At 39.1% G+C, this 68,387-nt stretch overlaps 5 protein-coding genes across 6 annotated transcripts; 4 read left to right on the plus strand and 1 right to left on the minus strand.

Annotated features, from left to right (window-relative positions):
- The first annotated feature begins 3,243 nt into the window (after positions 1–3,243).
- Positions 3,244–9,125, plus strand: trmt12 (tRNA methyltransferase 12 homolog). Its single transcript, XM_022214615.2, has 7 exons — positions 3,244–3,412; positions 4,104–4,272; positions 4,371–4,569; positions 4,842–4,992; positions 5,095–5,204; positions 5,478–5,635; positions 6,709–9,125. The coding sequence occupies exons 1-7, from the start codon at positions 3,360–3,362 to the stop codon at positions 7,072–7,074; spliced, it is 1,206 nt and encodes a 401-aa protein (XP_022070307.2). The 5' UTR covers positions 3,244–3,359; the 3' UTR covers positions 7,075–9,125.
- Positions 9,126–9,791: 666 nt separating this feature from the next.
- On the plus strand, positions 9,792–25,906 carry sytl4 (synaptotagmin-like 4). The gene is made up of 17 exons (XM_022214648.2): positions 9,792–10,023; positions 12,056–12,250; positions 15,298–15,513; positions 16,311–16,420; positions 16,611–16,725; positions 16,848–17,012; positions 18,335–18,449; positions 18,529–18,619; positions 18,714–18,808; positions 19,846–19,944; positions 20,439–20,617; positions 20,997–21,099; positions 21,618–21,779; positions 23,677–23,782; positions 23,874–23,982; positions 24,072–24,280; positions 25,105–25,906. The coding sequence occupies exons 2-17, from the start codon at positions 12,132–12,134 to the stop codon at positions 25,251–25,253; spliced, it is 2,142 nt and encodes a 713-aa protein (XP_022070340.1). The 5' UTR covers positions 9,792–10,023; positions 12,056–12,131; the 3' UTR covers positions 25,254–25,906.
- A 77-nt stretch (positions 25,907–25,983) lies between these two features.
- On the minus strand, positions 25,984–35,971 carry srpx2 (sushi-repeat containing protein X-linked 2). 2 transcript variants are annotated; one of them, XM_051954864.1, is made up of 11 exons: positions 35,864–35,971; positions 35,682–35,751; positions 32,846–32,923; positions 31,327–31,518; positions 30,652–30,828; positions 30,177–30,300; positions 29,970–30,091; positions 29,679–29,858; positions 28,302–28,435; positions 28,089–28,210; positions 25,984–26,573 (listed from the first exon to the last, which is right to left on the minus strand). In XM_051954864.1, exons 2-11 carry the CDS (start codon positions 35,725–35,727, stop codon positions 26,393–26,395), a joined length of 1,356 nt encoding a protein of 451 aa, XP_051810824.1. In that variant the 5' UTR covers positions 35,728–35,751; positions 35,864–35,971; the 3' UTR covers positions 25,984–26,392. The 2 variants fall into 2 exon arrangements, with proteins under 2 accessions (XP_051810824.1, XP_022070351.2); XM_022214659.2 differs by having other exon boundaries at positions 35,682–35,962.
- A 1,305-nt stretch (positions 35,972–37,276) lies between these two features.
- On the plus strand, positions 37,277–50,459 carry tspan7 (tetraspanin 7). The gene is made up of 8 exons (XM_051954865.1): positions 37,277–37,517; positions 42,518–42,706; positions 42,778–42,852; positions 42,946–43,041; positions 43,969–44,124; positions 44,210–44,293; positions 49,579–49,663; positions 49,808–50,459. Exons 1-7 carry the CDS (start codon positions 37,431–37,433, stop codon positions 49,645–49,647), a joined length of 756 nt encoding a protein of 251 aa, XP_051810825.1. The 5' UTR covers positions 37,277–37,430; the 3' UTR covers positions 49,648–49,663; positions 49,808–50,459.
- Positions 50,460–54,840: 4,381 nt separating this feature from the next.
- Positions 54,841–56,503, plus strand: mid1ip1l (MID1 interacting protein 1, like). The gene is made up of 2 exons (XM_022201793.2): positions 54,841–54,984; positions 55,259–56,503. Exon 2 carries the CDS (start codon positions 55,343–55,345, stop codon positions 55,823–55,825), a length of 483 nt encoding a protein of 160 aa, XP_022057485.1. The 5' UTR covers positions 54,841–54,984; positions 55,259–55,342; the 3' UTR covers positions 55,826–56,503.
- Positions 56,504–68,387: the final 11,884 nt, after the last annotated feature.

Raw genomic sequence — 68,387 nt, forward strand, 5'->3', positions numbered from 1 at the left:
GGCCAAAGCAGCCAAATGCTGCTTTGAACTGTTGCTCTGTTCACCTTATTTACCCAATCTGCACCGTCTGACTTCTATCTGCTTCCCAAACTGAAATCCCATGTGTACGGTCAGCATTTTCAGAGTGATGATGAGGAGGAGAATCTGGAGGCTCAAGATCTGACTTTCTACATGAAGGAATAGCAAAACTTTAACCTCGGTGAACCAAGTGAATTCAAGCTAAAGAACAATCTTTTTAAAGTACATGTTAAGGGTCACGCAGCAACAAAAATAAGCATAAAAAGCAATAAATCTGTAAAAGAAAAAAGTGTCAAATATTAAAACTGGGTAAAACTGGGTAGCAAGTTAGATCAAAGTCTATGATAAAATACATATAGAATACCAAAATAAAGATCACTATGAGCAACTAAACAGCACGGAAAACTTGTAAGTCTTGAGGTTTTTCCTAAAAATGTCAGTATAGGAGGGACTTTACGTTGCAAGAATGTTATTCTAAAGCTTTAGAGCTGCTATCGCAAAAGCTCGAGCTTCCCCTCACCCATCATCCATGAAAATGAAACAGGTCAAAGCATCCTTTCTGAGTGTCTAAGAAGCCTTGTACTATCTTATACAATATGTAAAGGTAAAGGATTTTGATCCTAATCGAGCAACATTTTTACATCTCAGTTTACTAGAATCAGTTTTCATGAGGAAAACAAACGCAGTCAGCACACAGTAAATGCAATAATCTTTGGTTGACTGAAATCTGTGCATTTTCCTGTTATTTTGGACCATTTATTCAACAAAAATGTCTACTATGGTTGAGTATATGAAACCCCAACTAATAAAACTTATTAAAAAACCACATCTTTTTCTATTTACTTATCATTTTGGTCCCATTAGCTTCCCAACCAGCGGAGCCAACTGGTATATTAAGGATTTGCCATATCTCGTCGGCATAAGTCCAAATACGTCTTTCTTCTCAATGAAACACTTCAGTGCCGTCCTTTGTTTATCTTTCAAGTTGAATTTTAGCTTCAAATCTTTAAGGGCTGTGACCAAAGCCGAGTCGAAAGATAACTGTTTATTGTGCGCCGGTTGTTTCTGTCAGAATCGTCGCCCCTCTGTCGTCACTTAGTTACGCCAGCCTTCTGACTCTACACTTCATGGTGATTGGTCAAGGCCAGTTTTAGGAGCATCCAACCTCGAGCCTTATGGAGGGTAACTAGACCCACCCTGGCAGAGAATTAAATGCCGTGGGTTGTCTAGCACGGCTAGGCTAGAATCCTAACCATTATCTTGGTGTTACAAATAAAACAAAAACACTGATGCAAAGTATTCTACTGAAAGACTTTGATTCTAGTTTGCTTTATAAAGATGTCATAAGTAGTCGAGGAAGCTTCTTGCAGTCAGTAAATATTAGTTCACATAAGTGAGCACAAGGGAATCATTTTGATCTTGTATTATATATCTAACTGTGTCTCATTCAAAAGGCACCAGTCTGTCTTTTAGAAAGCCAAACTGGAGTCATTAAACAAACCGTATTGATCTCAATCTCAGCCTTTTAGATTTTTGCATTTATATAATAGAGAGTCAGTGTAGTTTATGTGTTTAGCTGTGTAATAATAATGACATTTACACTAGCCATACACAGTGTACAGTAGCTCTATGCTAAGTCGCAGTAAGTAATGGCATTAAAAGTGACATTAAGATGGTTCAATATTGGCTATTCATACAGCTATTCTAACTTCCGTGTTGCTACACAGAGGAAAGAAGATGACTCTCTTAGACACACAGAGGACGACTGGACCATAAATGACACAGAGAACGAACCAAACATCCTTCACTCTTAGTCTGTCCTGACATTATTCACCAAAGGCAGAAAAACTACCGTATGTACCCATCAGTCAGGATCCCTGTTGTTTTATATCTACTCTAGAGGTGGACATTATTAATACATGACCTGCCGGATGCTGCTTTGACCAACCTGCCAACTCCAGTTCAAATGTATCAGGGCTGCAGACAGCTAAAGTCTGAACTTAATTCCAGATGTCACACTTTATTACATAATGAAAGATCTATGAGGATGAGTCTGATTCATCTTTTTGCAAGCAGAAAGCGTAAAAGTCGTGTGACTGATCGAATGCGTTTGTAAAAGGAAACACACCAAACCCACCTCTACCAACAATACTGACACTATCATGCTAGCACATACCCCAAAACGACAACACTTTTGAAATGATGTCAAAAAAACTACAATCAGGTACGAAAAACCCACTACGTCCACTCACATTAAGTTCATATGAACATGAGACCACCAGCACAAGCTCTACCAATTTTGCATTCGATCATCAGATGAGGAGTGATACTTACCCCATGAAAACAGCTGTATGCTGTGTGTGGTCTGTGATTCTGGTGAGGGTTTGTCAGGTCATAGAACAAAAACAAGAGGATGTCACAGTGTTCATCAGGATTATTTAGGAGGCCTAACATCCTCCCGATCAACAGTCTAAAGAGAAGAGACAATGAGGTTACACAGTGGCATTATATGGATTGTAGGATCCAGCATTTATGGAATCAGAGAATAAAGTTGGAATATTTTGGCATCTGTAACATCAATTTCGACATTAAAAGAAAGCCTCCCCAAAGTGACCTAATGTTACAGAAGCAATGCCCTTTAATCAACTTTCTGGCACAAAAAGGAACAGCATGTTGGGAGAATCACTTCTGATACAACAGTAGTAAATCCTGATATCAAAATGGAGTAAAACAAACAAACAAACAAACAAAAACATCCTTATTCTGCTGTGCCTACATGATTACATGATTCCCATTTGAGACTATTTCTAAATGTTTTGTATGGAATTTTGAGAATCTGTAAGGTCACTTTCCACATGCTGATTATTTGGCAGTTCAGTTGGTAAAGCTAGGCGGCTAAGAGGTACGTTTTCTTTAATTCACATTAACGTTACTTTAATTTAGCTACCACTCACCTGCTGAGTTTTGTCCTTTTGTCTCCATCTATCGGCTTCACCGAGCATCTTGTCCAAATTCATAAACATTTAACAACTTTTTATCTTCCTATAATTTAGTTGTCGCTCTCAAACATAGATGCAGCCTTAGTAAAGTCGCAATCACAAACTTTGATGGAAAAATGTCTTCTTTAGAGCCAGAATAACTTCAAGCATCCACTAAATACTGGTTCACAAAATAAAGTTTTGTATTTTGAACATCCCGTCCGTCCTGCATAATAATCCGACTGGAAACACGCGCTGTGTGTTGTGGTGGAGCAGCTACTGGATAACCACCATTAGCTTTTGTTATTTACTAAATTAGCACTCTTAACCCGCCTAACATAAATTATATTTGTTTGCTTGTAAATGGACGGTGTGCCCTGCCTTCGTGTGTCTCGCTGTCATGCGCAGCAGTACAGGTAACCGTCAAATCTGTGCATGCTAAGTTAGCTAGCAGTTAGCATAGGAACCAAAGGCTCTAATGGAAAGGAGCAGAAAGTTACAAATGTTTTCTTTGGTTGTCGGGATTATTTTGTATTATGTTGTTTTCGTTTTCTATTAAATACTTCAGTGGTCCCGGTAAAGAATTACTACACTACTGTAGCTGATATAAATCCATAATAATGTCTGTATTATCAACCAGGTCTTTTTTTTATTAACTTAAGTTTATGTGAACATTACGAGTTTCTGTGCTGGCCTGACCTGAGCTCATACAAGTTATTTATGAGTTGACAAAGGCACGATGTAAGGAAAACATGGGAAAGAACAAAAAACATACTTTTTTTTTTGGATGACTTGACCAAGAAAATTATTGCATCTAAATATTGTAAATCCGTCAAGATACTCAGTTCTGGATATTTGTTATAATATCATGCTCCTTCTATTCTTAGAAAATATATACAAACCCCACTCTAAACCATATGCAGTTTTCACATATGAACTTTATTCATTATGTTTTTACATCTGAATTTAATAAAACTAGTTTTCATATATAAAGCAGATGTACTCCGGTTAAATCTCAAGTGCAAATGAAATTAGATTGTTTTTATTGTATAAACAGATGTTATTTTGACTGTAGTCATTACTCAGATTCAACATTTTATTTTTCAGGAGATGTCTACAGTCCCAAGGAGCTCTTGATCTGAGTTTGTGTGTAGTGAAGGATTCAGAAGGGACAGTCCTCCTTCCCATTTTACCATCCTGTCTATCAGAACTGGATCTTCAGTCTCTCAGAACCCTTTTGGCTTCAGACAGTGCTTGTGAAATAGTTTGGATTCAGGTATTTAAAGCTTAGTAAAGAACTTTAGCACCAGCTTGCACTATATTATAATTTTAAAGTCTTTTTGTGTATCCCATTGCCTGTTATGTTGTCACCAGACTCCTCTGCAGTCAAAAAAGGAGAAAAGAATATCAAGGGGTAATAAACTGGAGAAAATCCTGCAGGAGCTGTTGGAGTCTCATGGTGAAAAATGGACGGAGGAGCTGAAGGGGGACCTCCCTCACAGCTTCCAGCGGCATGGAGATCTTGTCCTCCTGGGAGACAACTGTTTTGCTCTGCCAGTATGGAAGAAAATGGGTACTTTCCTCCATTTGACCAAACCCCTCTTTAGTACTGCCCATCTATCCATCTACACATCTACACACTGCTTAATCCTCTGTAGGGTCGTGGTGGAGCTGGAGTCTATCCCAGCTGACCCAGGGTGAAAGCAGGGGAAACCCTGGATAGGTCGCCAGCTAATCACAAGGCCACACATAGAGACAGACAACCAAGCACCCACACATTCTCTTTAGTACTAACTGTACAAATAATTTATTAGGATATTAACTGATTGCTTTTTACTACTTTAGATAATCAGCTGTGGACCGCAGTAGCCAGAGGACTGGAGGCAAAACGTCTGGCAAAGATGAGTCACATATCCAGGGATGGATTTAGGTCTCCTGAGGTGACAATGCTGTTAGGAGAGCACAGCTGGGTCAAACATGTGGACAATGGCATTAGGTAAGTGTCAGTAACAACCAATTAGTCTGTCATTTGCTTACCGAATAGCTCTGAGATGATTTAACGTCTTTGAAACTTATGTCTTTGTCACCTTTTTCTCAGTTATGAGTTTGATGTCATGAAATGCATGTTCTCAGCTGGAAACATAACAGAGAAGCTTCGAGTGGCTGCATTTGACTGCAGTGGAGAGACTGTGGTGGATTTATATGCAGGTAACAAAACTGTGTCATACATTATGAGGTTTTCTTAAATAGAAGAAACTATATAATTCCATACACCCAAATATCTCACTGCTGTTAATAATAATGATACTAAAAACATTTACAATATACAACACAACACAGTGGCTCTATGTTATGTTGTGCCAGAAAACAAACCCATCCTGTTGTTTTTACAGACTAACATCATTCCAGATGCACAATACTTAAACATAATCTGAATAATGAAATATAATGTGCTACTGTCATGGCTGTGTCTTATGTCAGGTATTGGATACTTCACTCTGCCCTATCTGGTTCATGCAAAGGCCAGTCATGTTCACGCCTGTGAGTGGAACCCTGATGCTGTTGAAGCTTTACAGAAAAATCTCGAGGCAAACAGAGTGTCAGACCGCTGCACGATTCACCAAGGAGACAATCGTCAGGTAATAAGTTACATCAGCTCTTTACCTATGCTACATGGGTTGATTACACATAAATTATTTGATCCATCTCCCAGCACCTTCCTGCTTCACTGCCGTGTTGACTTACCCCCTCTAGTGGTAGTAGGTGCCACAGACGACTCCTATCAACAGACTTGTATACATTCTATCCATTTTTGTATGTTGACACGCTTGCATCGCTAGTAATTGATGAAAAAAAGTTTATAAAACTCTAGAGTATAATTGGAATCATATTTTTTGTGATGTGAGGAGTTTCTTATATTGTTATGATGCATGATGAATTTAAAGATGAGAAAACTCACACGTCTCGCTTAATGCTGAAATATTTGCATATTTACATTGAGCATATACTTATTGAAGGTTGAATAGATCTACATGTCGTACATAAATGAATGTTCCAACAAAACAAAAGGAATTTTTAATGTGATTTTTGCAGATCAAAGCCAGCCTATCCTTTATTGTCTTTTCATCATAGCTCCCAGTTTTACATCATCCAAGAGTTGCATTTAAACCTTTTAACTGTTCTGAAACTTAAACTAAATCAATAAAATAACAGATCACAGTTTGGGTGGTATTATTACAGCAGACGTGACAGTGAGTGGCTTGATCTCAAAGTGTAAAGGTATTTTTGCAGATTCAAAAGAACAGTTCATATTTACCTAAACTTGTTTGCAGTGTTGTCTGATTTCAAGAGAGTTCATTCGACTATTCAGTGCATTTTTCTCTCTGTGTTTTTTTTCTATTTGTGAATTCCAGTACAATTGCAAACACATTTTTGGCATCATGGTGGAAGTGAAACATGTGTATTGGTCTTTTTTTTTTAATGTCCACTGAGTACAAAACATTACAGACCCTTCAACACTTTACCCCACATCATTTTCTCACAGAACAAGTTTCCCCATTGCCCATCGTTAGTTTTTTCATCTGCCTTTCAAAAAAGCAAAACAAAATCTGTGGGGAAATCATTGGGAACTGTGGCGTTCCTAGACCTCAAATCAGCTTTACTGGAATTTAGTTGATTGCATTTAAAAGATTTGTTTATGCACTTTTTCCAGCTCCAGCTCTGTGATGTTGCTGACCGGGTGAACCTGGGTCTCATACCGAGCTCTGAGGACGGCTGGCCTGTCGCCTGCCGACTGCTGAAGAAAACAACTGGTGGCATTTTACACGTCCACCAGAACGTTACCTCACCGTTACACAACGCTGCAGCTGATGATGCCACCCACAGGGTTTCTGGGAAAAAAGCTGACAGAGAGGTGTGGCAAGCCTGGGCTGATGACACATCAAACCACATCGCTTCTCTTTTAAGAAACATCACCGGTGCTCTGTGGATAACAAACATCCGGCACATAGAGCATGTTAAGTCATACGCACCTCATGTCCACCATGTTGTGCTGGACTTGGAGTGCAGACCGTCCTGATTTAAGAACATAAACACAGATCGTGAGCAGACACTGTGGCGCTGAACATTTTAAGATGCTTTATTCCAGAGGATAGGAATGGGTCAAACCAAATACTGCAACAGCTGGTTTGATTATTTGACAGGTTGTGAAATCAGCCTCTGTGCTGTTGGATTGATGGCAAAACCACTCATGAAGTCCTAATCACATCTGGCAGCTGCCAAGACATACAACAACCACAGCCCAATCTTAGCATTAAGTGCCTTGCTCAATGGCACCTCATTGTTTCATTATAGTCACTGAATTGCCCTCAAGTGTTTGTTGACTAGACCCCTTGTAACTGGTTGAGATATTTGCATTACTGCAAAGGTTTACTTCTCCAAGAAATTTGAATAAGACATCATAGACAGACTCCGCTGCATTGTCCGTTTATCTTTGGAGGTTTCAAGCTTATTTTAGATATGATTTGTTTCTTTGTTTTCTTTTTTTTTACTTCTGAGCCATAGACAGAGAAGCACAGCTTGAATAAATGACTGGAGAAGCAGACTGCAGATGCTTCCATAAAGAGTCACCGAATGGTTTCATTAGTGTGAACATGATCTGAATCACATGACATGAGCTTCACACTCATCAGGGCTGAACTCCGTTGAGTAGTTTCGAGAGATTTGTACCCAAATAAGGGAATATCTTCCGGATGAATGGTGCTCATCCTACCAGTAGAAATCAATGTCAAGGACTAATGAAGCGATTCTGGCAGCTTTTTGAGGTCCAGCATGTTATTTTTCCTTTTACATCCATCTTGGGGGTGAAAACTCTAAACAGCCATATTCTACAGACACACAGTTGGACCTTCAAACTCAGTGAATGATGAGTTATTTTCTATATTGCAACCTACCTGCAGCATTTGGCAACATGCACATTTAATTAGTAGGTACTGTAGACAGGAGAAGGATTATCAGTGTCAGCCTGGTAATTATTATCAGCCAGATTAGTATAGTTAAACCACCAAAGACACTCTTACTTAATAAATATGGAGGACAAAATGTGAGTAAAGTGTAAGTAAAGAAACCAAGAAGTAAATAAAATGAATGTCTTGAATTTATTTCTACATTTCAAGACATCATCTCTCATTTAGGTTATTTGTATATTTCAACATTTTGTTTTGCCGCATGAGTGGCAGCTCCTATTTCTTCCCGTGTAACATTATTTCCTTAACTCTGTTTTTTTCTACAGCTCTTTGCAAACAATCAGAGTTTGCTCCTGTACAACCCAAGGAAAAAAATCAAAACTGTGTTCCCTCTTTACAGCTCTTCCAGATCAATCGCCAAGATATAACGCTGTTCTCTTACAGCTTCACGTGTAAATAGATCAAGTGAACGACTGGTCTTTTCCGCCAATGTTATTTGACTGCAATTTTAGAACTGTGGGCACATTATCCTCCTTGCCATACCTGTATATATGTAAATTCATCATGTCGTATGTGTACATATCCATATATAAACTCCCCAAACCATATCTGCACTTACCCATATGTAAATTTCACTGTCATAATGTACATATCCATATGTAGAGTCATCATGCCTGATATATTGTCTCTGTGAGACTTTTTTTTATTATATATTTTTTATTAGCCCTGTTGTATTTTTGTCTTATGTGTATCCAGCTGCTCTAATATGTGAATTTCCCCAGTGAGAGATATAAAGTATATCATGTCCAGTCTTATTTATTTCAGTATTTCTACATTTCTTTGTTGTAGGAGGTCCTAACCCTCACTTAACACCATCTAATTTTGTGTTCTTGTTAAACGGTTAGTGCAGCAGTGTTGTGTTACACAGATTTTTTTTTTTTTTTTTTTTTTTGTCATATTCAACCAGCTGACCAAACCTTCTTTGGACTGAAGTTAGGACAAATAATTTACATACAGATACAGAAATAAATAAAAGTAGAAATACAGATATAGCCCGATGTATGTACTAAATGTAGAAATATTTTCAAGGCATCCCTTTTCAGCCCTGCATTTTTTTTCTAAATGTTTGTATTTAATTAGTTGTTTATTAAAACTTTAGACATTTTTCAGCCTTCATGCTTCAATAAAATGTGAAACAATTTTAAAATTATTAGTCGTTCTCCCTCAAAAGAAAAAAAAGGCTGGTTAACTATCTCACATCTCTTTTATACCTGTGATTTGTTGTAAATGGAAATGACAGCTGCTTCAGTGAGACCTCAAAACTCTTTTTCCTTCACAGGTAGTTTTTATAGACCCAGTGATCATTTGTTTTACAATATGTTGGTTTTGTATGACTTTGCATACACCCTGAAGACAAATAATGGCACAGTATTATAAATATCTATGCAGAGACACCATCTGTTGACACTGAAACAATAAATGGCTCACAGCATACCTTTATATAAACATATATACATCTATATTTCTCACATTTAATGCTTGATAAGGTCAACTTTGTGTCCACAGAAGTGAGGGAAAAAAGCACAGGCTGTGTATTTCCCATTGTTTCAAGTTTCAAAGAGAACAAATGTAGTTTTGGGGGCTTAAGGGGAGCATGAGATAGTTATTGGGCAATGTAAGTGTATCAGATTTTCCACATGTAGCCTGCTGTGGTAAATAGAGCAAAGGAAATGCACCTGTCATGGAAAATGTGGAGAGGCGCTCCTGCTTTTCTGTCCGACTGCTGCAAACTTTCCTTATCTTCCGGGACTCCTGCTGCAGTTTGGGAGGCGAGAAGAAGAAAAAGAAAAAGAAGAGGAGGAGGAGGAGGCAGCGGCGGCTCGTCAGTAATAACCAAGAGGCAGAGTGGAGGGAACAAAGTTATTTTTATCTACACGACAGCAGAATTAAGATGCTCGGTTAGCTTAAATGTTATCCTTTTTTGCCGTTTTCTGACTGAAAATCTCGCTGCTGTTGTCCGGAGCGACTCGAACCGTCGGAGTGCCGTCGACTTTCAGCAACAGGTGTGTGCACTTTTCTTCAATTAGCTCATAAATTCTGCTCAAACTTATTTAAAGCGTGAAATAAATGTGTCGACGTTCAAAATTAGCTTTTAAGCGCGGAGTTAAATCAACCTGGAGCGGGTGTTTCATGTAACGTTAATTTAAATTTCCAGTCGGTAACGTTCGACCATTAAGCTGTTAGCAGCTCAAGTCCTCAAATCTCAACTTTTAACAACTAATGAGCCGTAGAAGTTGTAAAAACTACCACAGCATTGGTAATCTGTATCATTTACATTGACCATAAGCCTACACGACGCAGTGCTGCTTCACTTTTATGCAGCTTGAGGCATTTCCTCTTAAAAAGCAAAAGATTAAAATCCAGTTAGTGCAGTTAACATGGGTGTAAATCGATTTTGAATGTTGGTAGACGCATTTACTGACAAAGGTTTGGGCCTCCAGCTAGATTAAGCATTGAATAGTTAATTTCCTGCATCTGAGGGAACATTTTATGCACCTCTTTGTGCCGTTTGACATCAATTTATGCTGGAAATGTCATTATTTATGCAAAGGACAACACAAAATTTGAGCACAATGCCTCAAAGTGAAGTCGAGCCTTCAAGCAAAAGTCCTTTGCAGACTCTCTAAATGTTGACATATCTTCCTGTGTCACCCCCCTGAAATGTCTGTCTGTGGTGCAGTATTATCTCTACCATCGAGACACATTTACTAACAGAGGTTTGGGCTTCCACCTAGATTTGAGCATTAAACTGTCATGTCCGTGCACCTATTTGTGCCGTTTATGCATGGATTTATGGTGGAAGTGTCATAATTTATGCAAAGGACAACACAAAATTTGAGCACAGTGACTCAAAGTGAAGTCAAGCCTTCAAACAAAAGTCCTTTGCTTCCTCTATGCTTTTATTAAAAGGGACAAGTGCAGATTCTCTAAATGTTGACATATCTTCCTGTGTCCCTCCTGAAATGTCTGCCTATGGTGCAGTGTTATCTCTATCATCTGGTACAGACACATGCGCCATTTCCTTAACTGGAACTTGCCCTGCAGGTATTCTTAATTTCCTACTAGTGTTAGTCGGCCCCAGGCATTTGAACAATGAGGAAAAAGGTGTCAGGTTTTGCATACACCTTTTGAATTGTAGCTTTCCCACAGCTTGGCTAACAGCCTGTGCTTTAATTTCCTTGGAAGCAGTTTAAGTGGAGCATTAAGGTTCTGAAGAGCTTGTGACAGATGACAAGCCTGATGTTGTTGGACTTAAACAAGTGGTTAAGCTGCTGAGCTCCACCCGGCTCTCTGTCTCCTTAGAGGGTGGGAAGCTTACATGGTAGCCAAGTTCATGTTGTTTTTGCCTGTACCACTCAAAACAACCTTTCACCCGGGCAGAGCCTTTCTGTGGGATTTTTAAATCCTCCTGCATCCTGGTTCACATTAGTCATTTGTCATTTTTGGACAGCTCAGTTTGCCCAAATGCATGTTCCAGAGTTGCAAACTAAAGCCTGTCTTCTCATGACATGGGAAAACAGGAATTTATTAATTCCCATGAGCGGTTTTGACAGTTGGACTCCAAAGCTATGCATCACGAAGTTGCTATAGATTGTCTGCAATGAGGTTTAGGCAGTCTCATGAAGCAAGTTTGCTTGCTTTCTTATTAATGAAGGACTTCCAGCTGAGTTATCCATGAGGGCTCTGATATATTGACAGCAAAGGCTTCTCTGCATGGAGGCCAACAGGAAGAAAGAAAGGTCACTCAATAATCTGCCAGTCATTTGATTAGGATCACACAACTGTTTCTGTCTGCCTGTGCCATCACCTCAGGGCAACAGGTTGCTAAGTTCCTGTTTTTGCTGCAGAGCTCTGCTTAGCTTGCCTTACAGAGGATCATAGAAGAGCAGGCTGTCCAGTAGTAAAGCCAAGCATCCTCCTCACCTGTGTGGGCTTTCCTGATGTTAAATCTGTCCATTTTAAACCGGTTTTCTCTGTGTTTATTTGGGTTTATCACCTTTTTAGTGATCTCTTAATGTTGTGCTCCATCTTCAGGTAAAAATCTTCTCAATGCAACACCAGTTGTGTTGAACTATTTAACCTGAACTAAGGGTACTTGGTTAGAGGCACAATGCCGGAGGCTGCCGACATGATTAACTTGGGGTTCCTGTCAGACTCCGAGCGGGAATTAATCCTGGAGGTGCTGCGACGGGACGAGGAGCTGAGGCTGGCTGAGGAGCAGCGTGTGCGGTAAGAAGAGAACAACTACTGCTATTTTGACTCACTTACCAGTTGTAGAGGTACCAAAATGTGTACAATGTTGCAAATTTTGAAAGTTCAACAGATTATCAGTTAAAACCTTGTAGGTGCATGTTATCTATTATTGCTACTATCTGACTAATATACAGTGCCTATCATAAGTATTCACCCCCTTTGATGTTTTACTCTTTTATTGCTTTCATAAATCAATCATGGTCAATAAAATTTAGCTTTTTTAACAAAAAAAATTATTGGAAAAAAACTCTTTAATGTCAAAGTGAAAACAGATTTCTATAAAGTAATGTTAATGAAAGAAAATTATATAAATGAAAATAATTGTTTGCATAATTATTCACCCCCTTCAAGTCAGTATTTAGTAGATGCACCTTTGGCTGTAATCATAGCAGTGAGTCTGTGTGGATAGGTCTCAATCAGTCTTGCACATCTGCCCACTGAAATTTTGCTCCATTCTTCTTTGCAAAACTGCTCAAGCTCTGTCAGGTTGTGCGGATATCGGGCATGAACAGCCCTTTTCAAGTCCAGCCACAAATTCTCTATAGGATTGAGGTCTGGCTTTGACTCGGCCACTCCAGAACATTTACCTGGTTCTTTTTTAACCATTCCTGTGTAGCTTTTGCAGTATGTTTTGGATCATTGTCTTGCTGGAAAATAAATCTTCTCCCAAGACGTAGTTCTCTTGCAGACTGAAAAAGATTGTCCCCCAGGATTTCAGTGTATTTTGCAGCATTCATTCTGCCCTCTATCTTTACAAGCCTTCCAGGTCCAGTTGCTGAGAAACATCCCCACAGCATGATGCTGCCACCACCATGCTTCACAGTGGGGATGGTGTGTTTTTGGTGATGTGCAGTGTTTGGTTTCCGCCAAACATTACGTCTTGTCTGATGGCCAAAAAGCTCAATTTTGGTCTCATCAGACCAAAGAATCTTCTTCCACTTGACCATGGAGTCTTCCACGTGCTTTTTGGCAAACTCTAGTCGAGATCTAATATGACTTTTCTTCAACAGTGGCTTTCTCATTGCCACTCTCCCATAAAGCTTTGACCGCTGAAGAACCCGGGCAGCAGTTGCTACATGCACAGTCTGTCCCATCTCAGCAGCTGAAGCTTGTAACTCCTTCAGAGTAGTTGTAGGGGTCTTGGTGGCTTCTCTCACTAGTCTCCTACTTGCACGGTCACTCAGTTAACGAGGGCGGCCTGATCTAGGCAGATTCACACAAGTGCCATATTCCTTCCATTTCTTGATAATTGATTTCACTGAACTCTGGGGGATGTTCAGTGCCTTGGAAATTTTTTGTAACCATCCCCTGAATTGTACTTCTCAATAACCCTTTCCCTGAGTTGCTTAGAGTGTTCTTCTGTCTTCATGGTGTAATGGTAGCCAGGAATACTGATCAACCACTCTCTGGACCCTTCAGACACAGGTGTTTTACAACTCAGTCACTTGAAACCCACCCACACCACTCAGGTGACCTTCATTTCACTAATGATGAGACTATTGGCAACAATTTGATGGACCTCTATTGAATTAGACCATTAAATTAAAAAGGGGGTGAATAATTATGCAAACAATTATTTTCATTTATATAATTTTCTTTCATTAACATTACTTTATAGAGATCTGTTTTCACTTTGACATTAAAGAGTTTTTTCCAATAAATTTTTGTGTGAAGAGAGCCAAATTTTATTGACCACGATTGATTTATGAAAGCAATAAAAGGGTAAACCATCAAAGGGGGTGAATACTTATGATAGGCACTGTACCTGCAGGGCTTATGTATTGAAAAATGTCAACATGTCAGTGTTGTGGTTGTTGCTCAAAAATTGCCGTGAAATATTGTAAGAGATTTAGAGTACACAGGTTAGTCAGGCTGTCAGTCATGTACCACACTGGGTAAAATGTCCTTAGCAGCCGAGTCCCTAGTTCGACTCCAGGGCAGTTAAATCCTTGCATGTCATACCCAAATACTCCTTCTCCGCACCTTCTACTTAAATCACAAACGCCTTTAAAAATATGTGTCTTTGTGTGATTGATCCACATAAGCACCCTCATATGTTTGTCATTGAACTATAAGCGTGAACTCTTAAGATATCTCGCTGTAATTAAACAATAAATTGACTGTTCCTTATTAAAGGTGTTTGTGTATGTCCTGTTAATATAATTATTATAAAGGAAAATAGATTTGCAAATGTAAATATTTCAGTTTAGTTCAAAGATCTTGTATCAATTAATGTGGTCATTATATGTTGGCTGTATTTATTAAATATTTATCTCTTAGTGTAGGTGTTTCATGTGTTGTTTACCTCTATTGATAATGGTAGGACTGTATATCAGCTGTAGAGCTGAGAATTTCATTGTCAAGTAAAGAACATTGACATGTCACACCTGTTAAGATTCTTCTTGATCAAATGTTTCTTTGTCTAAATGTTGCTTCATGTAATTCTTTCTCAGCTCAGAGTTGGTTCATGAGCAGCTGTTTGTTTTGTCAACTTATAACCCTGATGCTCAAAAAGTTTGACGTATTTTACTAAATGAAAACATATGTATCTTTCTCAAACCGAAGTAGCGAAAGAAATTATAATTTTAGTGTCAGTACAGATATCCAAGTATGGTATTGGTTTAAAAAAAAATCAAGCGGTTCTCTGCCCTAGTTGCAGGGCGCAGACAAATTTACACTAGAATCCATTTAGCAGTGGTATAGTACAGCTTATCTAGATGGTCTTGTGGTTTTTTGTTTTGCAATGTGCACTAGTGCTGGGTAATAATTCAGGCCACTGGCAGAAATGTGATGCTATCACATGCCACAATTAGTGTTGAAGTTTTTTTTTTTTTAGGTTAATGGAATAACAGTACATTTATTCCATTTTGAAGAAAGTGTCACTTTGTGTAGAAATGTCTGTTTTGTGTACTACTCTTCAGACATCAATAGTTTAAGTACTTCTTCCAGAGGTGCTCAAACTTTTGCATACAACTGTTTTTGTAAAACTCAGTGTGTGATGTTTGTCATTCATGTTGTTTCAGGAAGTTGAAGACAGAGTTGATGGAAGTGAAGAGGAAAGGGGCCAAACGTGGCAGTGGTAGATACAGTCAGCATGTCTGTGGCCGATGCCTGCAGCCTCTGACTCGACTGGCTGTTTTCAATAGCCAGTGCAGGATATGCAATCACTATGTCTGCCGCAACTGCCGAAGAATCCTGCCCAATGATTCCTGGGTGTGCAGCGTGTGTGCCAAAGAATCGTGAGAGATGTTTTGTTTATATGTCCAGTTTTGAATGAGGATAAAAACCCTCTGAATATGTAAATCTTTAAAAACAAGTCACAAGCATGTGTTTTCATTTCTCATAAAGGCTGAAATGTTTCCTTCGAGAGATTGTTGGAAATAGTGTATTTGTTGAGGAGGACAATTTGTAACAGTAGATTTACACTCATTTGGTGCACAAATTAATATTTATGATGCCAGGATGATGTATGAAGGAGTGAGTCAAAATAACCTACAGTGGCTATATTCATGGCAATGAAGGAGCTTATCAGCCAGCAAAAAAAAAAAATCCTTTTAAGGTATTTCAAAGCACATGCTGAGAAGAAAATATTTACGCTGAAGTCATTCTGTAGTATTTGGAACCTATATTTATCATCTTTAAATGTTACAGTTTGATACATTTTCCTTTAAACAACCATTAGTTAACACTTGAATGGGGAAAAAGCAGTGTTTGTCTCACAGGCTATTTTAGTAGGTTTAAGTATGCAATGAAGCATGCATTTTTATCACAAGTACAAATTGCAATATATGTTTCAACCTCTTCTCTTTGTTCTTTTACAATTACCGACCGTAACATTTTGTTATGACACTACAGGATACATACATGAGAAGCCACAGTGTTTGTTTTTTTAAGCAATGGAATGATTTGTAGTGATAATATTGTACTCGGTATGTTGCAAAGACTAAGTTACTGAAACTGAATATTGGGTAGCCAGTAACAAATGATTATTGAATATAAACTTGACCTGTAAGACAGTGTTTGTTTTGGATTCCAGGGAGCTAAAGAAAAGGACAGGTGACTGGTTCTATGATCAAAGGTTCAACCGTTTTTCTACAGCGCCTGGACATGACCTGGTGAGGGTCTCCCTGAAAAAGAGGCCGGCATGTGAGTACCAGAACAGGAAATGGATATCAGCTGTTCTACTAAAAATATAAACAGCTCTGTGCCTTTCCACATTCACTAAAATGTTGTTCCAGTTCTACAGCAGGAGGGAAATGTTAAAAACTGCCGCATTATGATATTTAATTGAATTTGTATGGAAGTGTGATATAGCTTTTTTTGCTCTGTGTTGCAGTGAAGAAACATGAGACAGTAGGACAAACGCTTTTGAGAAATACTGAAATGAACCCACATCTTGCCAGTGCCGTGTCCCAGCAGCCCAAGCAGAAAAATCTGACATTTTCCCCAAGGTGTGTCACTGTTATTCACTCAAGTTTCGTTTCTCTTTGAAAAATGCTTGGACATTATTTTCAGAATACGGATGAAAAAAAATCTAATCTTTTTCTCATGCTTTTATTGATGATCATTCAAGTGAGAAATCAGGATCGATCACTTCAAGAGAATCAATTGAATCAAGGGACGAGGTCTGGTCAAGGCCAATTCGCAGCGACACAGAGTCTGCAGAAAATGCCAGTATAACGAGCAGCAAGACTGAAACTGAGACTGAGTCTGACCGTGTGACCCCTGAGCAACCAAGGTACATTCAGCTGTTGTCACTAACAGATACCACTGACCTCATAGTTAGTGAGGACTAGTCAAGTGAACTGTCTTGAAATTTTATCTGAGGCTATAATGAATAAAGCCAAGTCTGACCATTTTTGGCTTGGGAATGGTGGTAAATAAAAACTACACATAATTCTACAAACTACTGGATAATAATAGTGGAGTGATAGCGATATAATAAAGTACAATGATGACAGTTGTTGTACTTTACATTTTATTTAGTTGGCCTGAAATATTGACTTCATGGTTTCTACTATAATATGACAAACGTGATAATGGAGACATCAGGAAATGCCTAAATGAAGTGTTTTAAAAAAGATGTTAAGCATCTCATGCCACCAGAACAGCTTCACTGTGCCTTGGCATTGATTCTTCAAGCCTCTGGAATTATGTTGGAACCATTCTTACTAGATATTTCCTCCTTTGGTGCTGTGATGGTGGTGGTACAGAGACAGATTCTCCCATAGGTGTCTCATTTGGGTTGTAGACTATGAAATTAAGAACATTTGATTCACATCATTTTCATATTTGTCAAACCATTCAGTGACCCGTTATGCCCTATGGATCAAAGCACTACCATCCTAAAATAAACCAGGACAGACATGTTTCAGCATAGTGATCACCCAAAACTGCTTAATATTGATTAGCAGTGATCCTTCCCTTCCTGTAAAATACCCCCTACAGCATAACAGAGCTACCAGACCACCTCATTGTTTAAGTCAAGAGTTCAGGTTTTTCCTTTAGTTTGTCACTTGTCCGTAATCTGCAATTCAAAAAATATGCTGCAGCCAAAAAGTGCAGCATAATATAATTTTACATAGAAATGACATAATCCATGGCTAAGTTCTGTTAAGAAACATGCAACAACATGAAGGCATGTTTTCAACATCCTGACTTTTTACTTTGCTATTGCAGTTAAAAAGTGAGAAACCTAGTAAATGATGGCTTTTGGACTCATTATACGTAAATACATGCAGAATCCTCAGTAGCAGAGTCATGAACTCCAATTAAATTAGTGCTTTCTGCCAGTTTTGGGCTTGGTTATAACACAGTTTTCAGAATGAATGATGAGGAAGGTCTGAACTCTGATTTGTCCTTCTAAGTAATTTAATTAAAGTGCCGTCCTTTTCATGAACTGTACTTTTACGATCAAAGTTGCAAAACTCATTAAAAAATACGCTAAAATGGAGATAGGATAGATGTCTAGACAGTAAATAAATGTAAGTTTTTTTGCATGTGTGAACAACAAAGTTCATGTTTTAGCTGTATTTAATATTAATTTATTTTGTCAACCAGGACAGAACACCGCCTGGTTCAGACCAGCCCAGCAGAATCCCGTGTTTCCAGTACGACCGTCGCAGTCAGAGCAGATACTATCAAAAATGAAAGTGCCAACCCAGACGCTAAGACTGTAAGATACCTTCCTATTCCTATTACATTGTATCATCTTTCTCTTCTCTGACAACCTTTCCGTTTTTCTGTCACTATAGGTCCCAGAAGTGAAACCAGTCAGTCCAAACCCAGAGCAGGAGGTTGACAGACTCTTCAAGAAAAGTGTCAGACGAGCCCCAAAGCCTGCCGGTGAGTATCTTTTATACTAATATGTACATTACTGTTGTTGAAAGAAAGATGTGTGTGCAATATGTTTAATTGCTGGTCTGTGTGATTATTATAGAGTATGTCTCAACACTGGATCTACGTGATGAACGCGACACATCAGAGGCATCAATGGGCAACAGGAGCCGTTCTGTACCAGGCTTAGATCTACAGGTAAGGAGTGCTCAGGAAAAATAAACTTTTCATTGTCTTTGCTGTCACTGACCCTATCAACTTCATTGCATGGGATTGGATTTTGTCTGTCTAATGGGCCGAAGTTGTTTCTCTTCTGAGAACACCACTGTGCACTTCTGTGTATGAAAAACCGCCAGGGATCCTGCTGCCGGGATCCTTAAAAAGTTTCACTTTTGAGAATCCCCAGTATGACCATTTCAGGATCTTTTAAGCACATCCAAGACTGCTCTTATTGATCCTAATGCTATTGAGCAGCAGTGATGTTAAAAGCAAAAGCAGAAGGTTTTCTGGCAGAGGAAAAAGTGACAGCCAGGGCTGGAATAATCAGTACTAGTTTGTACAACATGCTGTTAGTCCACATTAGAAATCAAGTAAAAATCTGACAGATGTAAAGAGGGGAGAGACTTGATCTTATGTAGAAATGGAGACAACAGTAAACATTTTGAGACCATCTCCTCAGAAGAACTTTCGTAATCTTGCTTTCCTGTTTACGTGACGGGTGACAGAACTGCTTTAGCAACAAATGAAAAAGAGTGCTACAAAAACACAATGACTGTTTCCTTTCTCACCTCCACTCAACTGGCCAGTCACTGTGTAAAGTGGGTGTAAATGCCATATTTGAATTTTTCAGGAACTGCCGAACACAGTCCCCCTTTCTGACCCTCTGACAACCACATCTGATGGACTATACAGAACATCACCTCATGGATGGAGCCCACTGTAAACCTTGCCATTTATTGTTGATGTTTTGGGCATTTTAACATTTTTCTGGTTATTAAATGTAATTACGTCAAAGATGTATTCTCACTGGCCTTCTTGAAATTCAGGTTTTATGAGAAACTTTTTACCATCAGGTTCCAATCACTGTATCTATTAAATGAAAGCGATACCAACGTGGTTCATCATCTTATGAACTGTTGTTTAATTTTTCTTAAATACCACATGTTTAAATCTGATTGATGTAAAAATCCATCTGTGTGTTATGAGCCTGCTAAATGTTTGTTGTGGTTCCACAGGAAGATGAGGAGGAAGAGGAGGAGGAAGATATTGACAGTTTGGTGAGCTTTCATAGAAGGACAATAGCCTCGAGTTCCTCCAGCCTGCGTAGCTCAAAGGTGAAGTGCTGACATTTCTCACAGCTTGCATTAGCTCTCTAATGTGCTTTTTGAGGAGAAGCTCATTAGGTCTCATAACAGAACTGATGTTAACTGATCTGAGCAAGCATCTATAACCTCAGGATATCCTTTGGCAAGTTCGGAAGTGCGACATCGATGTGTAATGTCTACCAAAGTGTTTCTATAGTTACCCAAACCTGAGGGGAATGCAAAGCTTAGGCTAACATGACATTCATGTTGTCACTCTGGATTTAGATATTGACAGAGCATCCTGATCATTTTTAATTACATTGTTTATCCCTGGTCTGCTCTCTGTTTAACTTGTAGCATTTTCTTTACATGTTTTTTTTCCCATCTTTCAAAGCTGTGGTCTTCAGCAACAGGCCTTGAGGAAATGTCTGTCCAATTACCTACATGTCGATATTTTACTTGAATGAAGCTTTGAACAGTTGCAGGAATTGTTAATGATTATTTATTATTGTCTGTTTGTGCAGAGCACACTGGGAAGCCTGATGAGTATTTACAGTGAGGCGGGAGACTATGATAGTGTCGAAGTGAGCGGAGATATAATCTTCTCTATGAGCTACGAGGAACATACTCAAAGTCTCCAGGTCTTCATCAAGGAATGCCATAAGCTGGCTTTTGGCGATGCCTCACGGCAGCTCTCCAACCCGTAAATATTCAAAACGTTCACTTTTTCCCAAGCATAGCGGTTATGTGAAGCAAAGCATAACATTTGAAGTAAAGTTTTCTCAAAGTTTGGCCTTCACAGTGGTGCAGTGCTGACTGTAGCGCTGAAAAGGATACATATTTGTACTACACACACACCCCTCAGTGATGTTAACACAGCTTTGATCAGTGCAGATAAGAGGGTGCTGTGTTTACAGAGTCTTGATAATCACATCCCAGAGGTGATTAGTCGAGCTTCACAGGAAATTGAATGTCAACAGATATTTTTTTTCTCTGCATCTAGTCAGGAAATGCAGCAGAAAGCCACCAGTCGGGGCCGGAAGAGATCCTGTTTGACATACTGTACCGTTTCTGTGTTTCAGTTATGTCAAATGTTATCTACTCCCTGACAAATCTCGCCAGAGCAAAAGGAAGACCAACATCAAGAGAAACACTATCAACCCCATCTACAATGAAACATTAAAGGTATTTTTTTTTCTCGAACTGGCTCATTTCTAACTGGACTGCAAATGTTGACCTAAGTGTTAACTAAATGACACTCCCTGATTAGTGACCTTGTGCCATGACTGCAGCAAGCAATGACCACACCTACAGAGCCCTTAAAATTGATATTGACTTTGCAGATAAGAATAGCTGTTGTCAAATATTGATTTTGGTCCTGGTTCCACTGTAGAGTCAGCTTAAATGCAGTGACAAACAAAACTGCTGAAAGGGAAATTAGCTGGATGCGTCCACTTGTTCAGGATGATAGTTCTGTAAGTGTATATTTGTTATTTAAACGTTAGAAAGAAGGTAATTATTGAGAAGGTTTTGGATGCCACTGCTAATAAGATCCTATCTCATGCTCCACTTTAAACTGTGTTCCATGATTTATTCAAAACTCCCTCAGCACCAGGCCATTAACGTTACATAAGACCTGTCCGTCACTAGATCAGCAGTCAGACAGGCCTTTGATCATTGTATTTTCTCTCTTCCACTGCCAGTACTCCATCAGCCGTTCTCAGCTGTTCACTCGCTCCGTGTTGATATCAGTCTGGCATCATGGTCGCCTCAGCCGCAACACCTTCCTGGGAGAAGTGGAGATCCCTCTGGACTGCAGAGACCTCGACTCCCCACAGGAAGACTGTGTGGCTCTCATGCCAAAGGTAGATGAGAGAAACTGAAATTACTTTTCTTTACTAAGCTGAGATGTGCTCTTTTTAAAGGGGTCATGTGGAGTTTCCTTGCAGTGTTTATGTCTAACATATTAATTAAATGCTTAATGCATATCCTTAAAGTCTTATGAAGGTGCAATTCTGTCCTTGGAGTATTTACATCATAATTTACTAGCATTCAGTGTTTTTTCTGCCTTTGTTGGCTTAGACATCCTTATCTTGGCATCAAAAGTATCTTGAATTTGTGACAACAATGGACTATAAGAATAGTGTTCCAGGAATATGTATTACACCACTTGTTTGTATATTTGAATGGAACAAACAGAACGGGAGACCCACTTCTGGATTTAGTGCTACTAGAGGTCAAAAATGTGACAGGATTGCTGTCAGGAGGATGGATTAGTTTTTGTTTGTTTTTTCATTATGTGTAAGTGAATACTGCAAACACCTCAAGGCAAGGGATTTAAAGGTGGAATATGAGATTCTAATTCGCTAGACTTTCTGTGAAACTCTGAATACATCCTTTTGGTCCACTACCTTTCTGCTGGGTGTGTGTGTGTTGTTCATGCACAGACCTGAAGGGTGTCCTACAAAGCAAAATTAATTAGTTATTGAGGTATATAAAGCCTATGGCCAGAGTTTCAGTCTCGTTTGATGGCTCTCTTTTAATCTCACTAGATCACCATGGTAACCAGTGGACACCTAATCTGCTCTGGTGAAGGTTCTTTTTAGACTTTTTGACTTAAATTGGCTGTGAAAAGTCTCCCTTTCACCAATTCATTTCTTGACAATTTCTGTAACTCTACACTTACACTATCACACACTGTGTGCATCGATTAGCCATGAGAACCTACATGCATTCAGTTGGTGATGCAGAAAATGCATAAAACATTGCTTTACAATGCCAGTACTGCAGCAAATAGAACACAGATTAGAAAAAAAACTAGTCTATTGGTACTTGTCACTGAGATTATTCAGCATTCTGTCTTGCATTGTTTGTAGAATTGTAGTACATTTTTATTTTTATAGCTGTCCTTTATAGCAACCTGTTGACAAGGTTGTTATGTAGATGTGGTTCACACCTCATAAAATACCTGAAAAATTAATAATTACTTACATTTATAGCGGGTATGTCCTGTTGAAGGCAACTCTGTAGAAATTGCCGATGTTATATTCTTTAAAGGTGTCTCTGTTCTTCTTTTTTGATGCCTGTGAGGGACAGGTTTGAGACAGTTAAGCTATTTTTCAAGTGAAGCTATCATCAGTTTGAGTCAGAATTAAGGTCTGGTTTAGCACGTGGTTAACTACTGGTTTAGCTGGACTAAATTGCAGCCGCATTGTCAAAGTATGAATCCTTGATCTGTAACAAACAGTGTATTTACCTCCTTCCTCACAATTTTTTAAAAAAGCTTGTAACCTGCTTACTCTGTTTACCTGCCAGCATCTCTGTTCCGTGCCTTTACTTGTATGTTGCTCCTCTGTAGTCTAGTAATGACCCCTGTAGATCAGTGCAGTGATATGAAGTAAATAGGGACCTACACATGCAATGTTTCCCCACAGCGCTATCAGAGGTTAACTTTGAAGTTGTAAACTAACTCTCAAGATAAATGTTGCAATGAACGTTTTTAATCCTAGCATGTTTTCACAGCAGCAAGAAACAGAGCAATGTATTTTAAGATCAGAGTGGCTAAAATGTCAAAAAAATAAAACAAGGTAATACTGTTGATTGGCTGTGAGGCCCGGTTTTTATATGAGTTGTTAACGATTTTATTATATTTTTTTAAACACTAACCTGTATATCAGGCTCGGCCATCCATAATGTGGAGACGTGTTTACCGGTTTCAGGTTGCCTGTGTGTTCTTAATATTGTTGAACTTTCCTTTAACAGGCAGCGTCTGTTGTGCCGGTTTCAGCTTTTGCTCAGTACAAAGGAGAGTTGGTGATCTCCTTGAAGTACATCCCGCCTAAAAAGTCAACAACTGAGAAAATCAAAGGTAAAACTACAATAAGAAAACTGCGTTTACCTCTAGTAATATTATACACTTTGCTTCAAAATTCTGAAATTGTCCATCATCTTGTCTTCAGGCAAAAAAGCAGCGCCTGAAGGAGGGGGAGAACTGCATGTTGTAATTAAGGAGGCAAAGAATTTGATGGCAATGAAACCAGGAGACATATCGGACAGCTTTGTGAAAGGGTTTGTGATGAAATGTTGACTCTAAGAATCCGTTTTCAAACATCGAGCATTTCTCTTTGTAAGCTGACATGGTGTTTGTGACTCTGCAGCTACTTGTTCCCAGCTAAGGCAAAGACCACAAAGAGGAAGACTTCGGTTGTGAAGAAGAACCTGAACCCTCACTATGACCAGACGTTTGTGTATAAGGACTTGGCTCTGGAGCAGCTGAAGGGGATGTGTCTGGAGCTGACAGTGTGGGACAGGGAGGCCATGCTGAGCAATGAATTCTTGGGTGGAGTCCGTCTCAGCTCTGGAAGAGGTAAAAAAAACTAAATTCAGTAAATCCTTTTTTTTTTCTTTTCACCTGGCTTGTGTACTTTACACATGAGATGAGCCAAAACAAATCAGATATTCCTCCCATATCTCTTTGTAGTCACTTTGTGTTACTTAGACAAATGTTATTCAGTGTGAGGTTGTGTGAACCTAGTAGGTTGATCATATCATTGTAAATAATAATCTACCGTTCGTAAATGGCTGTAGCTGTAGGGTCAGCTGCATTTCCTTTTTACATCTTTCTTGTGTTTTGGCTTTATCGTAGGGGGTTGTTTTATTCATGTCTTTCTTGTTTGTTAGTCACATGAAGCACATCTTTTTTTGAGTTGCAGCCTTTATTGCAAAATCTCCTCTTTGTGTTTCCACATATCTACTGCAGCTCAACAAGGAAACACAAACGGGAAAACTCAGTAGGATAAGATCTCAGCCAGTATAAACAAGAATGACTGCAGTGGCCAAAATCTGTTTCACTGTTCATACGGACACTTCACTGTTGTTTTAAGACAGACTTGCAAATGAAATCTGTCCTAAACTGCAACTCAGTGGTTAGATCTTGGTTTTGACACTTGCTTGTAACACCATAATGAAGGTAAATTTAATAAATCTTCATGAAAAGAGAGTAATACCATACCTATCTTTTTCTATTTTTTTGTAAAAGCATCATTGCCAATTTTACATTAGTGCTGAAAAACCCATGAGGCTTCTGCATCTTTATCCCTGGTGGGAGAAGTAAATGAGTAAAAGGAATTTGCTGTCGTCAGTAATTGCAGCCCTGATTGTGTGTTCACTGTGTAATCTTCACCCCTGCAGGCACTGTAAAAATAGGAAAAGAGGAAATGGAGTTGGACTCAGTGGGAGAGGAGGTCAGTCTGTGGCAGAAGATGATGCAGTACCCCGACTCATGGGCAGAGGGCACTCTTCCACTGCGTTCCACTATGGGGAAAGCCAAGGGCAAATGAGGACGGTGCAAACCTGAACCCTCAAAGGTATTCCAGATACCGGAGCAGGGAGAAGCTTTGGCCTCTGAGACAAACATGAGTTTTTTGATTAATTTTGTTTTTAAGTTTTATCCGACCGAAAGCTTTTCTACTGAAGTGAGTAGTCCCTCAGCTCATCTGCTCTACAGCTCTACTGAACACTACATATTTGCTCATCTTTGAACACGCCCCTTCTGACTGCAGACTGTTGAAAATGTGCCAAAGTGTCACCACACACACAGCCACTTTATATTTTTAAAACGTTTATATTATTTCAATTTAAATGTATTCACTGAACGTAGCACAGAAACGGTGTCTTAATTTGTCACCCTTTTCTTTCTAGTTGTGTACACTTGCATATTGGAAAACGGTGCATGCTAAACTGGTATCATACAGAACTTGTGTTGCATCCAACAAATTGTGTTTAATCCATAATATATTTTATCTTAATACGACAATATATAAATGTATTTATATTACAAGCCTTTATATGAAGTAAAGTGAATTTGTCTGTTTTAAATTTGAAGATTTTAACTTTTAAACTTCTAACCCCTCACTGGAGTGTGATCAGAGTCACGTTTACATCAGGGTTGCCTTGAATATTGTGTTCACCAAATAAAAACTAACTAAACTCAGACATGTTTCATTGTCTCAACTCTACATTGCTCCTAATATCTTCATCAAACTGGTAAAATTTATAACCTCTCGAGTGCTTGATAGTGAGTAGTTTATTAGCTGGGTAGTTTTAGCTCTCGTTAAATCTCAGATTAACAAACGGGAGTTTTAAAGAAATTACAAATCCACATCTTGCATCCAACCAAGTGTTCTGTATTCATGTTTCAATCTGTGCGCATATATTTGGTGCTCTGTGTTGTTCCCCAATATAATAAGCTCCAGTTTCTGTCCTCCAGGCCCCTCAGCTGATGATCTGACAGAGAGCAAACAGTGCTGGTGCTTCAGTGTCGTATAGTGATCACATTTGAACAGGAGGAACTGCCGTCTCTTCTTCTTTTCCACTCAGATGTTAGTCTGGACCTGGTTTCTGGTTGTTTGTCCTTCCTTATCTTGTGTTAGTAATACTGAGGAGTTCATTGCTGTGGCAACCAGAGAGGTTTATTGAATTAGTCACAGAAATCTCTGCGGAGCTCCAGCCTCTCTCGTTCCTCTTCATCCAGCAGGAAGCTGTCTATGTAGGAGAACAGCTCCTCTGAAGCTACCGGGGTAATGAATCGCTCTCGGTCCAGTCCGAGCTCATCCAGCAGCACCATGCTGAAGTAGTATCTGGAGATTCTGAAAACTTGCCTATGGAACAACACAATACAAGTAGTTAGATTCTTAAAGCAACAGTCTCCTATCATACGTGGACATTATTAAAAGGGCTGTAATGATTATTTTTGTAAGAAAGGATAATCTGACAGTGCAGTGTTGAAAGTAGTAGCTCAGAAGGATACCACTGTGCCTGCTACCAAACAGAGACAAAGTAAAGAACTGTCTGGAGAGGAACATTTAGCAGCTTAGGTTTCCTTTAAGAGTTGGTAAAGAGCAAAAATAGAGTAAACATTGGACTTGCATTCAGCACATGGACACACAAGAACAAATGAAGACTAAGGTTGCTAAAAATCAACACCTCTTTGCTAGAAAGTCTGCCATGTTAACTTACAATGTGATGACCTGTCACTGTTTCAGCGTTTTCTCAGAGTGGCAAATTAAAAAAAAATTTTGTTGAAAGTAGCATGTGTGAATATTTTCTGGCCACTTGATGGCACATTGTAAAGATTACATCAACTTATAAAGTTTTATGGCAAATTTTTTGGCATAAGCATTTATTTGGACTCACATTTGGTACACCTAACAAACACAAGTCCAATATTTACTCTATTTTTATCTTTTAACAGCTGGGAATGCTTCACTAAGTTCACTAACTGTTTTTGGTGTTGGACAGGTAGTTGGACAAAAAGATAATGCTGCTCACAAACCAAAACAAGGACCTAGAAGAGTAAAAGACTTAAATCTGTAAATCTAAGGAAAGCTGCAGAGTCGGGTAATAATTCTGTGCGTTTATTATTACAAGTGAGTGATCCCCTTGAGAATACAAACTTCATCCATAAATATTAGAATATTGCATTGAATGCAACTTTACTCAGATTATTTCTTACTTTCCACAGATAATTCTTTTGTATGTTGATATCCTTCAGACAATAAGCACTCGTTCCTCTTCTGCTTCTACTTTCCGATTTCCCAGAGTGCTTTGTGCTGCTCTCACACAATGTGCCTCAGTATGCAGCACTCGTTTAGCTGGGATTTGTGTGTCAGTGCAGCGTCTGAAGGGGGAGATTTTCCAGTCTGGAAAATCTGAGCAGTGCCCCTTCCTCAAATTGCACAGTCACTGGAAAAAAGACTTTATCTGTGCCTCTTGTTAGATGAATTTCTCTCTATATGTTTGTGTCTGGTGTTGGTGCACAATGCTGGACTTGAAAGGAATCTCACAGATTTTTGTGGCAGATATCAATCCTGTTGGAATCCCATTGATGCCTCTTTGTAATTATTCTGTTGCTATTTTTATCAGTGTTTATCTATGGAAAGAATTTTGTTTTTCTTTTAAAGTCAAACTAATGGAGACAAGTTTTGTTTTTTTTTAAATTTATTGGCAGACTCCTGACATTTAAAGAGTGATGAGAAACAACTCTTTACTGTTAATGAGAATGGGAGTTATATAAAGCCACCTTAGGATGGAATTTTTCAAGGCAGTGAGCATTTTCTTTCCAAGAATGAACCATAAAACGGCTGAATAACTACGTGATGAAGAATCTGACTTGCCTCAAACCTTCGATGACTTCAGACTGAAGCAGACGTTCTCTAATGCGGCCCGTCTCACGAGGCGGGGAGCCCAGAAGCTCGATGACGGTTACGTGTCGTAGGTCTAATCCACAGTCTGATTTCTGGTAGAAGCAAGAAAAACTGTTTTGGGGCTGTTGTGTTTTTAAACTTCTGTAGAAACAGTTTGGGGAGATCATGAAAAGTGTGTCTTACTTGTATCATGACATTCTGCATCTGGTAGTCTGGGTCAGAGATGTTTGGTGCAGACATGATCAGCAGCCTCCTCTTTTCATAGAACTGATCCAGGAGAGCAGAGACTGTCTTTACATCCGATTTAATCTCCATTGCTGCAAACAGTTACATTCTGCATTTATATTCCCCAAATGTACAGGGCTTAACAAATTTATTAGACCGCCACCAGGTGTAAGGTGTTTGCCATCGCTGCTCTAAATTATCAGTATTGCTGATTACCAAAATATGTTTTTATGTTTCTGTAATGATTAATCCACCAGTATGTGCAAGCGTTTATTGTAGCTACTATTTACTTCAAAAATGCAAGTTTATGCATGACAATGAACTGTTATAGATCTATTCCAGTGGTATCCAGCTTTTTGTGACCGCTTATAATGAACGGTATAACTGGGGCTCCTTATCACACATTTTAGATGCCACAAAATAGAGATTATCCCTCTGTACTTCTCACAATGTCTCATTTCAATGACTTGTCGAGTCCCAAAGAGGTAAAATTATCCAATTCTTCACAGGAAAAGAAAACACAACAGACAAGAGGGTTCTTCATTCTTGTCCTATTAGTCATTTCACGGCTCCTCAGCTTTATTGTGTGATTCTTTGAGGGGGTTGATCTCTGGCTTGGGAATCACATGACTGAACTACCTCAGCATGTAGAGTAGTGGTTCCACCTCATCCAGCTTCAGCAGTAAGTATCCGATAACGTACATCATAATCAGCCACACTAATTTAAGGACATTCTACACATAATAGTTCTCTATTACTTCAGTAAACTTGTAAACATGGGATTCTGAATTTCAGCTATTGACTGTGTGACAGAAGTAGATGTAACCACCATGATGTTTTGTGCACTTCTGTTTTGAAGCCTTGAGTTAAACATTTTAGAGCCAGAAGTGATTAAATCTGACTGAGAACTTGAAGGCACCATGCATATGGAAGTGACCTGTCAATCACAAGGTAGACATGCCTTTAAGTATTTCTTTCTTTAATGTCTGTTTCACTTAATAAATGGGGCCATAATTTATAAAAATAAACCTCATGCTCTACTGAAATAGGCTTGAAACTAATGCTAAAACTCCTAATTAGGAGAATGTTTACTGAGGCAACAAATCAAGTGAGAAGTCAGCTCATTTTCCCTTAAGGCCATTTTCCACAGCAGGAATGTGCCAGCCATTTGATGCAAATTGGTTCATTGTGGACAACCCAAATTCTGATTGGTTGAACCTAGAAAAGACACTTCCCTTCACTGAGCAGCAGTCTTCTCCTCCTCTCTTGGATTGATTCTTGTATTTTTACTGCTGTTACACGGTGCTCTGAGGTATGTTCAGACTTATTACTCACAAACACATTCAGCAGGGTTTCCACCCCAGTTGCGGCTGAACTGACAGACTCGACTGGACACCCCCTTTAGTTCATGTCCTCCGTCACAGTGGTATTCACATGTTGCACCGTAGTTATTCCCGTCAGAGGAGCAGGTGAGGTAACCATGCAGAGGTGGAGGTAATTCTGGGCATCTTCTCACTGGACAGAGAACACAGTGGGAAGTAAGAACATCTTGTGCATCCTAATCTAAGCTTCAGGTTAATGTGTTGGATTTAAACTCATTTCATAACTCAAGGATTGGCAGCTTACCCTCGACACGTACAATAAACTTGCAGGCAGCTCTGTTCCTGGCTTGATCGTACACTTTATATCGGATAATGTTTGCTCCCTCTTTAAAGTCGGTGCCTGGCTGCTGGCCCACTAATATCACTCTGCAGAGAGACAAGTAAAGGCCAAATGTTTAATTTCATTTAGAAGTGAACTGGAGAAGGGCGGCAGAGGAAAAGAGTGCCATACTCCAGTGATTTGTCAGCAGTATCGGTGGCAGCTGGTGGGTCCCAGGTGACCATGGCAGTGAGCTTTCCAGGCTCGGCGACCTTGAGTCTGGACGGAGGACACTTGATCTTTGGCGGATCGGTATCTGAAATAAACAGATGGAAACTCAAAAACAATGCTGGCAACATTAGAGGAAGGAAACTGGCACAGAGGGTAACATCTTTTTAAGGATAGTTTCAGTGCTGCAAATATAAAGCGCTGAATTCTGGAAGACAAAGGAGCATAGTTTGGATTCAGTCCAAAGAGCAGAGGAGCAGGAAATATGCTTGTTATTGTGAGACTGAGTGAGTGGACACATGGGGAGGCGGTCTTGTGAAAGAATGATGGAAAAATAGACACCAGTGCAGATGGACTGAATTTAACCCCATGCTATTGCAGTAAGTTAAAGCTGCAGAAAGAAAGTTTTGAGTTTGGACATTTGGTGAGCTTTACTCACCCGAACACTCTGGCTGCACTCCGCTCCATGAACCGCCATGCAGGCAGGTGCGTGAGTGTTCCCCCTCGATGCGATAGCCGGGAGCACAGGTAAAGTCACACCTGGAGTCCACCACAAAGCCCTGCGTGCAGGTGTATCTGCCGTGAGGAATGAGGGGCAGCACGTGGCAACGCACCTCTGAAGAAACAGAAGGTCGTAACAGTCATAGATTTTATACGCAGTTTGTCTTTAAGAGTAACTACAGCCAGGGGAATAATCAGTTTAGCACATTCAAACAGGCAATGCTCCTCATATGTAACCTATAGAGGTAGTTATTAAGAATGAGGATGGTGCTATTTTTGTTTGCACTAACAAATCTAGCTGCTTTAGTCTGTATCATTACTTTACAAACTCATTTGTTCACATACAAGCTGATCATCAATTTCTTTTTATTATAAAAACAGGGCAGTTGTTGGGGACTATTTTCAGCAGCAAATAAACACAGTGAGTAAAATAAACTATTCCAGTCTTTATGTTAAAGAGAGAACATGTGATTTAGTGCAAATATGCAGTATTTTTTTTATAGTTTATGAGCAACAATGAAAGTTTACAATAAGTCATATTAGGCTTTGGAAACTTGTTGATCATAGATTATCACCTAACATATCCTCGCATAGGTACTTAATCTCCACATACTGCGGCAGTAAGCAGTCCCAGACCAGCGACGATTGGCGAGGCATTGAATCGAGCTTCTTCCGATCAGCCGGTACCCTCGATCGCAGCTCATCTCACAGCGGGTGCCCAAGGTGCTCCTGTAGGCCCCACCTCGAGGGGAGTGGCAGGTCACCTCGCCATTGGTCAGACCCGGAGAGTGGCACCAGTAAGGGTCTATTTTTTTTTAAAGAGGAAAGAAATCTGTGTAAAGCATTATTAGTGGAAAATAGGTTAGGTCAAGGTCGATCAAGCATACATTTTGACCCCAAGATTTTCATTGTACTGCAGATGCATCTGTTTAAAATATTAGTTACTGGTCTCGCTGATTATTAATGACCAGCACTGGCTCAGCGACTCCTAGTAATTATGCTGTTACATTGACTTTGTTAGTAGAGTTAATGGTTTTAGGTTAAACATAATGTCACACTCACAAACCACAGATGCTACTTAATGGTTTTTCAACTTCAAAATGGTATTTAAACAACTCTCTGTTTGTTCTTGAAGATGTTTCACTTCTCACCCAAGAGCCTTCCTCTGTTGAGATTCCTCTCCTGGGAATCTCAGCTGCCTGGTTGAGATTCCCAGGAATTTATTCTCATCCCCAAAGCACATGGCTAATGGCTCGTTAACGACCGTAAGACTCACGTGCCTCAAGGTGGGAATCATTGTGAAATTACCAGAAGAGACATGAGTCAAGGTGGTGAAACTTTCTGATGGGGGATTTCAAGACAGCGTTGTATGTACCTGATAAGTGATGTCCTGATTCACTCCTCTTAAACCATCTGTCTTCTGTGTCCAGAATGTTGGCTTTGCTGTGCTCAAAGTCTCCTGTGTTGCCATATGTTTGTGGATTGACTGTTTTGTTTCTCCTGTATATGTAGGTGTGAGGCCTCCTTTCTGCATTGTACGGCAAATAAATTCCAGGGACTCCTAATTGAACTGAGGAAGTCTCTTGGATGAGAGGTGGAACATTTTTAAACCAGAAAGACAAGTCCAGGTGTCTTCTACTGAAGCACTTAGGATTGTCATGAACTAGATGACTGAGAATGTACACAGACAACAAGAAATGTAAACTACCAGTCAAAGGTTTGGACACACCTTTTCATTCAATGTTTTTTTTAAAATTTGTATTATTTTCTACATTGTAGATAAATACTTAAGATTAACACTTTTCGTTTTACCATAATTCCTCATGTATTCTTTTATAGTTCCGATGTCTTTTGTATTAATCTAAGATGTAGAAAATAAATAAAAACCATTGAATGAGAAGGGGTGTCCAAGCTTTTGGCTGGTAGTGCATGTTCAAACAATATGATACAGATGCACAAACACACATCTCTCATTCGTCATCCTGGCATGAAAAGAAATGGAAGCATTATTGCAAAAATTCTTGCAAAGCTGCTTGAGTATGACTAAAAATGCTAAATCTGAAACTGGACAATCGAAGGTATATTTGGTCATGTGACCCACCCCCACATAAGTGTGTGTTTTCCATACGCACTTTTGTAGTCCAGCTGAGGAGTGTCATCTTCCTCTACAAAGTCATTGTAGCTGTCATATACTGTTGTCCCCGAGCCAGCTGGAGAAAAAAACAACAACAACCAGACATGTGGAAACCGCAAACAAACCTTTTACATGTGTCATAGCACCACAACATTGGTTTACTGGGTGGTAAAGTATTGTGATTAAAGCACACAGTATGTAGGTCAAACAGAGGCAGCAGATAGGAGATGATTCTCCATGCTCCGTCCCAGTTCCACAACTTCCTCTCAGGCTTCCTTTAACAGAAGTCCAATAACATTCCAATCTATAAAACACCTGGATTTGCAATCGGGGACTCTACTGGCAACCCTTAAGAGTTCTAAACCTACAAGCAGGATCAGAAAACAGCATCAACCATAACATGTTGCTTTCTTGAAACGATGAATGCAGAGAACACATAGTAGAGTTTGTATTATAGGGTTTCTGTTCTGCTCTTCATTATGTTCTTAAACTTTTACAACACAATGAAGGCCACACATGAGGACAAGCAGCATGTTTTCATTACTCATTTGGAGTTCGTGCCTCTTACTCATCACTCGCCACGTTATAAGCAGCATGGCTCATGTAGTCTATTTTCTGCACAATAAATCAATTTCACTGTTATCCTCCTTTCTCTGCAGTTGCTGTTCGGGCACATTATCCCTTCTGAAATCCCAAAAATGACTCGGTGTTTAGAACTGAGTGCCAAACTTTCCAGCCTGTCAGCCTCCACCCCCTCATCTCCGCTCAGCTCCTTTGCTTCAGTTTTCTCGGTTTTCTGGCACACTTTGCCTCAGTGAAAATAAAAGTCACTTTAACATGCTTCCTATTAATAACGATGCATCACATTCAGCTCCTCTACTCTGGATGCCGCTCCATATTGTTCCAGGGATGTTTGGATTAAACCGGTCGTCAGCACTTTTCTCATAATGAGCTCAATGTTCCACTCAGCGGCGCTTCCGCAGACTAATATTTCCAACTCACAGGGAATTAGTCAGACAGCGAATAAACAAGTAAAGCTTGAGGCCCTGCGGGGCTCCAGCAGAGACAGACATGACTTCAGGTGACATGTACCATCATGCATGTGGCAATTAAAATTATGTATTTTTAATGACAGACTGGTGAAACGACTGCAGTGCTGAAAAATACATGCTATACTTAAGTGCAGCTGTGAGATCCTTGTATTGTACTTGAATATTTACAGGTTGTGTTCTACTTCTACTCCACTACATTTATCTGACAGCTGATCTAGTCATATTTTCCCTATAAAACCAGTGTTTCTCTGCAAATTTGTCCTGTGACTCTTCAGTTAATCACTTGATTAACTAACATTTTTGTGTTTGAATGTAAGAAAAAAATCAAATTTGACACACAGAACTAACAAATATTTGGCATTTTGAGCTTGACAAAGTATTAAAAAGTTGCATTGTTGCATTTTTTTTAACAAGTTCAGGATCTAAATGCTTTGACACTTGATAACTGAGGGTGCAGAATACTTTAACACTGACACACACTGTGCATCACACACCGCTCACTGTGCAGACTTTACCGCAGAGACATGCACACTGCAGGCAGAGTGAGTCCATGCAGCAGGGTTGAGTCACACCACTAGAAGCCTGTTTGAGGTTTCATTTATGTCTAATGACAAAGCTCAGATAACGACCACTGTCCCTTCAATCACTCCACCTCATCGCCTCAGTTCATGTGTGCGCTGGGCGGATCTCGGGTCACGTTATTATCTAGCAGGATTAAACGAAGGCTTCAGCACACTGGGCCCAGAGGGGGCCTCCTCAGTAATTAACTGGCCGTGATTGGAGCCGAGCTGTAATTAAACTGCCTGGTCAGCGAGCGGAGAGGCAGCTCGGCTCACTTTAAATTCTTCCCCACTGGATTGTGTCCAGTTGCATGCCGGGAGATGCTGTGGAGGAGCGGGATCCATTTGCATTCATCCAGTCACCTCAAAAATTCAGCACATCTGCATCTAATACAAGTGTTATTACTGCTGAGATGAAGGTATTTCCCAGCTGCAGGCACAGAAGATGAACGTTTGAGTCATTTGTACTTGATCCAGCAGCAAAACACGGCACACATCTTTACAAGTCATCTTCATTAAGACGGACAAACAAACAGCAGAGAATGTAACTAAGAACACTTACTCAGATACTGTACTTGATTACAAATAATAGTCGTTTTCTATCTTGACTTCCACTCAACTACATGTATGGGAGGAAAATATTGTGCTTTTTCTGACAGCTGTAGTTATTTCACAACTTAAGATTTAACTTCAGGAGCTTATGGAATATTACACATTGTTATAGATTAAAATATCAAATTAGAGCTGAAACTATTGACTAATTGAAAGAAAATCAATCTGTATCTATTCAAGTTGTTTGTCATTTGCCATACATTTCATGGCTACACCTTCTAAGAATAGAGAATTTGCTGCTTTCTTGGAGTAAACTGAACAATTTGATGGTTAGAAGATGCCACTTTGAACTTTGAGGAAATGTGATGTTATTTCTCTCTATGTTCTGTCTTTTTACATGTACAACTAAATCGGCAGATCGATCAGTAGAATGCAAATATATTATTAGTTTCAGGCTCTGTCTTGTCTTTAAACAACCATCAGTATTAAAATGCTGCTCAAACACCATGCCTCATCACAAAATCCAGTAATGTGTTGCCATATAACATTACAAAAAGCCATTTTTCTGTGTTGAAAACTTTCATGTTTCTGCTTGCAATCAAGTACTTTTACTTTCTTGTGTTAGTAGAAAATAAAGGTGTAGAGTGATACTTTTCTCTCATGAACTCACCTGTGAGGAATAAGATGAACACAGCAGCAGAGCAGCACAACAGCATGTCAGGAACTCAAAGATTAGACTCCTGGACAGAAAGAAAGAGGGAGGAAAAAAAGTTTTCTGTGCTGGACGGTTCCAGAGTCCAACACCAAAGTACTACAGTCTAAGATAAGATTAATTCCAGTGTATTCAAACACCTTTCAAAAACCTGGAGTTAATAATCCTCACTGAAGACAACAAGCTCTGCTGTCCCACCAGAGTCTCCGCAGCTTTTGTGAAGTGAGGATCCTGGTAGTTCATGGAAACACAAAAAACCACTTGGTGGCACCAACGGACTTCTGCTGTTTGTGTTTCCTCCCATTCCTGCATTAAACATGATCTTATAAACTCCGCCCATTAAAATAAATCCTGGAGAGTGAAAGTTATCACAGTCTCCAAATGAAAAACCACAATGAATTTACCTCCTCTGCAGCATGTCATTTCTTCTGATGCTTTAGTTTATTTAGGTTCTAACCTGATGATTTTACTAGATTGTAATAAGGTCCTACTCTATCAGATTTTTCTCTTTTTTTAGCTGGCTGCTTTTCAAAAACAAGTCCACAAAGTGCTGTAAATGCAGTTCAATATTTGTTTGTAATGTTTCTAGCTCCTACTAACAGCATTTAATACAATAAACTCTTGTTTTGAAAGAGTTATTGGATTATTTTGGTTTGAAGACGCCCTAATGCTGTAAGCCATTAAGTAGAAACCAATGTTGCAAATAAAACGGTGTTTATGTTTCTCTTTAAATGAACACCATGTTGTGATAGTTTAATTTTATGCATCTGATGTAACTCAGACCAAACTCACCACTGTCACATCAGCAGAGCATAAAGACAGACTGAATGAGACACAAAACAGCACTGCTGCTGCCAAAATAAAAGCACAGATTTGGACATGCAGATGACCTGTTGGCTGTTCTGTAGTTCTTAAAATATAGGTGACCGCTGAGGAAAGGGATAAATTTCATGTTAGGAATAATATACTTAATGATACAAACAGTGTAAAACATAATAAAATATTGTTTACAAAGTAAGAGATGATTATTATGAGCCCGAGTTTAAAGTCAACATTATGTTGTTGATTCCATTCCAAATTCAATTTGCAATAATTTAAAACAATCAAAAGTGTTAACTTTATAGCGATTGGCCCTTTTTTTAAACAATATTAATAACAATGAAAAGGTTGAACTCATTTTTATTATTTTGTTTTTTATTGTTTTTATACCATTTTTCTAACTTTTACACAACATTTCCTGTCTGAAATTGGTGACTACTTTTCGGTCACTTTTAGGAGTTTTAGCTTCGAGTAAATACTTGTGAAATACTACTACTACTGGTACTACTACTAATAATAATAATCAGAAGAAAAAGTTTTATTCATAATTATTTTTTACCGTATTTCTAACTATTCCTGTCAGTTGTTGTTCCTGTGTTTTGAGTCTTGTTTGGATCCATGTTGAGGTGACTAAACTGTGGTAAACCTGTTTTCAGTCAGTGTGTTTATTGTGGCAGCTCCTCTGCGGTTCGTGCGGCGCAGTGACGCTGCAGCTGCGGACTTGACGCTGTGGAGGCTGTTGATCCTCCAGGAAAGTGAATTTGGGCTGCTGACGACACTTCCCCTCTCCGCTCGGGTTATCCCTAGATTTTTCTCTCCTCTCTGCGCTCCGGGACGCCGCGAAGTGAACTTTTCTCCGTGTTTTCGGCTCCGCGGTGAGACTCCAGCATGTCGCCGCCGTCTCGACGGCTTCAGACGAAGCCAGTGATCACCTGCCTGAAGACTTTCCTCATCTCCTACAGCCTCATTTTCTGGGTGAGCCTCCGGACGGTAATGGGGGACAACAGGCTCATAAAGCAGCAACAATGGGCTCAAAGCGGCGCCGCTGCCAACGAGGCCAAACACGTCGCTTTGTTAAATCACGGCAGGAGTTTTAAAAAAAGAAAATTTTGAATAAAACGTCCACAAGTGAGGCTGCAGCTGGTTTTAATGTAGTTTTAACACCGACAACCACTTGTTGAAAAGGCAGCGACCGTTGGAGACGTTGTTGTTGAGTTTGTCTGCTGTTAGCTGTACCGAGGAAACATTTCACAAGCTAATGGCGCTTGTTTATACACAGTTTAACCTGTAAGTTAATACAGGAAAGGCTAAATCTCATTCTAGCTTTATTGTGCAGCTTAGCTATACGTCCAGCTGCATCGATTAATCGATTAACGGCAGCAACAGTATAACCCGTGCATTCAGCTGTGGTTGTTTTTTTTTACACGTATTGTACAAAGTTATTTATCTCAATCGATCAGTTCATTGGTTGTCTGCCATTAAATTAATCACAGGTATTTTGATAATAAATTAAAAGTGTAAAATCTCAGATTCCAACTTCTAAAATGTGACTTTTCTGGTTTCTTGTCTCCTCTATGACAGTAAACTGTAAATCTTTGAGTTGGGGACAAAGCAAGATGGTGGTTATCAAGTTATTTATCATCCGAGCTGCAATAGTTCTTCCATTTTTTGTCTGTTGTTGAATTAATCACTAGCTATTTTGATTTCAGTTTATTGGTTAGAGTATTTTTTTAAACAAAAAGTCTAAAATCTTCGACACTTTTCTGGTTTCTTTGCTCCTTTATGACAGTAAACTGAACACTGTGGACCAAACAAGATAATGGCTGTTGTTGTAATCAGGTTATTCGTCACTAGAGCTACAGCAGTTCTTCCATTTGTTGCCCGTAATTGAATTAATCACTAGCTATTTTGCTAATTAATGTATTGATTAGAGTCATTTTTTAAATTAAAACCTTCGAATTTCAGATTCCAGCTTTTAAAATGTGACTATTTTCTGGTTTATTTACTGTTTTCTGACAGTAAGCTGATTATCTTCTATTGTGGACAAACCAAGATGGTGGTTATCAAGTTATTTATCACCAAAGCTGCACTAATTACTTCATTAGTTGTCTTTTATTAAATTAGTCACCAATCATTTTTCATAATCGATGAATCGGTTTGAGTCATTTTTTTAAAAAGAAAAAGTCTAAAATCTCAGATTGTAGCTTCTAAGGGTTCAGCTTAGGGTTCCATGCTGGAGCAGTGCGAGTCAAATGTTCGTAAATGTAGGTGTGCCCACATGCCCTGCTGTTTTGCGCAACCTAATGTTCAGATGCAGGTGTAGACTGTTGAACTCTTCCAACAGCATCATTGCTGTACTGACCAACCCTGGACTAAATTCAGTGCGGTACTTTTCTATTTTATGGACTCATTGGCATTTGAGCCTGCATAGAAAAGTTATTTAATTGTTATGTGTGTCTTTTTTTAATGGACCAGTTATTGTGTCTGAAATAAAGTATTGAATTGAATTGAATTGAATCTAAAATGGGGCTGTTTTCAGATTTCTTTAGTCATCTGTGACAGTAAACGTAACATTGTGGACAAAACAAGATAATGGGTTATTGTTGTAATCAGGTTATTCGTCACCAGAGCTGCAACAGTTCTTCCATTTGTTGTCCATTACTAAATTTATTACCAACTATTTTTGATTATAAATGTATTCATTAGAGTCATTTTTTTTAGAAAAAAAAATCTGAAATCTCAGATTCCAACTTCTAAAATGTGAAAATTTTCAGTTTTCTGTATGCCAATAAACTGAATGTCTTTTAGCTGCGGACAAGACAAGATGATGGCTGTTTTTATAGTCAAATTATTTATCCCCAGAGGTGCAACAACTATAACTATTTTGATAATCGATTAATTGGTTTGGGTATTGAATACTTAAAGATGCAATGAGCGATTGATCAACAAAAATGACCCGTGCATGTAGCTATTATAGTTAGTTTTATTTTGAAGTTATTTGTCTCTAGAGCTGCTTCAATCAATTAATTGGTCAATTAATTTTTTAAAGAAAAAGTCTAAAATCTCAGATTCCAGCTCCTGGTTTCTTTACTCCTCTATGACAGTGAACTGAATATCTTTACGTTTATGGTGGTTATTGTTGTAATCAAGTTGTCACCAGAGCTCCAATAATTCATCCATTAGTTGTCTTGTGTTACATTGATCACCAACTGTTTTGATAATCGGGTATTGTAATAGTTAAAGGTGCATCGAGCAGCTGATCAATCGATCAGCAACAAAAAGTAATATGTTCAGGCAACTTTGGATGTTATGTTTAAAATCAGGTTTTTAAATGAATCGCCAACTATTTTGATGATCAGTTGATGGGTTTCAGTAATGTAACATTTAGAAGCTGTAACAGACGGTTGATTAATTGATTAATGGCGACAAATAATCCATGCAGGCTGTTTTGATTTATCCATAGACTTGCAGCAAATAATCCACTGGTTGTTAACTAAAATTAATCACCAACTATTTGGATAATTGATCAGTCAGTTTATGTATTTTTTGAAAGAAAAAGTCTGAATTCTCTGATTCCATTCATTTTAAAACATGAATCGTCTTCTGTGTTTTTTCCTCCTTTTGGACAATAAACTGAAAATATTTGAGTTGAGACAAAACGAAAGATTTGAGGACTTCGTCTTGGACTTTTTAAAAAAAAAATACGGATTCACATTTCACGATCTTGTCACATTTTAAAGGCCAATTGATCGACAACTTATTGATTAATTAACCGTCAACTATTCTGATGATTAAATGGTTAATTTAAAGTCTAAATTCTGTGATTACACCTACATTAATGTGAATGTTTTCTTTTTTCTATGACAACACACTGACATTTTTATTTATATTTATATTTATTCAGATTACTGATAATAGATTAAAGAAATCATAAAGTTCCAACCCTTTCAGAAGCTGCAGCGAGAAAACCTTGACAGAAAACAAACAATAGAATGTTTAAAATGGATTAAATTTGTGCTTTTGGCATCAGTTCGGTAGCATCTAAGAAAATCCTCTTTTTGAGAAAGTGGATTCAAATTTAGTTTTAAACGTGAAATTAGGACATTACAGCAACTACACAAGTCAAGCAAGTTTACAAAATACAGCATGTAAAATTCAAATGTCCTGTTCTGTTCAACTAAGCGTCCAAACCTCTTAAACATCCTGGTTTATTAACACAAAAGAGGAAGCCACAAATCCTCAGATTTTTAGAAAGAAAAACAGGTGATTGTTTATTACTTTCACTCATAAAAGTAGTTAAAGATTAATCAGCTAATCTCTGTCAGTGCAATCAACTCATCAGTCGTTTCATTTTTTACTGCTATTTATAACACTAAACTGAATATTTTTTGGAGCCTTGTCTGTTGTTCTAATAAAACAAATGATTTAAATCATGGCCTTGTGCTGTAGGAAACACTTGATTTCTGTATTTCCTCACAAAACGATTAATAGAGAAAACAGTCATTAGAATAACTGAGGGAAAAAATAATGACTGGTTGCAACCTCATTTCCACTTAGCGTATGCTTATTTCCAGAGAATAAACATTGTCCTCAGAAGAAAATGGGCCGTTATCGTTGCTCTTCCTGTTAATCTTTGTACCGAGCAAACAGCCATCTCAGGCTGCTGCAAACGTGAAGTTCAGGTCTGTGCTTTTATCTGGCAATTTATTGCTGCTGGCTGGTTGAGCTGATGCTTCCCTGCAGGCTAATGACTTGTGTGGAGAGAGTTAAAGGAAAAAGGTGCTGAGATAACTGAAGCACAGGCTGCAGCTAGACTTGTATCCCTGGTGTGTTTTTACCGAAACACTGACAGGTAAATAAATAATCGGCAGCATGTTAATCGTGCATCTTGTGACTGACACAAATGTAAGGAGGTTATATCCTGTTTGTCTCGTCTGGTTCTCAGATACCATCTCTCCTCTAACTCATCTGCATTTGCTCCCCCAAGAATGGTCGAGATGCAATAAAGGAAATCAATAAGGGAAATTGTGTTATTCCTGGATTCAGCCCATTGTGGACCTTAAGTAAAAGTGTCTGTGATATTTGGCAGATTCGATGTAGATCTTTGGTCTGACCGAGCAGATATGCACTAAAACTCAAAAATAGTGCTGCCTGCACGGAGGAAAGATGTCAGCTGGTGTCAACAGTTGGGTTTGAATTAATCAGACAAATACTTTCCTAATTTATTCGATAATTGGACTCCAGATTCTCAGAATAGTCAGAAATGTGTTCAAAACCCACAAAATATTCCGTTTTAATGTCAGTTGTGACGAAGCAAAGCAGAATGTTCTCACACTTTAGAAGCTAAAACCAGCAAATGCTTGGCATTTCTGCTTGGGGAAAAAAAAGATTTATTCACTAAACAGAATGGACGGTGGGTAATTTTCTGAATCAGCCAGTGCTTTCAGCTTCATTTTTGTTACTGATTAGTCTGTTGTTGGTTTTCAGAATGCATTTTTATGGTTGAATAAAACAAAGAAAAATGTGAAAAGTTTCCAGATCCAAATGTGGGGCTTTTTAAAAATTCCAACCAATATTTGAATTTAATATGAAATTAGACAGAGAAAAGTAGAAAATAGTTTTTATGAATCATGTTTGCTTTCTAAATGGTATTGTTAAAATTGCTGCTGAATAAATTTCTTTTGTTCATTTGCTCTTAAAATATCTGCTTTTTTTACAGACCAGATCTTCAGTCCTTACTTTTTATCAGACAGAGTACAAATGAACCTCGATTTGACTCGTCAAACGTGACAGATTTTGTAAATGTTTTTTCTAGATTCAGTGACGGAATGCAAGGACAGAAACCTAACCGTACCAGTGATGATTCTGAGCCTTTAATTGTGGGCGTGGTGACAGTCACGGCCCTAAAAAGCCTCCTCGTCTACCTCTGCGGCTCCTCGCTGCTGCTCGCTGACTCGCCCTGTTGTCGTGTTCAGTTCACAGGCGTGATCCTGCTGGCGGTCGGGGTGTGGGGGAAGGTGAGCCTGGAGACCTTCATCTCCCTGGCTTCCGAGGAGAGCACCAATGCACCATATGTCCTCATTGGGACCGGAGCCACCATCATTATTTTCGGACTGTTTGGATGCTTCGCTACGTGCCGCGGAAGCACATGGATGCTGAAACTGGTCGGTGGAGGAGCAGTTGGAAATATTCTCCCTCAGATGTGACCTTGTCTAACTGTGTTCTGTTCCTTCAGTATGCCATGTTTTTGACCTTGGTGTTCCTGGCTGAACTCGTGGCCGGAGTCTCAGGCTTCATCTTCAGGCATGAGGTGAGGCGTAGCTTCAGAGTGTTGAATATTTTTAAAAACTGAGGTACATTAGATTATGAAAAGATGTAATCAACTTTGGTTTCAATTCACCAGATCAAGGCCAAATTAGGAACGGCCTATAAGAACGCTGTCAAGTCGTACAATGGCACCGACACCAGCAGCTCTGCAGTGGACGCCATCCAGAGGACTGTAAGTGGGAAGATTTCTGTTATACTAATGGTGCTATCTGACTTAGTTGTGTCTAACTGAAGTAAACCCAAGGACTCTTGTTTGCATAAGAACATTTTAACGCCCTGAACTCCACAACGATGGCTGGAAAAAGGGAGAACTCAGAAATGTCTTTTCTGCAGCGTGACGCAGTCGTAACATTTTTCATAAAAAGGGAAAAACTAGAGTTGGATTTCTTTCATGATTTGTTTTACCAAAATTTCCCAAATGCCGACAAGTGTTACCAATCGTGAAAACACTTTACATACTGCAGATGTTTTCGCTGCTTTGATTTTTTTTTAAGTTGATTCAGTACTTCTCTGCTGTGTCTAAATGCAGCCTAAATTTCAGCTAAAAAGTCCCTGAATTTTTGTCATGTGGTTGTTTGTCACAGTTAAGTCCCTCATGGCTTCACAGTTGCACCAAGTAGTGCAGAATTTTTAGTTTTTTACAGAATGTGGCTGATGTAACTGATTAATTTTATTTATTTTTTTAAAATTAAATTTAGAGACATAAAATAAAGCGATTTGGATGAAATATGATTTCAAGCTTAGACTGGATTAAATTTTCCAATGAGAGGACACGGTTTGATGATCTGTGACTCAATCTGTAATTTTGATGTTTATTTTAATAATTGCACGCTTTTGAAGTCCATTAGCCTCTGTTAAACGCCACACTGTGCAGCTCCACTCTCTTTCAGGCGTGTTGTAGGCTTTTGTCCCTGCAGCTGTTTTCCAAAGAAAGGAATCCAAAACATCTGTACTGACCTCACTCATTGCATGGTGGCAAAAAAAACCCCATCATCCAGCAGTTTTTTTCCCCCTCATTCTGAAAAACAAACCTTTTCTTCTTGCACAAAGAAAGCAGCTCCAACTTTGTGTGTGTTTTGTTGTAACTTCTTTCACCTAGCTGCAGTGCTGCGGAGTGAAAAGTTACAGCGACTGGAACGAGACGGCTTACTTTAAAGATAACGGCATCCCTGCCAGCTGCTGTAAGACCAGCGCCAACTGCTCACCTGAGACCCTGAAAGACCTCAACAAAGCTGCGAATGAAGTGTACACGAGGGTGAGTTCAGATCGGGCAAACCGTCCTGCAGGGTTTGTAGAAAACTTGAAATGTCCCGCTTCAAGTCTGTCTTTCTGCCATGTAGGGCTGCTTCACACTGGTGACCTCCGTGATGGAGGGAAACCTTGGAATCATCGCTGGGATCTCTTTCGGGATCGCATTCTTCCAGGTACATCACATATTATGCTCAAAATTAGCTTGTAGGTCACTTTAGTAGACTAGGTATTCAAGCTTCACCCACGCAGAGCCACATTAGTACAACATTAGCCGTGTTTCTCCGACACATTTTCGTGGCCTTTTCCTCCCCAGGTTGTTTTTTGGGGAAAGGATGAGCCAGACACCGCTATATTATATATATTTTTGTTTTATTTTGTTATTCTTGATATAAACCTGCTTACAATTCACACACACACACATACCTAGATGAATTGTCCTGGCAAAGTTGACCTTTTTAAACAAAACATTTGTAGTTATTTTTTTCCACTATAGAATGTGAAAATGCTTTGAGCAAATGTTAGTTATTAAGAAGAAAACTCTTTCGTTGAAATTGATGTTCTTCAAGGAGGATATTTCAAAACTTATCGTATTTTGTCCTTTTGCTTCAAGTAGTGAATGACTTTAGGTGGCAGAATTCATTTGGCATTGCAGTTTATATATCATACAAAAAATGCATTGATTGAATTTCTTCAAGTTCAGAAGCACATTCTGTATTTTGTAGTAACCACACAAGTCATGAGAAAATGCCATTTTGTTGCATGTAGTTTTCTTACATGAACAGTTTTTATGCTAGCTTGAGGTGCTTTTTTTTTTTTTCCTCATAAAGGAGTTAATACATTCATGGGAGATGAACGTTTAGGTCACGTCTGATCAGCTGTTTTAGCTCCTTTGACTGTTTTTGTCTGCTGACAGCATGAAAAAAATGCCCAATAACAGCTGACATGAAAGACTGATGACACCTTTCAGGGTTCCAGACTGTGACCAAAATAGTTTTGTGACCTTTCTTTTTTTTTGAGAATCTTGTTTCTTTAAAATTTCAAGCTTATTGGTGTCGCTCTAACCGGCACAGGCAGCTAATGTGTGAACCACAGCGGTGGAAAGTAGTACGTTTATAACTTCAGTGTACTGTGGTATTTACATTTAAAAAAGGCAGTCTTCTTGTGACATGCACTTACATGCGCTGCACAAAAAAGTGACGATTCTGACAGAAACAACCGGCGCACAATAAACAGTTATCTTTCGACTCAGCTTTGGCCACAGCCCTTAAAGATTTGAAGCTAAAATTCAACTTGAAAGATAAACAAAGGACGGCACTGAAGTTTTTCATTGAGAAGAAAGACGTATTTGGACTTATGCCGACGGGATATGGCAAATCCTTAATATACCAGTTGGCTCCGCTGGTTGGGAAGCTAATGGGACTTAGCCACAATCCGGAGCTCTAGGAACTACGTCAGCCTATTCGTTGTGCTGATTGGTTGTATACCTACCCAATTGCTGCAGAGTGATTTGAAAGAAAACCTTTTAGCCCGCCTCCCTCCCTGTCGAGCGGTCCTAGACCCTTGTATCTTACACACGTGGACAAAATTGTTGGTACCCCTCAGTTAAAGAAGGAAAAACCCACAATTCTCACTGAAATCACTTGAAACTCACAAAAGTAACAATAAATAAAAATTTATTGAAAATTAAATAATCAAAAACAGCCATTACTTTTGAATTGTTGATTAACATAATTATTTAAAAAAACAAACTAATGAAACAGGCCTGGACAAAAATGACGGTACCTCTATAAAAGATTGAAAACTATTTGACCAGAGTGACATGATTAACTCAGGTGTGTCATTTAATTGACATCACAGGTGTTTCCAAACTCATAATCAGTCAGTCTGCCTATTTAAAGGGAGACAAGTAGTCACCCTGCTGTTTGGTGAAAAGGTGTGTACCACACTGAACATGGACAACAGAAAGCGAAGGAGAGAATTGTCCCAGGACATCCGAAAAAAATTATAGACAAACATCTTAAAGGTAAAGGCTATAAGACCATCTCTAAACAGCTTGAAGTTCCTGTGACAACAGTGGCTCATATTATTCAGAAGTTCAAGACCCACGGGACAGTAGCCAACCTCCCTGGACGTGGCCGCAAGAGGAAAATTGATGACAAATTGAAGAGACGGATCGTTGGAATTGTATCCAAAGAGCCCAGAGCAACCTCCAAAGAAATTAAAGGTGAACTCCAAGGCCAAGGTACATCAGTGTCAGATCGCACCATTCGTGGTTGTTTGAGCCAAAGTGGACTTCATGGGAGACGACCAAGGAGGACACCACTGCTGAAAAAAACTCATAAAAAAGCGAGACTGGAATTTGCAAAAATGCATGTTGACAAGCCACAAAGCTTCTGGGAGAATGTCCTTTGGACAGATGAGACCAAACTGGAGCTTTTTGGTAAGGCACATCAACTCTATGTTCATAGACTCAAAAACCAAGCATACGAAGAAAAGAACACTGTCCCTACGGTGAAACATGGAGGAGGCTCAGTAATGTTTTGGGGCTGCTTTGCTGCATCTGGCACAGGGTGTCTTGAAAGTGTGCAAGGTAAGATGAAATCTGAAGACTATCAAGGCATTCTGGAGAGAAATGTGCTGCCTAGTGTCAGAAAGCTTGGTCTCAGTCGCAGGTCATGGGTCTTCCAACAGGACAACGATCCAAAACACACAGCCAAAAACACCCAAGAATGGCTGAGAGAAAAGCGTTGGACTATTCTAAAGTGGCCTTCTATGAGCCCAGATCTGAATCCCATTGAACATATGTGGAAGGAGCTGAAACATGCCATTTGGAGAAGACACCCATCAAACCTGAGACAACTGGAGCTGTTTGCTCATGAGGAGTGGGCCAAAATACCTGTTGACAGCTGCAGAACGCTCATTGACAAATACAGAAATCGTTTAATTGCAGTGATTGCCTCAAAAGGTTGTGCAACAAAATATTAAGTTATGGGTACCATCATTTTTGTCCAGCCCTATTTCATTAGTTTGTTTTTTTAAATAATTATGTTAATCAACAATTCAAAAGTGATGGCTGATTTTGATTATTTAATTTTCAATAAATTTTTATTTATTGTTACTTTTGTGAGTTTCAAGTGATTTCAGTGAGAATTGTGGGTTTTTCCTTCTTTAACTGAGGGGTACCAACAATTTTGTCCACGTGTGTAAGAGCTGGGTCTAGCGCGGCTAGGCTAACCGCAGCCTGCAGTGTGGGGCATTTAGGGGACATCGGTACATTTTAGTGTTTGTCGATAAGAAAACGTTCCGCATGTGATGTGTTTTGCCTGTGACAAGGTGGGAAGTGTGACCAAATGAAAAAGTTTGTCACACTGGTGCAAATCATGAAGAAGTTAGTCTGGAATTGTCTTTCCTGACTACACACTATTCCTGAAGACCTCTCTCCATTTTTTGCTCGTAGATGGCCAAAGTTTTGTTTCTTCTTCTTCTTTAAAAACTACCGCTTTTATTCTTGGTTCATGATGTTTCCTTCCTCTTTGTTGTTTATTACAGATGTGTGTAATGATGCCTAAAATCGTCAGCTTTGCTGGCACGCAAACAAACTTAATTTCCTTTTTTTTTTTTTTTAAAAAAAACAATTTTTTGCAACATTTTAAAAGTTCACTACAAATCTGCTTGACAGTGATATGAAAGCATTCATCATTTACTCCTCTAGCAGTAAATACAACATGTGCCCACCTATAGCTGCTATATTCAGAGCTTGATAAGATACTTTGAGCTAAATAGCACACAATAAATACTGTGGCTACAGGTAGATACTGACACAAACACACACCAGAGAGCCAGGAGCTCCGGTACAGCACTGGTACCGACAACGAAACAGCCTCAAAGGAGCATAAATGTGCTTCTAGTGACTGTCAAAGCTCTGTCAGGCTTCATGTCTTCCTGGCAGTGGTACAGACAGTCTGACAGTAGCTGCTCAGCCCCGGTTCACTCTGACTGTCAGCTCCGTGTCGCTGTCCATTCGATGGTTGGTGTGGCCGACCCTCCATGTACCCACATTGTCACGCCTCGTACACGTGTTGCTCCATCACTCCTGGCAGGTTTTCTTCAGGAATGCGGACACTGAGGCTTCTAACAGAATGTGTAAGGTGTAGATACACTTAAAGTCTTTGATAAAAGTGAAACGTAACTTGTTTACATCCATACTGGCAGTCATGTATGCTATTTTCTTCTCAATGGGCAGAAATGTGTAATGTGGCCAAAAAAACCCTCTTTATTTAAACTTTGAATGTGTGGATTTTAGATCTGAAATTTCTACACAACACACAGCCCCAACATTGTTAACCAATAATTGTCTGAAACATGAATTTAAACCTCATTATAGAGTCTGAAATTAAAGGATAATTCCATTAAAATGGCTCCATGGGTCAGATTTGGGTAAACAAGCAGCCATATTTCCTTTATTCTACACGTATGAATCATCGTGAATGTTTGTTTTCCAATCTGAGCAGCATCCACAGGCTAAACTGTCGTTGCATTTCGCTGTTGAGTTTCCAGAGAGTCAGCCTCATTTACAAACACGGCAGCGTGAGGATGAATATGCAGGCGATCGGGTCGGCAGCGAGTATCCTGCACGGAGAGCCATTATGTAGTTTAGCATAATGGTCTTTCTCTGCGGCTAATTTCCATGTTTTGTGTTTCAGTGAGACTGAAAACGAATGTTTAAAATGATTCATGTAAAAATCATGAAGGGAGCTTGTGCTGGTCGTCCAGAAATGTCACGATTTTGCAACTCCTTGTTCCTCTGCAACAAAGCTGGAGAGTTAGTGTGACCGAGAGAGCCACAGTGGACACATTAATGGGAAACACTCCAGGCTGAAATAAAGTGGAATCATGCTCCATCTATCTATCTGTCTATTATGCAATAACCATTACATACCGAGCATTGAACTTGAATCACTTTAAAGCAGACGTTGCACCTCATTGCACTTTTTTAAATACTTGTTTATATTTACTTGTGTGTATATATATATATATTTAATGCATGTTTTATACAGCTGTTTGTTGTTTGTTATACTGTGTTGTTTTTGGGTTTTTTTGGAAGTGCCAACAAAGTTTCGTTGCAGAAATGCAATGACAATAAATATCCTTGAATCCTTAAATTATAAATGCAGCGGTGAACAAGAGATTTTCACAGCCTAGATTTTGACACGACAACATTAAATGTTAGTTGTGACAGTTTATTTTATAGCTACAGTTATTTGTAGCCTGTCTGAGCTCTAATATATTCTCTCTGGTCCCACTCTGCCTGAGAGTGTAACTGGAAATTGTCAAAAAAAACTACACAATCAGACAGTAAATCTGTTGTTTTCTATTTGTACAAGAAGGACAAAGAGTAATTTATTTCTGCATCCATGCTTTGACAACTTCTTATCTTGTGAAACTCATTTCCTCTCAGCTCATTGGGATATTCCTGGCCTGCTGCTTGTCTCGATACATAACCAACAACCAGTATGAGATGGTCTAGCAGTCACCCTGCACAGGTGAGGCTGAAACTAAATCATGTTTTTCACACATTCGTACAGACTGTCAGCTCCCCTCCTTCAGTAACCCGCAGCCTTGAATGAGCGCACACGTTCAGATGAGTTCTTTTTGTAACAGTTTGTGTGTTTTGTGTTTGTCTGCAGGTTACTGATGGGCAGCTCCTGGTGCAAACCGAGTCCACGTTTTATTATTGTGTATGTTTGTGTTAGTCGTTATCTTTTTAGAGAGGGAAAACACTCGCTGCTTCATTCTTTTATTCGATCTCACCGATGACAAACAAGCAGAAGGGAAACATGCGAAAGGGAAATCACAAGGGGAAAAAAATCCCCGCAGCTTCGTTTGACCAAAAGGAGAAGGGACGGGAAAACACCGGAGATCATTTGTCACTCCTGGGATCCAATTAGGGAATTTCCATTAAAGCGTAGATGTCAATATGTAGTTGTTACTTTCTCATTTGACTTAATTCATTTTCACATCTTGTCTTGCAACTGCCTTATTTTGTAATTTTGCTATTAATTAGTCTGTAGCAGACAATAAGCTGATAAAATCGTGTATTTCTGTGTGTCATAAGCCTGAGAGACGGATGAGAGTTCGCCACCCTGAAATCAAGATTTTGTGATTTTTATGGGTTGTGGGGTAAACGAGCCTAATGTGGGCCAGTACTGTTGACAGCCAGCGTTCTTGTGTGCCAATTATAGCAGCCAGCCGACTTTATAAGACAGTTTCCAGTGTTAAATTGTTATTCTTTTGTGGATGCATGTGAAATACTTGAAAAAATAAAGACGAAATCTGTAACGGTGCGTGTCCTCGGCTGCTCGGGGAGTGGCTGTCCTGCAGCTGTTTGCTTCTATGGCCATCTGAAAATATTCTGGCACAAACCAACACTTTGGCAGACAAACATGGCTCGCTTGTTTGGGGCCTTGTGAGGAATCCATACAGAATGCAGGATGTGAAAGGCATTTAGATTTACAGGGCGGAGAAGAACTTTTAATATCAGCACAGGATTTAAAGATATGGGAGTTATGAGTAGTATTTTAGCAGTTGTGGATTTTAAATATGTCAAACAGTTTCACATCAAAAAGGAATTTATTGTCCGCAGGCTCAAGCTCAAAACCTCTCAATAGCAGCAGTCTAAGTATGCTTTTTGTTTTTGTTTCTGGGCTGTTAAAGAGCACCTTTGCTAGAGTCAGAAGTCCCTGATTTCAGGTTTCATGTCACATACTGTTGTTTGCATACCTACAGGAACATCCAAGGTCTGTTTACATGAAGCATGCAAACCCTTAAGTTTTACTTCCTCTTAAAAGCACCAAACATACGTCAATACTCGGCTAACATTACTGTGTGTCTATCTCAACACAACCACTGCTAAACGAAACTGAACTTCTGCACAGATCTCAGGTTTGTTGCTTATTTGCAGTGTGTTGGAGGAAGTCGGCTGATGACCGACACTAAATGTTAGAATCACTGAAACAATCTGGGTAGTAAAATATTCTGAAGGCTTAGAAAATAGATCACAGTGTAGAAGGGTCACTCTAATGGTAGAAATCTAGTTACGAGAAATCATTTTAATGCAACATGTTTAAAAAGTTTGGGATTTTGGGAATATACTGTAGATAAGTGCAGATTTATACAGGCTTTTGTGGAATTTCAGGCCGGATCGGGAGCCACCAAAGGTTGCAAAAGAAATCTCAACTGATTAAAAAGTTGAATCTGGATCAGAATAATTTGGATCCAGGATCAGGTAGTCCATATTCATTTTACCCGGATATGATACCAAGTTTTCAAAATAAAGTAAGATTACCAAAATGGGTCTACATACAAGTGCAGGATACTAGCTATGAAAGTAGAGAGAATCAGAGATGATTGTGTCACTGTAATTATTAAATACATTGATAAATTATATATTTTTTGATAATTTAGTGGAATAAGTTATAAGTAGTCCAATGTCTGCTTTATTTTTGTGATGATTTAGGATTCTAGTGCAAAATATTAGTAAATGTTTGTGTTCTCTATGATTCAAGTGGTTTAATTTATCATTATTTGAAGTTTTATTGAATTTTGTTCCTGAAATCCAGCCTCGATGAGGCCTCCTGCTGGGACAGGACAATCCGGATCATTCTGGATCACAAGTATTCCAAACCAACTAAAAGGTTCTGACCAACACATACTGAATGTTAGATCCAAATCCAAAGCAAGATTTAACTGACTAGATCAAATCCTGTTTTAGATTCTTTTATAATTTTCTAACAAGCAACACACTGTGAAGTTTTGTTTCGGCCCGATAGCTGAATGGGATCAGAGGATTATCCATCCATCTATTCTCTATACACCACTTTATCCTCACTTGGGTCGCGGGGGTGCTGGAGCCTATCTCAGCTGATTTGGGCGAAGGCAGGGGACCCCCTGGACAGGTCGCCAGTCTGTCACAGGGCCACATATACAGACAGACAATAACACTCACATTCACACCTACAGGCAATTTACAGTGATCAATTAACCTCAGCATATTTTTGGACTGTGGGAGGAAGCCGGAGTACCCGGAGAAAACCCACGCATGCACAGGGAGAACATGCAAACTCCATGCAGAAAGATCCCAGGCTCAGGCCGGGATTTGAACCGGGGATCTTCTTGCTGCAAGGCGAAAGTGCTAACCACCATTTCACTGTGTAGCCCCCCAGAGGATTAACAAGATGTAAAAATCTGTTTCTGTACCTCAAAATTGCATTTTTTCAGACTGTTTTAAGTAAATGAAAGAACAATTATACATTCACAAGCTTCTAAAAGATAAACAAACTTTTGCCTCAATGTTTCAAACTGTTGTCTTCAGATCAAATGTTGAGTTAATGCTGGTTTTCAACCACAGCTGTAACTGATCTCATTAAAGCTGATCATCAGTGAACTTTATTTAACCCACCTGTGCTGCTGCTGCTGCTACATGCTCCTGACTGTTCCACGTATGCAGACAAACCTTCTGGGTTCACGCATCGGAGCATTTTCAGCTCAAACTGAAGACACCTGGTAAGACTAATGTCTCTTTCAGAATAATTGAAGCTTACTGAGGAATTGACGGTGTTATTCTCACTATAAATGGCCGATTAATTTGTGTAAAAATGATGGTTCCTGTTCAGAGGAAGTTCAGGTGTTGTGCCATAAAGGTGAGTTATTAGAGCTTCATCACACGGTTTATATTCAGCTGCTTTCTCTGCTCAGTCACAACATGCAAATACACAGGACTGGTGGTGAAACAGAGGAAAGTCTTTACAAAACTAATGATTCTTTTAACTGAATAATTTTACCTAAAGAAGTGTTTGCAGTTGCCATAGTGTCCTGCTGGTATTGTTTGCCATATTTAAGCTGCATGTGTTTGGGAGATTTGGAAACCACACTTTAATTATTGCAATTTGTAGATGTGTTTTATGCAAAAGAATCTTCATGAATTAAATCATGAAAACATTAATAAGGTCAGTCACAACAAAGGGGCTGCAGTCATTTGGTTGGTGGAAAACTGCAGTAAATGAGTTAAAGTAGTCTTTTTAAAGCTGTTTCAACTTGTTAAAACATAGAAATATTGGTTAGAATTCTGTTTTATAAATAGTTACGCAAGTAAATTTTCCAATGGCATAGCTATGAATTAAATTCTACATTTTCTAAATGATTTTCTTCCATCAAATAAGAAATGAATTCTAAAATATTAATGTTTTTAGATTTTTTTCATATGAAATGGCAATAGCTATAAAATGAACTCTAAAAGTTTTTCTTTAAATGTAACAAAAATATTTAAGATTAATTGTTAAATTGATAATTTTTACTTTTATTTATTCCAGGGGACTTCATTTATTTATTCAGGAATTTCCATGGCAATTATTTTATAGGAATATTTATTTAGTTAATGTTGAATAAAACTGTATTCCATCATGATCTGGGCCACAGAGCAGGTTAAAATAATGCATAAGGATAACCAGTATTTGACGGATGATCACTTTTTGGCACCGGTGTTGTGCTTTGATTGGGAGCAAGTATAATGACGTCTCTGCTTTACTTCACCTGCTTTGAGTCCTACATCATAACAATCCTCCTTGCTGTGGTGACTGAAATGTTGTTAATGCATCAGAATGGGTCAATTTCATTCATTGGTTAAATTTTAAAAATCTAAGCTCATTGGCTGCACATAAACTCCATCTGTAAGTCACAGAATTAGAATCATTTAACACTGGAAACAATACTATAGTACTGCCTATAATTATCCTACATGTTAGACCTGGTTACATTATAAATTGAAAAACCTCTTAATCATCACAACAGATAAAGTTTATGTATTTGCACAGTATGGCTGTTTGATCTATATAAAAGCAGCTGGAGATGTACATAAATGGGGTGATTAAGTTTTTGACAGTTTTTGGTACCAGTGTTGTGCTGTGACTGGGAGCAATTATTCTCATGTCTCTGCGTTACTTTACCTGCTCTGAGCCATTGATTAAAACAATCTCATTCCTTTAACCACTTCAAAAAACTTTGAATGACCAGTTTAATTTGTACAATACAGTTTTTTGACCTGTCAAAGTGACCAGCAGTTCCTTTAACGTGACTCGTTTTCATTCATGGGGGGTTATATCGTCAAAATTCAACTGGTAATACAACTGGGAAAAGATTCTCTCTAAACATGCAAGTTATGATGGAGATTAAAGCACAAACGGTGCGATTCCGTTTTAACAAGAGTGCAATCAGTTTTGGCACGATTACGCATCTGCGTAAAAGCTCCGGTTGAACCGGCGCAGTCCGGGCAGCAGGCGGCGCCGCTGGCCAACAATAAACTCCGCAGACTGGAGGAGAAAGCCACTAAAATAAACTCGTATTGTAACTGAACTAATTCGAACAAACCTTGCATCGTTATTTCTGAATTAAATGCTCGGTGAGCCACACTTGATGAACCTGACTCATAGCTTGCGTTAGTTTTGCCTCCGGGCTGGAGCGATGAGCGGTAACCAGGCTGCAGAGAATTGTAGACAAGCCCTGGATAAATGTCTGACTGGCAGCTGGCGGTAGCGTTTGATTGGTCGGTTTGAGATCAGATGCTGTGGAGATCCGCCCACATCCTCAATGCGGCCAAATCAGCGCGGCTGGAAAACGTAGAGAAGGCGGACTTTAGAGTCTCCCACCGCCCAGACCCGGCGTGTCCAGTATAAAACCAGAGCTTAGCTGACGCACAGTTGGGGAAAATTTCACTTTCCTTCCTGGCGGGTGGTGCTCGGTACCTGCGAAAACTCGGTTTATCCACCCGGCACGCCAACTGAGCCTTTCCTCAGGGTACCTCGTGGTTCAGGTCAGTGCGCCTTTTCTCCCTCATAGTAATCAGGGTTTGAACAGCAAATCAAGGTCATGTCGGTTCAATGCGGCAAAATGAAGGTGGGTTGTTCCTGTAGCGGAAATGTATCGAGGTGTTTCCTGCGTTTAGAGTTAATCTCGATAAGTGGCTGAGCAGAGGATCACTGTATGTGCGCTCAGGTTAAATTGTCCGTGCCGATTATGTAAAGCTGCATTCAGAGTGCATTTCTGCGGGCTCATCAGTCTCTTCCTGCCTCCTCCTCTTCCTGCAGATCAGCCACCGAGCAGCTCAAGCCTTAAACAACACCAGCCACCTGCCTGTTGTCAACCAAGCCCACCCAAAGAGCCTTTTCACCATGATGCAGATCAGCAGCGACTCCGCCAGCAACAAGCACTCCCTCATCAATGTCATGCACCGCTTCATAGCAGCTGCCAACAACATGGATGAGACCATCATGGTGCCCAGCCTGCTGCGAGACCTGCCGCTGGAGGAGCAGGCCGCCAGCCAGCTGGAGGCCAACAACAATGAGCCTCCGTGTCCCAACAAGCAGAGGGACATGTACGAGCACTACCTGCTGCTCAAGTCCATCAAGAACGACATGGAGTGGGGGCTGCTGAAGAGGGAGATGAGCACCGGTGCCAGCTTCCTGGAGATGGCTGTGAAGCAGGAGGAGCAGCCGGTGACCGGGGAGCTGCAGGATGTCAGCTCAGACCTGGAGCATCAGTTCCACTATCACCTCAGAGGACTGTTCGGAGTTCTGTCCAAGCTCACGCTGCAGGCGGACGACCTCACCAACAGGTACAAGAGGGAGATCGGAGGAGGAAACTTCATGAGATAGAAGTCACTGCTCCTTTTCTTCTTCCTCCTCCTCCCCCACTGCTTGACTCGCAACAATGGGATGTTTTGTGAAGGGGCCACATCTCTTCGAAAAGAATCTCAATGGACAGTGAACTGACCAGGGCAAACACTCCTGAATAGTGACACTCCAGCTTCTCCCACCAAATCGAAAACCAGTGAAACCTGCAGCGTCCGTCCTCCTGTCCGTGTGCAGAGGGGGACGCTTTGTGCTCGGTGGAGGTTTCCCCAAAAAGTCCAGATGAAGCACAGCTCTGGTTTATTCAGAATTTCGCCCTCATGTCGTCTCTTCATTTCAAATTTCAACATGAATTTGTCACGAGTGTTTGGTTGTGAATAAAATGTTTCTGCCTGTAGGAGATATCGAATGCTGGTTATTCTGTCCCTCCTTTTAGTTTTCTTTTTAAATGTAAAAGATTTTAACGCTGAGCTGAAGGGCTCCTACCTGCAGAGGTTTTAAAACTTTCCACTTGGTATTACTGTAACATGGTGTGCCTTGACTTTTATTTTTTTTGTATTCCCTCATGCCCTGTTCAGTTGTCTGGCTGCTTAAACGGCTCAAGGTGTTCATGATGAAATGGCTCATTTGTTTGTCCATGGATATTTCAAAACCAATTTTATATTGATGCAGTAAAACTGAAATAAATAACTGTAAACTTGACGTCTGCTTCTGGTGTTTGTCACTAACAGGAAGGATGTTGAAGGTGTCGAGCCAGAAACGGTTTAGCTTTTTGTTTTTTTTCCTTTACACTGTGCCAGGAGTGTGTGGCCTCTTTTCATAACAAGCCAAAACATGTGAACCTCATTTGACTTGGTCGGGCAAGTTTATCACCTTATGCAATGTTGCTACTGAGGGATTTAAAAGTGCTTCAGTGAGGATTTACCTAAAGGAGAAGATGTAAAGCAGCGTTGCAAAAGAGGTCATGGCTGTCCTGGAGCAGAATTAACTCTCCACGCCATTTCATATTGTCGCTGTTTATGCAAATTGACAGTTGTGCTCAGGCAAATCTCCTGCAGTGATGTTTTTGTAGCTCTTTAGTAGAAAAAGGTGCAGCTTGGCATCCCTTTAGGCTGCAAATTGTAGTTTTCCACTTGCAATGTAAATGCAGTTCAGCATTTTTATGCTTCTGCACATATTTTTCTTCACATATAGGTTATGTACAGTTTTCATGCTAAAAATGTTCTTCCTTCACATGAAGAGTGAAGCTGTGATAAGCCTCTTAAGTCCACCATATTTTTGTGGTGACCTCTACTGCTAAGCTAATTTGACATTTACAAAGTCCACTAATCGTGTCAAACAGGAGCAGCACAACTGCAGCCATCAGCGCTGATAAGACTTTATTTGGGTGAGACGATAAATGATAAACAGCACCCCGGTGGCACAAAACATGATCTTTATACCCTCTGAACTAATTTAGATGACCTCAATTACACATTTCTGCAGCCGTGCATCAACGAGACATTAAGTTGATGTATATGCTATTCAGAGCGGTTTCTCCCACTGACTGCCACGACCATCCATCACCGAGGGAAACCCTTCCTTAGCAACAGCTCCGCCAATCCAGCAGAAAAAAGGTTTTTTTTTTCCCCCCTCCTTGCTCTCTCTCTCTCTCAAAGGCACAGCAGTGATTAGGAGATTGCAGTGTGATGAAGGGCATCCAGGAAGCGATGTGGTCAAACAGCCCGGCGCGCCTCCAAACGGCACCAGCGAGCACACCGAGGGCAGAGAGTTTGCACTGAAAAAAAAAAAAGTGCTGTGTGGCGAGAGGCTGCAGCTCTGCTCTGTTTCCACTCACAATGGGCTGCAAATCAAAATGGCTGTGCTGGTCAGTGAGCCTCAGCCCACTCGGATAAACTGGGTCAACTGAACTGGTGACAGCTGGCCTCGCAGGCAACGTAAACACAAATGTGGTTTTTACACTAAGCCGGCTGAAATCTGCAAGCATACGGCAACACAGCCGCATATTTACCAGTCATTGCATTCATTACGGAGTCTGTACGCTAATGTGGCTATAGCTGATGTTTCAGCTATTAATGTGAAATGTGTTGCTTGAGTCAGCACCTGAACCTGAAGCTGTATGGGGAGTTCCAGCTCAGAGTTTTTGCTGTCTTGTTTGCATTTTTAACTGCAGCTGTTTTCAAAGAGAAAGCTCTAAAACATCACCAGATAGCTGACACACACAGTTCACTACTAACTGGTGAACACAGTGGAGAATTTAGATGTTAAAGAGCCAGATGTTTGCCTCAGGAGTTGGTAGAGACCAAAAATAGAGCTAAAACAAAGTGAAAACTGAGCCCTGTTTACATTTATAACCGGAGAACCTCGTGTGATTTAATAACTAGGTTTAGTCTGCGTTTAGTGCAGCAAATCTGCATGGGATAAGCAAAGTCAGTGCTAAAATGTATTGAAATTATTCTCAAATATGACACACTGCCACAGAATAACTGATGAGCCTGCATAAATACAGCAAAATTATCTCAATTGCATGCCATCTATCTAATCTAGTCTAGTCTCTAATCGGATTTCATGCAGTGTGGCAACATGGCAGTTCCGAATTTTCACTCAAAATACAGTTCAAACTTGCATTCATAATTGCCAAAGCAGCCTCCACAATTCTCATACAGGCAGAAGAAAGCAAAGAAAGCTTTCAAAAATATCAAAAATAACATAAAATCACCAAAATGCTGATTTACATGGGACTAATAATATCGCAGGATCTCTGTGTTTGGGAAAATATAGTGGGTAATTTGTGGTGAATTGTCACTTTCCACTGGAATATGTGATCATTAGCAATACTCGAAGTCCCCAGCTTATGCTAATGCTGTGCATATATATATACATACATATTATATTTACACTTGTATTCAGTAAACACAAACACAACTCCAAATGAATGCTAATGTCGCTCACTAAGAGCTGGATGTGTAAATAGACAACTGTTTGCTAAGAAGCTTGACTCATAAAGGACATGAAATGTCAGTGTTTTTTGTACAGCTATATTTAATTAGCCTAGCCGCACTAGACAACCCACGGCAACGAATTTAATTCTCTGCCAGGGTCGACAACAAAAACGACAGAGCTCCATTAGCACCGACTCTAAATAATCTTTCTGTTAACATGTCTGTAATATACTTGAGCTTCACCCATTGACTGAATAAATAAGGCTTCACCGAACTACCGCATCCTCTGATTTCCGGTGCTCTAGGAGCCTATTCGTTGCGCTGATTGGTTGTATACCTACCAAATTGCTGCAGAGTGATTTGATAGACAACCTTTTAGCCCGCCTCCCTCGCTGTCAAGCGTGCCTAGACCCTTGCGTCTTCAGAGCATGGGTCTAGCACGGCTAGGCTAATATTTAATTGCTTCTAGTTAGCTAGCTACAGTATTTTGACATTACTATGCTATACAAATATCCACTCATTTAACACATTTTTGTTGTGAAAAGTTCTGTAGTTATGTGAGATATTATATATATATATATATATATATATATAGCAAACAAATCTTTGTAAAATCACAGAGCCAGTACATTTCTGTTAATTGTCATTAATTGTATCTAATTTTAGAACTATATTTGATATTAAATTAGATTTTGACTCTGTCATCTATTAAATTAAAAAAACTGGTGAAATTACAATAAATTTCCATTTAAAATTTTTTTTATGGTTTTTCAGATATTTTTTAATGTTATTTTTACAGATCACAGTATATTTCTAAAAAAAATTAGATATGTTTGTATATTTAAAACAATATAAAAATGGAAATAAAAAAGAAATAATTGAAGGAAATAATTTACAAAATTAAGTACAAATATTTCTTTCATTTTACCGCATTTAAGTGTCTGACTCAGTAGAAATCGTTTTTAGTTTTCAGGGAAAGTATTGTTCAGACAGTAATTTCTCGCAGTAAAAGGAGTGAAATTTCTTTTAAGTTCCCGTTTCCGTTGAACACTAGAACTGAACAAATGTCAGAGGATTTGAACCGTGACACTGATATTCTGTAATACAGCTCTGGGTGCAGACATGCATGAATCTCCCAAGTGTCTTGAGAAACCTGAGAGCAAATGTCTGTTACCAGTCAGTACATCTGAAATGGCTCCAGAGCAGTGAGGAGGAAATGCTGATTCATCATGTTGAGAAACTTCAAAGTTCACTGGCTGAGGTATATTGTAAAACGTTAAATGATGATTTGAGTAATTAAATCAGTCAATTTCGATGTGTCACGGTTGTGAAGCCCGGTTCATGGCGATAGATATTTTTGGCACGGTTTGGGTGTTGCAACATATTTTGTGTTTGGTGCAATGTGACCAGCAGATCTTGGGACATGGGAGTCGCTGGATGTTGAAAGGGCTGGAGCTCTGTGTCATGACAGGCCTTTGCTCAACCCCGTCGGCCAGCAGGAGGCTGCGTGACTGCAGGCTTGGCAACAGTAACTGCTGTCCCGTCGCTGGCAGCGTCCTGCTTTGCCCTGCTGCACTTTCTGTTGCTCAACGGCACTAAAACTCCAACACAACGGGGCAAAAACCCAGACAGCCACAGAGAGCAAAGTATTACTACTTCATGAGGCAGGTCACGTCGACATCATTCAGGCGCTGGAAGGTGACGTCTGAGGGTTAATAAATCTAAATAAAAACTGCCTCACCTCCACCCTGTTGGCTCTTATCACTTAGCCACCCTTAAATTGAACTTTCCAGCTGTAACGATGCTGCTCCCTGAGCAAACAGTGCATTCACTGTAGTGTTTGCTTTAATAGGCAGCCACGTTTCACTCAGCCTGAGTTAAAATCTCACTAAAAACACAAACTTTAAGCAAATTTGGGTAGAACTAAGAAAACATGCTCGACTAAAACAGGCCTCAAGTAGGCTGTTAATTTACTGTCACTGGTGGAAGAAGTATTGCGATCTAATCCAGATTTTTATTTTCATGTAGAGCTACAATTATCAGTTATTTCTATTGCTCATTAAACTGTCACTTAATCAATTAGTTGCTTAAGCCCATAGCAACGTCCTCAAGCATCTAGTTTTGTCCATAACCTAAAGATATTCATCTTTCTGTCATAGAGGAGTAAAGAAAAGAGAAAATAAGGCAGAAAATGTCATTATTAAATCAACTGATGGCTGTAGCTTCACTTCCATAAGTTCATTTTGTATGTGACATTATTTACTAAAGTAAGAAAAGTCGAATGCAGGACAATAAGTTAAAGGTGCTATAAAGTTCAAGTGTCTGGTGTCAGATCAAAGTATCTGATGCCAGCCTTACCACGCTGCAAAATATTCTTAAAATCAGTATTTAACACATGCACAAGTCCAAAAATCAGACTGCCCAGTGTTATGTTTAATGTTGGGATTACTGTGTCTCCTCCTCTCAGGTGCAATCAGTGTTTTATTGTTTTGGCTGGTTACTTTATAGACATTATCAGTTATGATATTTTATCAGCTATTTATACCTCAGATTAGATGCGCATGTGCGACAAAATACAATCTCAACAACTCAGTAGTTCAAGGGCTAAACATCACAACACCACTGACCTAAATATTAAAGATATGTAGACTCAAGGTTGTCTAGATGAAGCTATCACATGTACAATTAGCACGTGCCCTTTTATTAATAGCACTTATGATAAGTTCCCTATCTTTACCAGGTGTTTTCGCTGCCTAATCCTAACAAAACAAAGTCAAATTTATTTGTAGCAACCATGATCTTTTTATGGATATTAAACACTCAGGAAATGAGAATTAATCAAATTTCCTGATAAACACACAGCAAATTAAGACCTCTCTGATAGCAAGTGGGTGTTTAAAATGAAAACTGCTGTTATTCAGTGAAGCTGTTACTATAAATAAATGAAGCAGTCCGGAAAGCACAATATGTCCGTCTAAAATGAAGAAGTGCAAACTGCTTAGGTACAGAACTTGAGTCTTAGTTACTTGTCTCGACAGAACAAAACTAGAAGAAGCCCTCCAACAGGTTTTTAACTAGATCCCCAAACTGTTGTTTGCGATGAAAACAAGTTTGTCATTATGTAATGTGAAGCATGATGCCTGTGTGCAGTGGTTAGCGTTGCTAGGCATTGCCATGGTGCAAAGTTGTCTCATGTGAAGCCCACATTATTGTGCTCAGCTCAGACTTACAATCTGCTTCCTTGTGCTGCAGACATAATGTGAAGCATCGTGCTCACTGATGTCATTAACCTTCTGTGTGACTCCCTGACGGAGAAAACCTCCATGAAGACAACAGACTCCTTTAGAAAATTGATTCCTGGGAGGATTATATTCTCACTTAGTGACGTTTTTGCTCCAGCTTTGCATGATGTGAACTAATATTGAAGTTCCACTGTCAGCAACGTCATTCATAGACGCCAATAAAAATGTATAAACAAAGTGCAGCTTTTGGACGGTGCCCCAGTCGGATCTCACATTGGCTCAGAAACATCTCCTGATGCTTACCTCCATGTGAACTTTTTACTGTCACCTACAGTGCCTATAAAGCATATTCACCCCCCAGCAATAAAACAATGAAAAGGTTTTTCTTTTTTATTACGTTTTGCCATTGAATCATGGTTACTTGATTTAGGGGTTTGAAGACTCTTTCATGTCAAAGTGAAAACAGATTTTGTCAATGTATCAGATACAATAATGCAATACTAATAGTTTACTTGTGAGACTTTAATATTTTTACTTGTGTAAAATATTTCTGCCACCACTGCTACTGCAGAACACCAATCATAAGCTGAATGTTCTGGGGTTTATTATTCCCTCATTAGTATTTTGCCATTTAAGCTTTTTTTTTTCTCTGTAATTTTTTTTGATTAAATAAGGTGCAGTCTATTGCACCTTGTTGTGTTTATGACTAAGTAAACCCTGTGTATGAAGTCTGAGAGTCTGGTTCCAGATAAAAGCTGCTGTCCAGTCTTTGAGTCGCGCCTCTTTGTCTTGTCTGGATAGAGATACAGCTGTGAAGGCGGGGACACAATGTTCTCCTTTAGGAAGTTTTCCCACTCAACCCAGAGGCACCACCCACTCCCTACGTGTTCCTTTCTTTACGGTATGACCTGGGATGACTGGTAATGTATGTTCCTTGTTTTGTGTTAAACAAACGATCAACATGTGTTTGTGTTCCAAAGACCTTCCTTGCTGGTGAAACGGGAGAAAATGCTGAATTCCTTAAAGCAGAGTAAGGGCTGTTTCACTTTTCCATAGGTTACTGTAATGCTAAGACATGCTCGCAAACCAACTGCCACTGCGGCTGAATGCCACACCAAGATCAGTGTGTAACCACTCCGTGCAGAAAATACAGTGAAGAACATACGAGGTTATGCAAGAGGAGAGTGGGTGGGTGTGGAGTCCAGCTGGAGCAGCTTACAGCCTGACACAGAGTGTCTCTGAGAGCGAACAATCCTCTCAGCCCGGGCTCGTTGCTGCTCACTTACAACCATGTCACTATATGTGCCGCTTATGTAAGTCAGTTGAAGCTGCAGTCAAGCAAACATGCAGGCAATATCAGCAGGGTCAAGATGTTCTGTATGTGAGTTCCTATCATCTTTGACGTGTGCTTGCAGTAAAACTTAAGCACTCGTGGAAACACTTAAAGCTTTAACTTTAGGTAAAATGAGTAAAAGCTGCAATATCAGACAGAAGCAAAGCCTCAAAGTAAAAGTGTTCATGAGACAGAATGTCAAAGTTTAACATACAATAATGCATCATATTTCAGAGGTTGTGTGTGTGTCAGCTAATGGTAGTAGAATAAAAACATTCAGTATTTGCTTCTGAGATGTGCCCAAGTAAAGTGTGGTAAAATTAAAATACTTAAGTAAAAGTATCTCAAATTTGTACTTTGACTAAAAGAACTTTACAACACCGGCCCCACGTGTATTAAGCAAAGACCTTCTGTTCCTCAGATCCTCAATTTGCTCTGATTATAAGAGCAGTGCCCCACTGTGATCGGATTGGCCACCCCGTGTGCGCCCCGAAAATTTTCGTTGGAAATTTACATTAGTGATACTCCATTTTCCGACGCACTTGAACGCAACTTTGTTGTCCGACTGCACCTGAATGCACCAATGACGTTAGTCTGATCTTTTGATTGTATTTCGTTTGGATTTGAAGAAGCTTTGAAGACGTTTCCTGATGCCGGAGGAGAAGACGAGGAGCTTTGGACCTTTGTGGTAAGAAGACTATGGCCGTTTCTCAGTAAGTAACTGTCCGTATTTGCGTTTTCACATACTCGACCACACTTAGTACAGTCCGGTTCCCCCTTCTATAAATATGCTTGGAATCTTCCACTTCCTGTTTGTCAAAGTGGCCTTCTACCTGGACAGGTTTTGTTGGAGCTAATGCAACAAACATTTTGAGTAACTGCACTTTAATGTGGATGGATGACACTGAATTAAAGTCTGTTTTAATGAGACTGAGTTCAGATAGAAAATTCTTTCTCAGAATTCACAGAGAAAAGTCTGAAATGTTTGCTAGGTTAGCGTCCCACATGTTCTTTGGCTCAGCTAAAGCTAACTCTCTCCAACTTCTGGATCTCTTGAGTTGCTTGTTGTTAAAATATCTTGCTAGAGGCGCTGAAGCTCAGAAAATTTGAGATGTTTGTTCAAAATAAGCTCATTCTCAAGTCTTATCTGAACTGTTCTCATTTGTTTGAACTTTCCCTAAACTTAGGAGTTAATGACAGAGCAGCACATCGAGACTCAGTCTCATTTATGGAGAGATTAAACTTCAGTGTCATTCATTGATGTTAAAGTGCAGTTTTTCACATGTTTGTTGCACATGCTCCCGACCAAACCAGTCCAGGTAGAAGACAATGTGAGGAGAAGCTCCAGAGGATGAATATCTCACATTTACGTTTGAAATAATTGTCCTTTTATTAGAATGTCCTTTTAAATAAATAAATGTCCTTTAGTTAGACATGGTCATGGAAAAGTTGTATTTCCCTTTAATGATGTTGAAATCTTTGAGTGTTTTGTTGATGTTGGTTTCTAAATGTTTTCTGACACTCGGCCCTAAAGATTAAAACCTTCCATGGCTCACAAGCTGCAACAATTCACACATTATCAACTATCTTTTTGACTAAACTAAGATTAAAAGTGAAAAACTGCCTGATTCCTGCATCATGAATGTAAAAATTTTTGGTTTTTATGACAGTAAACTGAATATATTTGGGTTTGACATTTTATAAACCAAAACAAGAAATGAATTACTGGAGAAAACATGAACAGATTAATGGACAAAGAAAATGTGTTTTCCAACATTTATGGCTGAATTCCTCCAACATTACAAGATACATACAATTTAAATTCAATTTTATTTATATAACGCCAATTACAGGTCAAATTGTCTCAAGACGCTTTATTTTTCTATTTTTTTTGAATATTTAAAATATGAAAAAGTAAGAAATTTAAACCTCTTGACTAATCAGATTTATTATTTGGTTTTTAAGAGACTAATCGACAATTAAAATAACTTTCTTCACTAAAACTAATAAACATGAGATAAAATATAAGGAACAGTTTAAATGCTGCAGTCCCACGATGACTAGAATAAAATTTCTCAACAAAAACTACCCAGTGGGCACCTTGAGGTCAATTTGATGTTTAGAAATAGTCCCCCCCCACCTCCCCGCCTACTCTCCACCTTAACTCCACCCTGACTCCACCCGGACTCCGCTTTGGCACCACCCATGTGGTTACTTGGAAACTACAATGTCAAAGGGATGACGAATTTATGTCTTTTTATCTGATCTGTAGCTCAGTGAGTAAAGGGTTTGCATATAGAACTACAGGTCACTGGTTCAAGACCTGGATCTTCTTAAATTTTTGGAAAAACTTAGACAAAGAAAAGCACCAGTGGTGGGTTTTGAACCTCTACCTTCTACTTGGTAGTCTCTCTTCTTACCCCCCAAGCTACTCACTCAGATACAAATTTTTCTTTTTTTGCGCATTTATCATCGATTTTTGGTTGTTTTCGAGTTTGTTTGTTTTTTAACTCGAGTCTCGATTCGACCGTTTTTCTCAGGAGGTTGGACTTCAGCCTTTGTGCTGGAGGGTTGAACCCTCAGTTCCAAGACTTTCCAAAGCCTCGAGTTCTCTATTAATATGAACCTTTTGACAGTCTGAGGACTGAAATCTTAAAAGTTCTTGAGTAGTTCACTGTTAGGTGGAACTTTGTGGTTACCAGAAGCCTTAAAACTTGTGACCATGAGATTTGATTTCACATTTAGACCATCCATCTGAGTTCTTCTCAGACCTTCACCTGTGGGTTCTTTAGAAATCCTGAACAAACTTTGATTCTCTTCACTGAACAGTAAAGTTTGTGGAGATCAGAAGGCAACATTAGTTTGATCAATGCCTTCAACTACTAGTAGACTTTATCTGGAAAGCAGTTTTCTTAAATGAGTTCTTCGTAAATCTGTCCACAGTCAAACCAAGAACATAGAAAGAGGAAATGTTTGAAGAAACAACTTGATGTTTTCATGTCAGACTAGAAAACACTTTAAACCCTTTATCTGTTTTTGCTCTTTTTGATTGTTTTATTGTCTCTTCTGTTCAATTTGATCTTCTAAAGTCTAACTGGTGTCTTTTCAAATGTTTTGTCTTTGGTTGTTGCTATGGACTACGGATATGGCACTTTCCATTTGCCAATCAGATACGCGAGATCTGGTCACGTGACTCCCGGTAGACGCTAGCGGTACGGACCCGTAGCATCGGTACTACAGGTACGGACCCTAAACCTAACACTAACACTAACTCTAACCTTTGGTTACCTTTCAGCAGTTTGCAGTGGTTAGCAGCTTCTTGACTCGCGAGACTCGTGTACGGGTCCGTATCTGTCTGGCAAATGGAAAGTGCCGTATCTGTAGGCCACAGGCTACGGGTACGTATCTGTAGACACTACCTTTGTCTTTAGTTTGATTCTTCTTAAATTTTTAGTTTTACTCTTTTCTCACCTTTTATTCTTTTGTATTTGTATTGTATTTTGGAAATATTTTCTTTTTCATGTTTGTTATTTTTTCAAATGTTTTACCAGTTTGTTTGAAAAATTTCCTTTTCTTTCCCAGTGTTTAATGTTTAGATTAAATCTTTAAGGTTTTTCTGTTTAAGTGTTTTACCACCTTTTAATGTTTAATTTTCTTTTTAAATGCTTCATTGTATTTTCTGTTTAATTCCTATTTAAAGTTTTGTGTAAGATTTAATTTTCTAATTAAACATCTAATTTATTAATTTAATGTTTTGTCTTTTTAAAAGTTTAATAATCTAAATAAATGTTTTGTATTTTATGTTTAATATTCTTGTTTAATTATATTTTTTAAATGTTTGATTCTGTAAAATATTTAATCTTTAATTTTTAATTTTGTTAAAAAAAATTTAATTCCAAGTTTCGTATACATTTTAATATAATTTAATTGTATTTAATGTTAAATTTTCTTTATAAAAGTTTTATTGTATTAAATGCTTTTTCCCTTTGATTTAATTGCTTTTTTAATGGAGTTCTTTAATCTTTTTTTAGTTTAATTATCTAAAATATTTCATCTTCAATATTTGTTGAAAAAATGTTTATTTCATAATTACATTTTGTATCTTCTGTTTAATTATCTAATTTAATATTTTGTCTGTTTAATATAATTTAATTGTATTAATGTTTAATTTTCATTTTATATGCACCACTGTATTAAATGTTTTTTCCTTTGATTTAGTTGCTTTTTTAATGTAATCATTTCTTAAATCTTTTTTTTCTGTCAAGATTTTAACCCCAACCAAATGAAACAAACCCTTAAATCACAATAAAAATACTTCTGTTGTCACAATCATGAATTAGTCAATTATGCAGTTTATCAATTCAATTTTATTTGTTTAGCACCTTTCACACAGATGACAAAACTAAACAAGCAGAGAGAAAAAAAAACTATGCTAAAACTATGATTAAAACTCAAAAACACTTCAAAAAAATTAAGATTTAACATGGTAATAAAATCTGTTGTGTCCAGGGGATGGAGGGAGTTCATTGAAGTCTTCTTGGGCTCACACTGTAAATCATTTAAAATAGAAACTTGATATTCGATCTAAGCAAACTGCAGAGCGACAGAAGAACCAACAATATCTCCCGTTTTCTCCTTTAATGAGTTGACTCTTGTGCTTTCAGACCAAAGAACTACAGACTCTAAACAACCTGCTCAAACTCTTGGTACAGGACCTCACCACACGGGTCAAGAAGGTTTCCTTCTCATTTCTACTCTGAAGCTCACCTTCTCCTGCTCAAACTGCTAACAAATGTTTCTGCTGCTCTAAAGTCTGGTCTCCAGAACTTCCTAAAACCTCTCAAAGTCTCTTCTGCTGCAGGTTGCTTTGTAGAACTGTTAAAGAAAACCTCACTAAACCACATGGAGGGGCCTCATAGTTGTCCAAATACCAAACTAGCACAACCTAAACGCTAAAGTCTCCTGCAGCCTACCAGAGAACCTCTTTAAACAGAGAATCAGGACTGGAACTCTTACCTTCTGGACAACCAACGTTGGTTCACAAACAAGAACACAGAATGTGCCTGACC

Source organism: Acanthochromis polyacanthus, chromosome 10 (genome assembly GCF_021347895.1).
Source record: "Acanthochromis polyacanthus isolate Apoly-LR-REF ecotype Palm Island chromosome 10, KAUST_Apoly_ChrSc, whole genome shotgun sequence".
NCBI lineage: Eukaryota > Metazoa > Chordata > Actinopteri > Pomacentridae > Acanthochromis > Acanthochromis polyacanthus.

Coding starts and splice junctions, on each gene's coding strand:
- sytl4 (XM_022214648.2), top strand. CDS start 12,132: ATGCCGGAGGCTGCCGACATGATTAACTTGGGGTTCCTGTCAGACTCC. Junction 21,100..21,617: donor TCTACAATGAAACATTAAAG/GTATTTTTTTTT, acceptor TTCCACTGCCAG/TACTCCATCAGCCGTTCTCA. Junction 24,281..25,104: donor CCGTCTCAGCTCTGGAAGAG/GTAAAAAAAACT, acceptor TCACCCCTGCAG/GCACTGTAAAAATAGGAAAA.
- trmt12 (XM_022214615.2), top strand. CDS start 3,360: ATGGACGGTGTGCCCTGCCTTCGTGTGTCTCGCTGTCATGCGCAGCAG. Junction 4,993..5,094: donor CATGTGGACAATGGCATTAG/GTAAGTGTCAGT, acceptor CCTTTTTCTCAG/TTATGAGTTTGATGTCATGA. Junction 5,636..6,708: donor ACCAAGGAGACAATCGTCAG/GTAATAAGTTAC, acceptor CACTTTTTCCAG/CTCCAGCTCTGTGATGTTGC.
- tspan7 (XM_051954865.1), top strand. CDS start 37,431: ATGTCGCCGCCGTCTCGACGGCTTCAGACGAAGCCAGTGATCACCTGC. Junction 42,853..42,945: donor GCTTCATCTTCAGGCATGAG/GTGAGGCGTAGC, acceptor TCAATTCACCAG/ATCAAGGCCAAATTAGGAAC. Junction 44,125..44,209: donor CGAATGAAGTGTACACGAGG/GTGAGTTCAGAT, acceptor TCTGCCATGTAG/GGCTGCTTCACACTGGTGAC.
- mid1ip1l (XM_022201793.2), top strand. CDS start 55,343: ATGATGCAGATCAGCAGCGACTCCGCCAGCAACAAGCACTCCCTCATC.
- srpx2 (XM_051954864.1), bottom strand. CDS start 35,727: ATGCTGTTGTGCTGCTCTGCTGCTGTGTTCATCTTATTCCTCACAG. Junction 30,829..31,326: donor TGGGACTGCTTACTGCCGCA/GTATGTGGAGAT, acceptor CTGTTTCTTCAG/AGGTGCGTTGCCACGTGCTG. Junction 29,859..29,969: donor GTTTATTGTACGTGTCGAGG/GTAAGCTGCCAA, acceptor TTCTCTGTCCAG/TGAGAAGATGCCCAGAATTA.